Raw genomic sequence first — 58381 nt, forward strand, 5'->3', positions numbered from 1 at the left:
TCATCAGAACAAAAATAAGTTCTGACACACAAATCAGATCTCAGGCTTTCAGGAGTTTTGGTGAGATTTTAGATCCCTGAAACATTTAATGAAATGAACCTGTGATGGTTTATTAGCGTGAGAATCACTCTAACGAAGCTGCTAACAACTCTCAGACATCTGAAATGTGACGACGTCAAAAGACAAACCGGTGGAAAAGACACTGGCTGCATTTATAATTGTGCTTTTTTTCTTTTGAAACATTATTATATTATCCACCGAGTCAAATCCTCATCTGCAAAGTGACTAAAGCTGTCAAACAAACGTAGTGAACAGAACACAATGTTTCCCTCTGAAATGTACAGAAGTGAAAAGTATAAAGTACCATCGAATAGAAATACTCAAGTACAACTTTCCTTTTTAATAAAGTTTATAGTTGGAGCTGCTCAGGTGGACCTGAACCATCCTGCAGTGATGCTGTTATAGACTGAGGCTGCTGGGGGACCTCCCATGATGCACTGGGCTTCTTTCACTCTATACTCTCACATCTCATTAACTTCATGCTTCTTCTCTCCCATAGTTTCTTCTTATTGTCTGTTGTCTCCATTCAGTTTCTTCACTCATGTAGTTTCTGTTCTTTCTTTTCCAGATGTCCCGTCATGGAGCTGCATGTCTCTGCTCTGTGATTGTCGCAACTGTTCATGTCTTGTCTCTCCATACTGTCCTTTTCTCTCTCTGCTCTCCTCTCACCCCAACCGGTCGAGGCAGATGCTCCGCCCACCTCTGATCCTGGTTCTGTTAACAGATGCTCCGCCCACTTCTGATCCTGGTTCTGTTAACAGATGCTCCGCCCACCTCTGATCCTGGTTCTGTTAATAGATGCTCCACCCACCTCTGATCCTGGTTCTGTTAACAGATGTTCTCCACCTCTGATCCTGGTTCTGTTAACAGATGCTCCGCCCACCTCTGAGCCTGGTTCTGTTAACAGATGCTCCGCCCACCTCTGATCCTGGTTCTGTTAACAGATGCTCCTCCCACCTCTGAGCCTGGTTCTGTTAACAGATGCTCCGCCCACCTCTGATCCTGGTTCTGTTAACAGATGCTCCTCCCAACTCTGAGCCTGGTTCTGTTAACAGATGCTCCGCCCACCTCTGATCCTGGTTCTGTTAGCAGATGCTCCGCCCACCTCTGATCCTGGTTCTGTTAACAGATGTTCTCCACCTCTGATCCTGGTTCTGTTAACAGATGTTCCGCCCACCTCTGATCCTGGTTCTGTTAACAGATGTTCTCCACCTCTGATCCTGGTTCTGTTAACAGATGTTCCGCCCACCTCTGATCCTGGTTCTGTTAACAGATGTTCCGCCCACCTCTGATCCTGGTTCTGTTAACAGATGTTCCGCCCACCTCTGATCCTGGTTCTGTTAACAGATGTTCTCCACCTCTGATCCTGGTTCTGTTAACAGATGCTCCGTCCACCTCTGATCCTGGTTCTGTTAACAGATGTTCTCCACCTCTGATCCTGGTTCTGTTAACAGATGTTCTCCACCTCTGATCCTGGTTCTGTTAACAGATGTTCTCCACCTCTGATCCTGGTTCTGTTAACAGATGTTCTCCACCTCTGATCCTGGTTCTGTTGGAGGTTTCTTCCTGTTAAAGGGAGTTTTTCTTCCCTCTGTTGGAGGTTTTTCTCCCTTAAAGAGGAGTTTTTTTTTTCCCTCCTAGATTATGTGGGAATTGTTGAATTGTTGGTTTCTCTGTATAATGTTGTAAAGTCTTGCTGTAAAGACTTTAATGTGTTAAGTGCCATGAAATAACCTTTGTTGTGATTTGGCGCTATAGAAATTAAACTAAATAAAATTGAAGTACCTGAAACTTGTTCCTCAGTACAATACTGGAGTAAATGTACTCGATTACTCTCCACCACTACAAACCAGAATAAACTGATCAACTGTTTTATTTCATCACCAACGCCTCCAGAAATATGATGTTTTAGACGAGAGGAGAAGTTGTCCTCAGACCTGATGAGTCCACCCTGAGAGGAGACACTCAGGCCTGATGAGTCCACCCTAAGAGGAGACACTCAGTCCACCCTAAGAGGAAACACTCAGTCCACCCTGAGAGGAGACACTCAGTCCACTCTGAGAGGAGACACTCAGTCCACCCTGAGAGGAGACACTCAGACCTGATGAGTCCACTCTGAGAGGAGACACTGTCCACCCTGAGAGGAGACACTCAGTCCACTCTGAGAGGAGACACTCAGGCCTGATGAGTCCACTCTGAGAGGAGACACTCAGTCCACCCTGAGAGGAGACACTCAGTCCACTCTGAGAGGAGACACTGTCCACCCTGAGAGGAGACACTCAGTCCACCCTGAGAGGAGACACTCAGTCCACTCTGAGAGGAGACACGCAGGCCTGATGAGTCCACTCTGAGAGGAGACACTCAGTCCACCCTGAGAGGAGACACTCAGGCCTGATGAGTCCACTCTGAGATGAGACACTCAGTCCACCCTGAGAGGAGACACTCAGTCCACTCTGAGAGGAGACACTCAGGCCTGATGAGTCCACTCTGAGAGGAGACACTCAGTCCACCCTGAGAGGAGGCACTCAGGCCTGATGAGTCCACTCAGAGAGGAGACACTCAGTCCACCCTGAGAGGAGACACTCAGGCCTGATGAGTCCACTCTGAGAGGAGACACTCAGTCCACTCTGAGAGGAGACACTCAGTCCACCCTGAGAGGAGACACTCAGGCCTGATGAGTCCACTCAGAGAGGAGACACTCAGTCCACTCAGAGAGGAGACACTCAGTCCACCCTGAGAGGAGACACTCAGTCCACTCTGAGAGGAGACACTCAGGCCTGATGAGTCCACTCTGAGATGAGACACTCAGTCCACTCTGAGAGGAGACACTCAGTCCACCCTGAGAGGAGACACTCAGTCCACTCTTGGTTAGCTAACACTTAATACACTGCAACACAAATAAACAACAACGTGCACGTGAGGCGCGTTTGCTGAGTTAGTTTTAATATTTGGTGTTGGTGAAACGTCCCCGAGGTCCAGAGGTCCAGTGATCCCTCTGAGCCCCGGAGCAGAGTCTCGTTTCACCTTCTCCGAGAGGTCACGGAGTTAGCCCAACTTAACGGAGCAACCAGCACGCGCAGCTAAGCTAAGCTAAGGTCCCCACAGACACCACGACCCGCCGGACGTACGTCACCCATCCACAGGCTCGTCTGGCGGTTAAACATCGTCGGTTCCGGTTCCCGGTTAGACTGCAGAGGCGCTTGTTGGTGTTTTGTGCTCAAACAAATGGTACGAAGTGTCGTAATATTAAAGTTGGAAGCACGTTCACGCTCCTCACGTCGACTCGCTGGTCCTCTTCCGTCTCAGCGACCACTTCCGGTCGGTGGGCGTGGTTTTAGTTTTAGTTTTCAAATTAAAAGTCCCCGCTGAAGTTGCAAATTACAGCTCACATTTATTAAAATAATCAGTTTAATCCTTTAATTTCGGCTCAGACATTCCGGGGTCCCTTCACTACGAGAAGAATAGTCAGCATCTGTTCGTGAATCCTGTTAAAGCAGGACGGAGAGATTTAATCACAACCACCCAGAGGACTCACACCTGTTACACTGACGTGCTTTCATATTGAATATCTTGACATATCTGTTTTGAGAGAGGGTCAGAATACTTCACCTCGATAAATCCTACAGATTGCTCCTTTAATTATTTTCCTGCAGCATTCACAGACACCAAAGTGGGTGAGAAGAACAATAAAGACACCATTGTGTTGGGAGATCATGTATTTGATACGTAACGTCATAGATTTTATAACTGTCCGGACCGCTGGATCCAGAGTCCAGACCGTGACACCGGAGAACCGGAGAACCGGACACGGTGCGTTCACGTACAAACATTTACAATCGGAAATGAAAAAACTGCCAGTATGTAAAAGATGTTTTGGAAACTTTTTATTAAGTGACACGAACTGTATGTTGTAAACAAAACGTTGTTTTAACAGAGACTTGTCTTCATACATTTAGACCTATGAGTGCATGTCTGTTTGATTCCATAAATAAAAACAGACAAGATCATACTCCTACATTTCTCCCAACGAGATCACAGGGTGCATGTGTGATGAAGAATTTGACACTGATGACAGAAACAACAACAACAACAACAACAACAACAAAAGCTAAACGAGTGGCAAAAAAAGTATAAACTCCATTTTACTACCTATAAAATCACAGTCCTTATATTTTGAAAGCATATTTTAACGCACAGAAAAATAATTTTCTATTTCCTTGATTTGATCATTTGTATTTTACGACAATAATTTCTAACACAAATAAATATATTGTAAATAATAGGAGCGCTAAACAAATATAGGCCGTAACAGTTTATAAAGTTTAGTGACGTGTGCAGGGGACGCTGTAACCATGGAAACCGTCATTTCCAGTAGAACTCGAGTAAAGTGCTCGCAAAATGCCGTCGATACCGGAAGAAATCTTCAAATGCATGCTGTCCGGGGACTTGGAAACTATCCAGCATCTTCTGGAAGCTGAGGGGGTCACAGAGGAGTCCACGGAACAGGACGGGTACAATACAACAGGACAGGAGGACGAGGTGGGCAGAACCGTCCTGGTGGCCGCCGGCCTGCTGGGACGGAGCGCCATCGTCCCGGAGCTGGTGAGGCGCGGAGCTCAGGTGGACCACCGGACGGCCCGGGGTGAGAGGACGGCAGCCAGGCCGACGTCTCTGGCGTCACTTCCATGTTCCCTTCATTCAACGGAACCGTCCTCACCACATTTGTTTTGCCAGAGTTTTTTTTCTGCTGAGGAAAAAGCTAAATATCGATGAAAAAAATGATCTCAGGTTAAAATGTTGTAAAAGTTCAGAGAAACACGAAGTGTTTAGTTTGTAAATGTGTTGAAATACACACATTTTAAAACCACCACATAAACTTACATGACAGGTTGAAATAAAGACATGTTGGCTTAATTTCCTTTTTCAGCCCAAACTTTTTTGCACAAATTATAATTTCCAACTGATTAGGTTTTGTTGGTCAAAGGTCAAAGGTCACCGTCACCTTATATCTGTCCCCTTCTCCTGAAACTAATATCTCAGGAACACGATGAGGGAATCTCTTCAGATTTGGCTCAATTGGACTCAAGAATGAACGGATCAGATTTAGATGCCTGAAGGCTAGAATCCTTCCTCTTCCTTTTCCTCTTCCTCTTCCTCTTCCTCTTCCTCTTCCTCTTCCTGTACGACGGGGACATTGTGACCGTATTTCACTGTTGGTTCAAAGACTCAATGATGAACTGTATCTTGGGTGTCCACCTCAACATCGTGGTGACTGAACAGATCTTCTCTGCTAACAGGTGGATGTAAAGGGTGTTTACATGTGTATTCTATGTGTGTGTGTATATATATATATACACACACACATACATAGATCTGCTGTATATGTAAAGTATATGTGTGTACTGGACAAATACAGATTTCACAATTACTGAAGACAAATTGACACTCTCAAAGTCGGATGTATATTTTGCTGTTTTCTCAGCCGCTGCTGTTGAATTTGTCCACCTGAGTTATCGAGGCTCCGCCCCGGTTTGACACACCTTGTTTCCTAGGTTACTCCTCGCTGCACCTCGCTGCCTGTTGGGGCCGCGTGGAGACCGTGAGGACGCTGCTTGAACTGGGAGCCGACACCCAGACCAGGACCTTCAGAGGGCAGCGGCCCGTGGACCTCGCCAGGAGATACTCCCACACAGCCTGCGCTGACCTCCTCCTCCTGGCCGGTGTGTGAAGATGATGTCATGCTATCATCCCAACAACATGGATTAAACATGTTTAATATGTGTTTATCTCTGTACAGAAGCCAAACAGGACTTGATGTCGTATGTAAACTTTGTTAAAGACTTTATCGCTGACTCAGAGAAGAACCTTACAAAGGAGGAAAAGGTGACACATTTCTTCATAAATACTGACACTTAAGTTCAATATTACAAATGAATATAGCTATTTTAAAATAATGATTTCCAAATATGATGAATAGTCTTGGGTGCCTCTGCCAGAAGAATTTAAATGTCATCTCTTAATGTAGATATGCTGTTGTGCACTGAACACTCAAATATAAATACATGCCAATAAAAGCACAAATATAGGTCTAATTTAATGAGGAGGTGCAAATAAAACAGGTAAAAGAAATAAAAAGAAGAATATCAACAATAATTGCTGTTATTTAATTATTGTACTGATCAGTATTTTTTCTCACCTTGTGTTCCTCATGTCCTCTCTAAATGATTTCTGTGCAGAACATTTGCACACGCGTGTGCTCTGACACGTTAGTCTGGATGCAGAGTGTTGGAAACACCACAGTTTCAGACATCACAGCTCACAGGGAGGACATGGAGGACACTCTTCAGCCTGTTCTCAGCATGCACTCGGCTCAGTGTGAGTATCTCTCAGTACTCAATCAGTATGTTATTACAAAAATTAAATCTATTTTGTTCATAAATCCTGACACAGAAGCTGTTTTACAGTCAAAATAAGTAGCTGCAAATGTTTGATTCATTTCTTTCACCAGGTCTGAATGGCTGTTAGTTTGTTCTCGTTTGGTCGGGTCATATTTTGGTTTTTAAGAGATCCTCTTCTTTCTGTTTAACAGCTGAGATGTCCGTCAAGCCAGGAGGAAAGGTCTGAAGGAGAGGAACATCTGTACAATGACAGTGGTTCAAGATGAACACCTGTACAATGACAGTGGTTCAAAATAAACATCTGTACAATGACAGTGGTTCAAGATGAACATCTGTACAATGACAGTGGTTCAAAATAAACATCTGTACAATGACAGTGGTTCAAAATAAACATCTGTTCAATGACAGTGGTTCAAAATAAACATCTGTACAATGACAGTGGTTCAAGATGAACATCTGTACAATGACAGTGGTTCAAAATAAACATCTGTACAATGACAGTGGTTCAAAATAAACATCTGTACAATGACAGTGGTTCAAGATGAACATCTGTACAATGACAGTGGTTCAAGATGAACATCTGTACAATGACAGTGGTTCAAAATAAACATCTGTACAATGACAGTGGTTCAAGATGAACATCTGTACAATGACAGTGGTTCAAAATAAACATCTGTACAATGACAGTGGTTCAAGATGAACATCTGTACAATGACAGTGGTTCAAGATGAACATCTGTACAATGACAGTGGTTTAATAAACATCTGACTGTTGTAAACTTGTCGTAAAACATGTTCTTCAGTCTGAGATATTTGTCTACCTGCATGTTGTCATCTCACTACAACTTTACAGAGGGTCTGTTTTTACGGTCCTGTTGCTATGGTATCGTGTGACGTCTCATCTGCCGGCTACAAGGAGGCGGTTTCGCTCAGTATGCAAATAAACATGTAGACTGCCTCACAAAAATGTGCAAGTAAATAAGCAGAAGAACAGGAAGCTGAATGTGAGAACCCAATGAATCCAATTTAGTTTACAGAAAATAAACTAAAAGGAAAAAAGATAAACCCAGAGGAGGCTTCAGTGAAACAAGCCTCATGTAGCAGTTTCTTTTAAACCACTAAAAACTGCTTTACAGTGCGAGTTTGCAGTAAAACTGTGCTGCTGTCTGAACACTTCAACTCACCTCAGCTCAACCACAGGAGAGTTTATTCTGCTCAGAAAAATCTAATCAAATAAAAGAGGAAAAGACAGAAATCTTCATGTGAATGTTTGAATGGAGGAAGAGAAACTACTTCTGTAACATGTCGGAAAACAAACATGAGCTGCATGTACTTTTACTCCTTTTTGTGGTACCAGGACAGATTGAGGACTCCCGTGTCCCGGACCACCTCCTAAAGCAGCCAGAGCAGATCGGATCTGGTGCGTTTCCATCTGTACTGATCTCAGCAGGACGTTGATGTTGATGCAGAGAGGAACCGGTGAAGGAGACCACAGTGGACACATCACAGACCATCATGCACACTGATGTTTTAATGGAAACTCACAGTAGAAGCAGGATGAATGACTTGGAGCAGCTGTATAACAACCAACTCCCACGGTAACCGGCAGCCTATCAGGAGAATGCTACATCACCTGGTAATGTTCACTTCCTGTTTCTCACTTCTTCATCCATCATCTTTCATTTAACCTCTCAAAGGGCCTCGTGTGCAGATTTGATGTTTTCTATCCAGTTCCATTTGTTTGTCCTTGTTGCCCTTTAAATGCTGCTGAGAAGATAACAGAGGTCAGTTTGACCGCTGGACTCCTTTCAGCCGTTACAGTTCAACAACTGTCGACAGTAACCGAAGAAACAACCAGAGAAGTATTAAAACCACTGTTCCCACTTCAGTCAATTCTAAATACTATTTATGTTTTATTAGTTTTGTTTTATCTGAAGAAAGAGAAACCAGACTGAACAGGAAACAGGTTCAGCCATCAGAAGAAAATATCATTCAGTGGAGAGAAAACGGATCAACACGGTCTCACCTGAAGTCTGCAGTGGAACCCTGTGATGTGTTCCAGATGTTGTACTAGTGTTCCAGATGTTGTTCTAGTGTTCCAGATGTTGTGCCTGTGTTCCAGATGTTGTACTAGTGTTCCAGATGTTGTACTTGTGTCCCAGATGTTGTACTTGTGTTCCAGATGTTGTACTTGTGTCCCAGATGTTGTACTAGTGTTTCAGACGTTGTACTAGTGTTCCAGATGTTGTTCTTGTGTTCCACACGTTGTACTTGTGTTCCAGATGTTGTTCTTGTGTTCCAGATGTTGTACTTGTGTTCCAGATGTTGTACTAGTGTTCCAGATGTTGAACATGTGTTCCAGATGTTGTTCTTGTGTTCCACATGTTGTACTTGTGTTCCAGATGTTGTTCTTTTGTTCCAGATGTTGTTCTTGTGTTCCACATGTTGTACTTGTGTTCCACATGTTGTACTTGTGTTCCAGATGTTGTTCTTTTGTTCCAGATGTTGTTCTTGTGTTCCACATGTTGTACATGTGTTCCAGATGTTGTACTAGTGTTTCAGATGTTGCACATGTGTTCCAGATGTTGTACTTGTGTTCCAGATGTTGTACTAGTGTTCCAGATGTTGTACTCATGTTGTAGATGTTGTGCTCGTGTTCCAGATGTTGTACTTGTGTTCCAGATGTTGTATTCATGTTGCAGATGTTGTGCTCGTGTTCCAGATGTTGTACTCATGTTGCAGATGTTGTGCTCGTGTTCCAGATGTTGTACTAGTGTTCCGGATGTTGTGCTTGTGTTCCAGATGTTGTATATGTGTTCCAGATGTTGTACTTGTGTTCCAGATGTTGTTCTGGTGTTCCACATGTTGTACTTGTGTTCCAGATGTTGTACATGTGTTCCAGATGTTGTACTAGTGTTCCAGATGTTGTACTAGTGTTCCAGATGTTGTACATGTGTTCCAGATGTTGTTCTTGTGTTCCAGATGTTGTTCTTGTGTTCTAGATGTTGTACTTGTGTTCCAGATGTTGTTCTTGTGTTCCAGATGTTGTACTTGTGTTCCAGATGTTGTTCTTGTGTTCCAGATGTTGTATTTGTGTTCCAGATGTTGTACTAGTGTTCCAGATGTTGTTCTTGTGTTCCAGATGTTGTATTTGTGTTCCAGATGTTGTACTTGTGTTCCAGATGTTGTTCTCGTGTTCCAGATGTTGTACTTGTGTACTAACTCTCTACTCTGAGTCCATCAGTGTGTTCTGTCAGTACAGAACCATCAGAACACTACCAGTTCCAGGATGAATCACTCAGAACGCTCCAAACAAGAAGTGTGAAACTCTGGACACTTTCCACCCTAAACGGTCGCCATCTTGGCTCCGTAGAGGAAGGGGGCGGGGCCACTGACAGATTTTCAAATTAAAGCGTGTGAGGAAGTTGCAGCTTCCTGAACACAACGTGTTTCTTTTCCACTGCTGCTGCTGGACAGAAGAATCAGTGTGTTTATTGAGTTAAACAGAGGACACAAAAACACGTTGGATTCTGGGTAAAATAATTAAAGCTGCAGATATTTAGGAGGCTGATGTGTTCACATGATGAGGTCATTTCCTGTCGGTGCAGAGCAGCAGTGATCTGAAACAACAGGACCGTCTACAGAGCAGGAGTCCTGTTTGTACTGGTTGAAGGACGTCGTCTGGAACACTTCACAGGACCGAGTCACATCTGAACATGAGGAGTCGGGTCAACATGATTTCCAATAACTGAAGCTGCTGCTATAATTAGATTTGGTCAGATTCACAGTCACAGTCTGTTCACAGGTGTGTTGATCACATGGTGTCCCTCTGACGACATGTGGTTCTGCATCCCATCTGTAACCCACAGATTCACATCTACGCATGAATTATTGTTTCTTACTCTAAACTCCCTCAGCAGTGTTTTCATACAGGACACGGCCAGTGGAGTCCTCAGTGTTCACCTCCACCCCAAACAAAACAGTACCTATGGCATTTTAATATGACTGTAATACCATTTACAACATTATTACAGAATTATCCCTGGCAGCAACATCCGTTGAAAATACATGGTATTCTGTGCAGATCAAAGGCATTCAAAATCATAAAACTGAAACGTATGACATGAAACGTCACCACCACCCTCAAGATTATTACCCGATCGCTTCTTTAAGCCTTTAAGATCTTTTTAGTATTTTCATTCTGTGGCTGAACATTTAACCTCGACACCATTTTTTATCTTAAAGTTAACAGCACCGACGATGTTGAGACAAACTGAACAGGAATCAGAGTCACCTGCAGAAAACCCATCCTGATTGGCTGCAGCCCTCCAGTTAAAAACCCATCCTGATTGGCTGCAGCCCTCCAGTTAAAAACCCATCCTGATTGGCTGCAGCCCTCCAGTTAAAAACCCATCCTGATTGGCTGCAGCCCTCCAGTTCACTGTGCATTGTTATCGTCCTCACGATGACCCTCCACTCGTCTTCCACCAGGAAGTCTGACCAACAAGTTCGTACAGGAGAGGAGCTGCTGAGTGACTTCTGTTCAGTCTGACTGATGTATTTACAGGATTCAGAGTTATCGTGGGTCATTGACCTGCAGCATCTCTTCCTCTCGGCTGCCTCGCAGGCACATTGTAGTTATGTTGTGCTATTTGTGTGATTTATATTAGCTAGTCATGACATGTCCTCACTAAAAAATTAGATACGATTTAATTAGTCAAAAATGTACCTCAGATAGAAGATAATTGTTTTTGAATAATTTGTATTCAAAATGACAAAACAATGTTTTTTTTAATCTGCAGGAGACTTTAACAGTTATTTACTTAGTAAACTGATCCCGTCTGGTCTTTCCTGGGACTGGAAATAACATGATCTATTAATAAATGGTTGCTTTTGGATAAATAAAAACTATCTCCACAGTTTACTGAAATGACATTTTTGGTGGAAAATCTCTGAAAAGGATTTTTTTTGAAGCAAAACGCAAAAACGGAGGCTCTTTAGTTCCTGACGGAGCTGCATCTCAACAACATGTTCTCCAAGAATAGAAACCTACACCACTCAGTGCTCGTATTCACGACCAGGTGGAGGTTGAAAGGGTGAAGACGGTGTAGTGAACAGTGTCCCTGTCCCTGTAGCATTGTCCCTGCAGTGTCCCTGTGGGTCAGAAGAACGACGACATCACAGGTTCTTTAGGTCCTGACGACTTGTGGTCACTTCTGCCGTCTCTGCGACACATGCTGTTCCTTCCTCCTGCGTTTTTATCAGGTGATGAAGATGAGAGCTGCAGATGGTGAGTGATGTCACTAATGTTGAGCGTTGTGCTTCTCAGTTCTGTACTTCCCACGAGTCCTCTGAAGGTGACGGGAGCGGCCTCGATGTCCGTTTCCTTCAGGCTGTAAATGTGTGTTCAGAGCCGTCGTGTGCCGTCTGCAGCGGCAGCCGTCCCGCTCAGTGTCTCCACTCCAGTCCATCTGATTGGTGGATGTTTGGTGTCCCACGATGATGAAGTCATGCGGGCCTGATCACAGCCTGCTCTCAGTGAGAGAAAGAGGTGCCGCCACGAGCCGCCCTCAGCGCCGGCCGACCCGTCTCCCCGTGGCTCTGTGTCGGTGTCTCAGTGCTTCTCAGGGTCCCAGTTTGGCAGCTTCTCCAGTAAGGCCTTGTGATCCACTCCCACACTGGCCACCAGTCCTCCTTTGTTCAACGGAGTTCCACTGTAGTCGATGTTTTCCCCCTTCAGGGTGGTCAGGTGGCCTCCTACAACCAACGGGGATCATAACGTCATTGCAGACACACGTTAAAAATGTAAACATTGTAAATGTAAAAGAAAAGGAATCCGTTTATGTGTGGATGATTTGTGGCTTCCTGACTAAACTGTTTGGTTATTTAAGAGTTGGATCTCACATGCAGAGGTGTTCCCTATCATATCCTACATGATAATAACCGTATCATTTTTCAGACGATATAAAACATTTATATGGTGTTAAAGGTCATTTTCTGAGCAGTTGACGTTATGACATCATACTGTTACCGTATGACGTATGTCGGCTTCACACACGGAGCAGCAGACGCTCAAGTGAACGACTCGACTCAAACTCGGTTATTAATGGACGAACGTCGACCATGAAATCAGTCCTGAACGTGGCTGAATGTGCCGACAGGTGAGGAGGTAGTTGAAGCTCTGCAGCTGATCATGTTGGTGGTCCTGACGGAGCAGCAGCTCTCTGCAGCGCTGCTCCTCCACATCCTCCTCACAGCTGTTCACAGCATCTCAATCTCTCTTTAGATACTGTTGTTCACTAACTAAAGAACCGAGAGATCAATGTTAGTTTTTAATGAATATTTGAAGGCATAATGTTACGTTTACGCTGACATTAAGTCTATAACACTTTTGTTGAAATTGTATGTAATTAAAATTAATAATCAATTCTTTTCAAGAATATCGTTCATCCAGATAGATTGAAATATTATTTTAGAGCCATGTTTTTTGGATATTTAATGTTTCAGAAATGTAATTAAGGATTCGAAACAAAAGGTTTCAGGGGCTTTAAAGTGCAGCCCAGTGAGCAGAGTGTTGGTGCCAAAAGGGTTTTTTGTTAAAAAGTTAAACAAGGAGGAAGATGAGAATAGAATTTGAAACAATGAAGATTAATACTTGTTATATTACCCATTGCATTGACCACTGCAGCACCAGCGCAGATGTCCCATTTCTTAATGAAGGTGATGTGGACGTAAACGTCTGCCGGGTCTACGGAGCCCGTTTCACCCGAAGGCATCTCCAACAGAGACAGCACCTTGTATCCTGAGAGACAGAGAGACACACACACACACACACACACACACACACACACACACACACACACACACACACACACACACACACACACACACACACACACACACACACACACACACACAGTGGTTGAGATGAAAAACTTTACTGCTACAAAGAAGTTGTTGCAGCTGCTCTTCCTTCAAATCTCTAAAAGGTTGCGAGGCAGCAGACTTGAGCAGCGTTCATTCTTTCTGACATAAACACATTTACATCTCAGTTTAACAACTAAATCTTTGGTGCATCACCATCTTATTCATAATGTTACAATTAGATGGCGACATTTGTTGTTAATGTTTTGACGGCTACAAGGTTTTTTGTTTTTGTCCTCTTCATCTCCGGCGGCAGCGAGTCAGAAGCGTTCTGTCGGCGCGTTTCATCTTCCCTCCTCATTTGGTCATGTTTCCATGGTTCCTGTGCTTCTATCAGGTGAACATGTTAAACAGCTTCTTTTGTGTTTACAGTTGTTATTTCCTACTTTGTGCTGCAGCCGACAGACACAGTTAATATAGCTGCTGTGTTTTAGTAATGAACAGCATGAAAGGCTGACGCCTACTCAGATGGTTCTCTGCTCACCTGCTCCTCCTGCTTCTACGATTGTTGTGCTGTTTCCAAAAGCTTCACGGATAAAATGTTTAACTTGTCCGGAGTGGGAACGTGACACGATCACTTTTGCGGGGCTGATGCTGTAGGAGGAGCGGGGACGCATGTTTGACCCCTGACCTACGAACGCCCAGGCTGAGGGAGACACAGAGGGAAGCTTCATATTTGTTATTTTGTTCAGTTCTACAGTTTCTTATCACTAAATGGAAATGTTGAGGTTTGCAGAGACAAAAATGATATTTCAATTTTAAAGATGTCTGATTTTTATTCCAAAGGACATGTTTGGTAGGGAAGTTGTGGAGGAACATAAACTCACCGGTGAAGCCGGTGAACGGCTGGTGGATGACCCCGATGACCGGTTTACCTTCTAGAGCCACACACACCATGGTGGTCACGTACTTCACCAGGTTCTCTGAGGGGGGAGAGACGAGCCAGCCGGCAGGGTGGGGAGGACAGATGGAACCAGATAGGAGACACAAGAAAGAAAGAGGATACAGGATACGGGTGGGAAGAAGGACATCAGGGACACAACAGGAGACAGACATGAGTCAAACCTGAAAACCCTCAGTTGAACATTTTCCACTGAACAATTTCATGAATAATTGATTTGCAGATATTCTAGGGCAGCAGGATTCAGGAGGAAAATGAGAATCATGAGTTTCTTGCTTAGAATTAAGATCCCTATTTTCTCTTATTTATTTTCCAATATAGGCTAAATCATTTCTGCACACGTTTCCCACGTCCAGAGACAAATTTGACAAAAAAGACATGATGGTGCAGCAGAAACCAAATGGTTCTATCAGCACATATTTTATTTAATCCGCTCTGAGAGTGAATTTTACAGCACGCTCATTTGTCTGCAACTGAAATCTTTTTAGTATAACTGTCCAGTTCAGTATCTAAAATCCTAAATTCTGCTTGAAACACATCAAAGATTTTGAAAGTTAATGAAGTAAATTTCATATCAAGAAAATGCTTCTACCGTGTGAAATAAAACACTGATGACTCCAAATGAAAAACGAAAAGACTTCAGATCTTTTATCATCCTGGAGGAACCGGACACAGACGATGACAATGTTTTGCAATCAGTACATTTAGGACCTGATTTACTAAAATGTCTTTGTGTGTGAACTTCACAACAGCCATAAAAAATGTCCAACGATCTGCTAACGACGTGCAGAGAGAACTGCGTCTTTCAAGTGTTCAATTTAACACACGGCATCCATTTTGCCTCAATACATATGTAATATTGTAAATGAAAAATACTGGGAGGGGAAATGTAAATAGATAAATTCATCAGCTGTAATGATTGTTGTGTATTTTAGTACGACTGAAGTTATTAATCAGATGAACATCAGGAGAGACGGCTGCTCTTATTGTGAAGGAGACGCAGAGAAACCAAAGTAAATCCAAAAATGTCCATCAGAATTTCTCAGAGCCTTCGAAGACATCTTCAGGTTGTTTTTCTTATCTGACCAAAGATACTCAAATCACAGTAATATAAAACACACGGGAAGAGCAGAAAAGCAAACAAACAAACAAATAATCCTTATTAATTTATGTCAATTAACTAATTAAGTAATAAACAAATCATGTAGCTCAAACTAGTCAGAGTCTATGTGTGGTTTATCCTCCTTCTTCACCCCCTGGCTGAGCTCACAACAACCAGGATCCTAATTTTAAACTAAAGTAGGTCATTGAAACAGTCTGTCATCACCCACAGCCTCTCACTGTGTGCAGGATCTTCATACTGCTGCAACCAGCTACATCAGATCACATTCAGACTGACATTAAAGACGCAGGCCTCACATTCATAAACACATGGAAACTATTTTAACAATTATGCAAAATGACTGCAGCCGGCTCAAATAATTTCAATTAATTGATTAACAATTGATTATGTAACAATTCTGGGAACCTTGGATTGAACCACACACCTTGTGATTAGTAAGCAACCCGGCCTTACCATCTGACCACAGCGGCCCGACATGGCAGCTCTGCAGGCTTTAGTGTGTGAATGGGAGACGAAATTTGTAAAACACTTTGTAAACCATTAAAGTAAAAAGGCGATAATATAGTGCAGTCCATTTACAAAAGATAAAATAGTTGCTGCTGTGATAATCTTCCTAACTGTGAGTACAACAGATCGTTCTGTATTATTTGGGGTTTTAAACCTTTGAAAGTATTCATCTGTTTTTATTCCTGATTCAGATTTTGTTGTATTTCATGTTTCAACCACCTGCAGCAACACACTGTTTTAACACAGCTGGCTTCAGTCTGAACTACAGACTGGATATAAAAGAGTTCGTAGCTTCCAGGTCTGAAAAATGAGGCAGATGCAGAAGAGTCTTCAGCTGCAATACCAGCGAGTGCCACTAGAGGTCGGCTCCAAAAAGCCTCCGGCTCCATAGACTCCCATTCAACTTCTCTCATCAAATCCAAAGTGAATAAAATGTGTCCATCAGTTATCTCGGTGTTGTTAGCTAAAGTCACTCCTTCTTCTTAGTTTTCTGGAGGTCCATCTGAAAATAATCCCTCATTCATTAGAAAAGAAGATTCAAGAAGACCTGTTTTTGGGGGCGTGTCTGTTTGATTGACAGGCCTGTGGTGCTCCGAACTAGCAAGATGGTGACGGACAGAATCTGAACTGGAGGATTCATAACGACTACTGATGGTTGCCGCTTAGTCTGAATGCTGGATAACATGACTGAATAATCAAGCTTTGTGTTTCCCAGTGAATCCAGGAGCGGTTGGTTGTGTACATTAATACATCAGAACCTTTCACCCGTGTTGAAGATGTGCCAAAAACCGAATGCTACGCGTCTTGTCAGACAGCTGAGTGGTTGACAGAGTGAACAGTAGCTCTCATCTTTAAATAAGATTAACTGCATGAATATTAAGAGGGCACGCTTTTAAAACAACCAACGTTTTTCAGTCACACTGACACACATGTAAGACAAACCTCCCATGAGCCTCTGGTGTGAAGACAAATCCAACTCTTTCCTCATTTAAGCGAAGCAGCATAAAAGGTGAGACAGCTGGTTGTATTATTGACCACCAGAAGCTCACCTGTGTATTCCTGCGTGGCGTCCAGCGGGTCGATCCACACCGTGAGGGTCTCGGCAGAAACTTCCCTGCCCCCCTCGATCTTGTCCAGGATGTCCGCTGGGATGTCTCGGCTCCAGGTGATCGTCTTGTCCACCGTGTCGTCGTGTTCCTCGCTGTTCACCTGGAAACAAACACACGGAGACACAATTAAATGTCCTGTTCCTCAGGTATGTTTTTATCACTTTAAGCAGCGCGTGAAGTCACAAAAAGTGTTTCCAGTCCGACTCAAATCTAAATGAAGAAACTATAGACGACTTTGATGCAAGAATCAAAGTCGTCTTCGTGATCTTTTCTAGTTAGTTACTGAACTCTCTGAGATTAGTGGAACTGGTGATGGTTGACATCTGTCATCTATCAAACACACTTAGTTTTCACTACGGGAGTTTCCACAAGAGATGACGGCTGCGTGCCGCAGGCAGCCGACAGAAGCAAGCTGCCGGTCTCACCGTGACATCGGGGAAGGTGTTCCTGAGCAGGTTGAACATCTTGATGTGAGACTGCAGGTCACCGGTGGTCAGCAGCTCACTGGCTCCCTCTCTCGTCTTCCCCTTCGACTTCTCCTTCAGGCTATTTTCATCACGCACCTTCTTCACCTACAGAGGATTAAAACAAAACACACAACTCACAAAGTGATGAATCTGTGGATTCTTTAGAGACTGTGATTAACATAATAATAAATGTTTCCCCTCCACTCTGTAACAGCTGGTTCAGACACATTCAATGAAGTTGGTGGAAGGGAATGCCAACGACACTATAGTCATGTACACACAGTTTATCCAGTAACTAAAACTTTTATTTAAATCCATGATATAATTCATTTTGAAAACAGAAACTGGTCTCAAAACATTTTCACAAGAAGTCAGCAGATCGTCCAATGAACCAAACCGGCTGCACGGCTGTGAGCCGAGTGGAGATCACTGCGTCCAAATGACGTACTTACATACTAACACTCACAGTTTAGAGTGTTTGAGATTATGGAAGGTATGAAAAGTGGCCTACAAACACCCAGGTGGTACACTCGAAACGGTCCACAACAAACGGTGGCCATCTTGGCTGCGTAGCAGAAAGAGACGAAGCACCGAAGGACCAAACTGTAACTCTGAGGAAGCTGCAGCAGAACACTGTGTGTGTGTGTGTGTGTGTGTGTGTGTGTGTGTGTGTGTGTGTGTGTGTGTGTGTGTGTGTGTGTGTGTGTGTGTGTGTGTGTGTGTGTGTGTGTGTGTGTACTGACAAGCTCACTACTAAGACCAGCGAAGAGCCAGCAGGTCACTGACACACTTTGAGAAAGCGAAGCAGGTCATTTCATGTGTGCAGAACATCAGTGTGCGTTTTGAGACAACAACACACAATATTCAAGTATGACACAAGTCAGAGTACTAATATGTAAGAGCTCTACTTGTTAGTGTACTCAGAGAAGTTGGTCATTCACAGAGTAAGGATGTGACATACATGATGTGCGTAACTGATGCACAGCAACACAAAGCAAGTCTGAAAGGAAGGAGTTCGATCCAAAACGACATGATCACAGTAAAATGTTTATTCTGACATATAAAACTATGACACTGATATTCTTGTAATTGTATGTTCTATAAATGAATAATAAAACCTTTGTTAGTATCAATAACATCATCAACGCAGAAACAAACGTAAAAACAGAGTCTTCCAGCTGTTCCTGTGTCCTTGTATTGAGTCACTTGATAACGGTTGTGTTATAAGACTGTTTGTGGTGTCGTTTTAAATAACAGGCTGTTTTACCTCTTTGCCACCGAGCACTGCAGCCTCCACGGAGACGGCCAGCAGCTCCCTCAGGTCCACCTTCCTCCTCTGTCTGCACAGACCGAGGGACAGAAGACGGATTTAAAAAGGAAGCAGACCTGGTGAAACTATATCAGCATCAGATTCAGTGTTTCCTCACAGACCACCAAAACCCAAATAACAGGAACACTTTGAGGCCAGCAGTGGAGATGGATATCCGTTTTTCTTTTTATTCAACACAAAAAAGGCCAAACTTCTCAACTGCAGCTGCACAAGCACTCCAAGATTAATCTTTTTTCTTTAGCTAAATAAGGATTTATCAAATGAATAATAAGTAACAGGGATTATAAATGTAAACCTGACCTTCTTTAATACTTGATGAAGCAGAAAAGTTTCAGTCTGCACCTAAACTATGAGGTTTGGTATGCAGCTCCTGTCCCGGCTGACTACCTAACAGTCAACAGTACGTGAACGTCTGCATATTAAGGTCTCAAGGGAACTCATTTCTCAAAAGTGTTTAACAAAGACAGCACATGTTTGGTGTGTGAGCAGGAGCCACCGTCACCTCAGCAACTCATCGCTGCTCTGACAGTATTCAGAGGATCTCCAAACCATCTGGACCACAAATGGACCGTCTGTATTTCTTCGATTTGTCTCTGACGTTGTGACTATTCCCTCGTGGAAGTGGCCAGAAACAACAGAGCAGTTTAAGTTTTAGATTCTCATCCATAACACGCCGTCGTCAGGGAGGCGTCCCATCGTCTCAACCGATTCTGCAGCAGGGCGATGATCCAGAGTCCTGAAGACTTTCTACCACAGGAAGTACGAGGAAACAGATGGACCTGATCTGGACATCACGGAGTCGGTCCAGGAGGAGACGAAGAGACAAACCCAACATCTCCGGGATGTTGAGCATGAAGGGTCTTCCCACCAGACACTCACCTGGTTTATTTTTTTTTTTATTTTATTTATTTCACTTTATTAATCCCCGAGGGGAAATGTCTTCACTACAGCAGGGGGGCTCTCAGGGGGGAGGTGCTGCAGCAGGCTGCCACTAGGCGGCGCCAGGTAACCTGACCTGAGGTGCATGTTTTTGGATGATGGGAGGAAGCCGGAGAACCCGGAGAGAACCCACGCAAGCACAGGGAGAACATGCAAACTCCGCACAGAAAGGCCCAGGACCGGATTCGAACCCAGAACCTTTTTGCTGTGAGGTGACGGTGCTAACCACTGCACCACCGTGCTGCCCCTTTAGAGGTTTTCTCTTCAATGTGGTTGATAAACTCAAACTATTTTTTACCATTAGTTAAAGAAGCATCATAACTTTGAATTGTGTTGCCTGAAACGATTGCAGAGTGCTGCACATATAAATGATCCGCCCTCCACCACCACCTGCATCCATCCTCAGCTGGACAGACAGCAGAGCTTTAACGGGACATCTACATACTTTACTCGTTCAAGAGACCGGAAGAGAACGGAAGACACCTCGCTCGGTTTCAGGGCGTCACAGTTTACCGTACAGACGGAGAGGACGGCCGAGGTTCACGTCTGACCTGAAGGCAGCCAGGCGGCTGGAGATGACCCCGGCGTACAGGTGGTAGATCACACCGACTCCAAGGAGGCAGAAGACCGCCAGGCCGAGCGGTGACAGCCGGATCCCCATCGGAGCCATGGACGGAGCACGGGACGGAGCACGGGACGGGGCACGGGACGGAGCACGGGACGGAGCACGGGACGGAGCACGGGACGGAGCACGGGACGCTGTTGGTAAATTCAGCTGGAAAACAACAAGCCAAACATTACCGCTGCTCACAGCAACCTGGGGCGGAGACACGGAGACACGGGGCGGAGACACGGAGACACGGGGCGGAGACACAGAGACACGGGGCGGAGACACGGAGACACGGGAGACACGGGGCGGAGACACGGGGCGGAGACACGGGGCGGAGACACAGAGACACGGGGCGGAGACACGGAGACACAGGGCGGAGACACGGGGCGGAGACACGGAGACACGGGGCGGAGACACGGGAGGCACGGGGCGGAGACACGGAGACACGGGGACACGGGGCAGAGACACGGAGACACAGGGCGGAGACACGGGAGACAAGGGGTGGAGACACGGGAGACACGGGGCAGAGACACGGGGCGGAGACACGGAGACACGGGAGGCATGGGGCGGAGACACGGAGACACGGGGACACGGGGCAGAGACACGGAGACACAGGGCGGAGACACGGGAGACAAGGGGCGGAGACACGGGGACACGGGGCGGAGACACGGAGACACAGGGCGGAGACACGGAGACACGGGACGGAGACACGGGAGACAAGGGGCGGAGACACGGAGACACGGGGCGGAGACACGGAGACACGGGGCGGAGACACGGAGACACGGGGCGGAGACACGGACCGGCTGACGTGGCTGCTTCACACCTGACTGTAGTCCACGGATGATGCGGCTGTCACGGAGCGACAATAAAACCCCTCAGCCGGGCTGATGTTCAACGGCTAGCCCTTTAGCATCTTCCGACGTCCGTCCGTAACGACATTCCGCTGCTCGGACAGCTCGACCTCTTGTCCCCTCGCTGTTACCTCGGTGAAACGAGCCGACTGTTCGCGGGTGTCGACGGCAGCGCGGAACAATCGCGTCTCTGTTCGGACATTCTTCCTCTCGACGTCCACAGCGCAGAGGTCGCGGCTGCGCACTTCTCTTCCGGGTTACCGCTGCTGACGTCACGGCTCGTGCTGTTGTGAAATACAAAATCTCTCCCTAACCAGCGACTTTAATACATGTATTAATAATAATAATAATTATTATTATTATTATTATTAATTAAGACATGTATTAAATACTAATAATATTAAATACATGTATTAATACATGTATTGTACCATTATATACATACAATAACTTTTTGGTCTCCAATGGAGGATTATATAGCTACACTACTGTTTAAAATAAAATCCAGTGGTGTCCAAATGTCATCACATATTTAAACTTTCTGATCCTCTGTGGAAAAACTTTCCCCCATAAATGTAAAATGTCAATCTCCAACTTCACTGGATTTTTGGGCGAATTTAAAGATTATGTTACAACTCTTAAATTTATTAATAGTCATAAGACTGCCCAACTGTATGTTGGACTTCTTGAAGAGGAATAATATGCTATTTTTCTTTGTGTCTCTTTTTTCTTATTATAATTTTACAGTAATTTATCCAAATCCTTTTATCTTTATTCTTTACTTCTGTTTTACTTCATTTTCTTGCTTATTTTATTCCACATTTCTGTCTGCATTGTTGGTACTTTTGTATCTCGTTTAATTAAGTTAATAATAATTAAAAAAAATTCAGCATAGACTGTATAAGTTTCTAGATGTTAAAAGAAAAAATAAAACCCAAAAGAAATACTTTCACAGAGGAAAATGTGTATGTATATATTGAAAATGTTTTCTCTTCGTGTAATCGTACATTTACTACTAATAAAATACATGTTTTCACCTATTTATTCAGAGGTGACATCATAAAAAGGTCAACTGAAGATTTTTTTTGTGCATCATTAGATAACTTTGCCTCTTTTTAAAGGCGTTTAGACAAGATTTAATTTGACGAAATGTTTACAAGAATGATCATAATATTTTACAAATAACAATAACATGTTATTGTTAAGTCGTGTTAAAATATTGGTAAACTTTTGGGTTTGATATGGAAGCACATTTCCTCCAGTAAAAGAAAAACAAAGAAGATTTTAGTCATAAAACAAGTCAAACATATTTTGGACTTTTTATCATCATAATTTTAACATTTTAGCAAATAATTCAGATTTGAATGCATAATTTTGATTTACCATTAATAACTTTTTAGTTCATAATTATTTTTACTGGTAGTAATGGCTCTTCATAGTTTGGAGATCACTGCAGTACCACCTCCTCCACGCTGGTCACAGAACCAGGAGACAGTTTCATTTTTTTATTTTGATTTTTGATTTTATACACTTTATTAATCCCCGAGGGGAAATTTCTTCACTACAGCAGGGGGGCTCTCAGGGGGTACGTATGCAGTACGAAGAGTGTCCTATACGGTCCATAACTTCAGAAACACTCCGTACTTTATCTTATCCTTATTGTTTCTGCTTTTTTATCAACTTTCTTTCTTGTATTCTGTTTAGATTGTAAAGTTTACTCACTTGATATTTGGCTTTTTTTTTAAATTTTAAGCTGCCTCGCTGTAGAAACTATTTCCTCCTGCTGGACAGTGAAGACCTGACGACTGAGAGTCAGTGTGCAGCAGCAACAATACGCCTTGTTTAATGTCCCGTGACATCAGCGGTTGGTGAACATCACTGCTCACACCTGATACAACAACACTGGACAGGAATTCAACAGCTGTTTGGAAATGCTTCGATATTAATTTATGTTTAATTGTTTCTGTCGTGCTCCATTTTTTTCTCTCCTCCACCGATGCGTTGCTTTATGCGTTATTTGTCTCCGACTTAAAATCAGATAAAAATACTTTTGAATGTATAGTTTTTGGCCATTTCTTTGTAAGTTAATAAAACCGAAACCATGTTTTAAATGCAGTCATATTTTAATATGACGATTATCTGTCATTTGCAGGTGTTCATTTGAGGTTATTTTAATTTATCTTCTCCCCGTTCGACATTGTATATGAACTTACAATATATTACTCTTCAGAACTCACTTTCTAAAACATTGTGTAAAAACTCTCCAAAATAATCATATTTATCTTAGAAAATGACAGAAAACAGTGAGAACAGCCCATCTGAGTCTGAAACCATGTCATTTATTATCTTGTTTACTCATCTTATCACTGTAAATAGTAGGTTTCCTTCATTTTATGTGATTGTGAACCAAATATATTTAAATTAGACTGAATAAAAAAAGGCAACAAATCCTATCATTGGACAAACTGGAACCATATTAAATGTTTTGGCATTTTTGCTTGAAATATAACAAAATTAAGATGCGATTGCAATGAGGAATAAGTTTCTGACGTTTAACGACCTCATTAACTAAAGAAAGAGAATAGAAGTGAAACAGCTGAGTGAATGAGTGCTGATGAATCCATTCAGGACTTTAAGGATGCAGCTGATCTTCAGTCTCAGAGTGAAGCAGCCGTTTGTGAAGTCGCTGTAGATTTCTCTTCACCGTTGTGTCTGCATGGTATCAAAATATTTGTCCCTGTTTACGTGGGTGAAACACTCCTTTAAATACAAACTACAGCTGTTTAAAAGTGGTGTTCGTGAACACCTTCAACCTGCAGTAGAATAAAGCTCCCAGTGTGTTTAAAGTTGCTTCACATTCAAACTAAACATGAGATCAGCAGCTGTTCAGAGTCAGACGAGTCACACCTCCTTCAAACGGGACTTTATTTTACTAAAGAATGATGTTATGAGGTGTTTGTCTGGGAGGAACATCAGGAATCCTCCTCCTCCTCCTCCTCTCTGCTGGCCAGCTGGCAGAGATCTTTTAGTCTTCAGTGTCTTTGCTGCCAGCCGGCTGTCTGCACGTCTCAGCCTCATCGTCCTCACGCTGTTCTCCTCTGTTGTCACGGTTACAGTGATCCGAGACAGTATAGCCTCTTTCTCCCGATGTCTCTTTAATCTCCTCCTCCTCCTCGCTCTTCTGGCCATTGGACAGAGATGTGGTAAGACTTCAGTTCCTCCTCCGATATGAAGTCGGGTGAGTGGCTCATGAGGTCGTGGCCGCGGAACGACTTGGGGAAGGCGATGACATCACGGATGCTGGGAGCCCCGACCATGATGGAGACCAGCCGATCCAAACCTGGAGCAGCAGGGAGGAGCAATTACTCAACTTGATAAATATACAACCATTTTCACCCTTTTACCTTAATAACTCTGGATGTCTAGTGGTAATAACACATGACAGCGCTCCATGCAGCACTTTAACCCTTCGGACAACTTGAGTGTCCCATAACTTGTCCCATCAGAGTTGGTTCACTGATCCCTCCGCATCCTCTCGGTTCCTCCTCTTCTCCAGTGTGTCGGGCCCTCAGAGCGCCATCAGCGACAGCCCTTGGCCCCACATCTCTGTCCCCAGTATCCCCAGTATCCCCAGTATCCCCAGTATCCCCACACTCAGCAGATCTGACACTGTTTTAGACTCCGCCCCCTAAAGCTGCAGTCAGACCAAAATCAGCCTTCCTTGTGTGGTGCGGCAAAAAGCAGCAGGGACATGAAATAGCTTGTGAACTCCACACATGTTATTTCATTTATGAGATTATTACAGTCATTTAAAAAAATGTGTTTATTGAAAGTTGATTTTATTTCCTGCTCCTCCCGTCTCATCCTGCTGTGATGCTGCTGAGCGAAGCCGACTGGACCCAAATGTGATCCACACTGATCACTGTGATTCAGGTGCTGCACCAACATTGTATGTAACACAAAACCAAATACGAACAAGCCCTGCAGTCCAGTATCCAAACTAACATACTATTTAGTATGACAGTGAACCAAGAGGGTCAAAGGTCAAGACACATTTTTATGATGGAGTAGTTTTTTTTACATGCAACAGTACATACTTGTTAATGGAAGCTGCAGTACTACTGAAAGTAAAAAGAAACAGTATGTGATTCAGAACGCAGGGAAGCTGTCGGTTTAGGTAACGTAACAGTCGAACAACACTGCCATCATGAGGTCCAACGAAATATTACAACGCTGCCCTCTGCGTTGTTACACTGAGACACTTTTTACTGTGTAAAAGCATACGTGATGTTTTTTAAAGTAACTAACTGAACGTACCCAGAGCGATGCCTCCATGAGGTGGAGCTCCGGAGTCCAGAGCCTCCAGCAGGTGGGAGAGCAGACCGGCATCCTCCTGCAGGAAAAACACCTTCAAACCTTTAACAAGCTGGAATTTATCCTCTAAAGTCAGGCTGACCGCGACTACAATATATCATAACTAACAAATCCAGAACTCTTTCTCAGCCGAGAGGAACGTATCTAACGCTGACGGGCAGAGGGAGAAGAGCCGGCATCTTTACGGACACGTCACCGACCTTCAGGATCTTCTTCAGGACGTGCAGCTGCTCGGCGGCCCGGTGGATGCGGACGGATCCTCCTCCGACCTCACAGCCGTTCAACACCAGGTCGTAGTGCTGCCCCCGAACCTGTGGAGGACGCCACGCGTCACACCCACAGTCACGCTTTTATTTTGACACATGAAAACAAACGTAAAGACAGGACGTCACCTGGTGTGGATCTGTGTAGAGGAGCTGCGAGTCCTCCGGCAGCGGGGCGGTGAAGGGATGATGGGCCGACTCCAGCTGCTCGGGGTCGTCGTCTCTGGGTAAGAAGAGCGGGAAGTCCACGACCCACAGGAAGTGGAAGGCGGAGGGGTCGCGGACCGACACGCCACGAGACTCCAGGAGCTGTGCACACTGCAGGCGCAGATGCCCCAGCAGGGGGCGCTGAGCACGCAGCAGAGAGACAGATGAAGCTCATAGATTCACTGCTGACTTTCCTTCCTGTGTTGTCCAACAACATGAAGTGTCTCACCACAGAGTGGGCGGAGCCAGCAGCCATCAGCAGCAGGTCTCCTGGTCCGGCTCCAGTCCTCCTCAGCAGATCTTCTGTGACGGAGACGGACAGCAGTTTCTTCAGGGGAGATTTCACCGTCCCGTCGGCTCGGACCGGCACCGGGCTCAGCTCCTTCAGACAGAACTCACACTGTTAGAAAAACGCTCTGACCTTCTGATTGTGTTCAGGACGGATCGGAGAGGAGCTGCTTGTTTTTGACAGGCTAGTTTGCGGTGATCTTATTGGATTGCTGTCATTTTGTGGACACGTGAATCATAACTGCGTTATGATGTGCATTATTTCTTGTTTCTTTTTTCTCTGTGCTGTTTTCACTCCTCTAAAGTGGGCGGGGCTTAGATGGAAAAGGTAAGCAGGCCCGTTTGAGATGAATTGCACCAGTCTATGAACAGGAAGTCCGACAAACACTCATCCTGTTGGAGCTGATCCCGATCAAATAAAATGTTCTCAGACTCAAACATCAGTTTGTGTTCGTTCTCCAGTTGTTTTAATTATGACAGAGGAGCTTATTCAAATATGAAAACAGCTGATCTCTGTTTATGGTTCAACCTCCAGTTTACATGAATTCTCATGTAAATCTGCATCTTATCAGTTTGCAGCTGTAAATAAATTAGCTGAGCAACCTGTCCCTCTAAACCACGCAAATAAAGTGAACATTGAATGAATTGTAAAATACAACTTTTACTTTGACAAATCAGAAGACTGTCACATCTGTTCAGATGTTATTTTTCAGAATTCTCACATCCCAGATGTTTTTATGTTGTTCAATACTTGAATGAATTAAATCAGTCCAGTGTTAACATACGACACACTGAACTGTGATATATATAGTGTGCTGTGTTTTTTTTTTTTTTTAATCAATAATCTGAATGAATTCAACCTTTCTGGCTGATAAACGTCAACATTTGTTTGTTTGTTATTTTGATTGTTTGGTATCTGCCAATCAAATCTTACGGAGCCACAAACCACACATTCCTGATGAAGGTCGAGTTGTTGGGTGATAAACTTTTAATTAATCAAGATTTAACCCTGACTGCTGATATTTTGTTATTAATATTGAATGTTATTGAGAAAACCTTAAATCTGACTTGAGGTTTTTAAAGGAGTAACTTTACAAGCTTCACATTATTATCTATTATTATGATCTATTATTAATATACATTATCTGTTGCAGGGCTGCTGCAGCACTGGATTGCATTAATTCAATTTATATATTGTTTGCTTGTTTTGTTTCATAGTTTGATTGCCCTCCATTTTTTTTGTCAGATGAGTAAAAGAGGAGAGAAGGAGCTGAGACGGATCTACCTGTCCAAACTGAGTCTTTGCCGTTTGTTTCAGTTCCTCCAAATCTTTCCCAGAGAAAAGTTTCTGTCATGAAACGGAGAACAGAGACGGCAGACATCAGTGAGACACAAGAATAAGCTGATGGGTACTCATTAAACTCAGTCAGTCAGTCAGTCAGTCAGTGAGTGTGAGAGTGAGAGTGTGAGTGAGAGTGTGTGTGTGTGTGTGTGTGTGTGTGTGTGTGTGTGTGTGTGTGTGTGTGTGTGTGTGTGTGTGTGTGTGTGTGTGCTCTTACTGCTCCGCCGGGGACACAGATGGCCTGAACGGAGCCTCCTGATTGGCTGAGAGCTGATCTCAGGAATTCAATCTCCGTGGATAAGAAGACCTCACTGAGGTCCATCAGCTGGACAGAGACACAGAACAGGAGATGAGTTTTCTTTCCAACAACACAGTAACAGTAAGTAAAGCCGTCCAGTTGACCTGAGCTCTGATAGCCGTCCCACCTTCATGCTGAACCTGGTGTCAGGTTTGTCCACACCGTAGTCCCTCATGGCCTCTTCATACGTCACCGTCTGGAAAGGAACCTCCACCGGACCTTTCTCTGCAGGCCAGGAGTGCTGCAGCAGACCCTCCACCAGGGACATGACGCCTGCTTGGTCCACGAAGGACATCTCTATGTCCACCTGGGAGAGACAGTCAGTCCAACCTTTCACATCACATATTCATGGAGACCAGGTCCAGATGGACCGGGACCAAAAACTAATTCGGCATCTAAACCAAAAGGAAAAGAAACTCAAAGCCGTGTTTTCTTTACTCGTGTGATATTTTATCATGCTGGACAATAAAGTTACAAACTGTTGATTTTCGTTGGCGAAACTTTGAGTCAACATGTAGAAGTTGTGCAAAACACTGACGGGACCAAACTTTTCAGATCATGTACTGAACAGAATTTCCCAAGAACCTCTTCTCCCTGCAGACCGAAGCAGGTTTTTTATAAAATAAAATTCACTGGTTTAACTGTGCAGCAGCTTCAGAAAGGCTAAATAACAACCACATACTCTTTTCAAATCTAAGAGTACTTTTAATAATAATACAAAAAAAAAATCCCATTCAGCAGCAGGAAGCTCCCTGAAAGGACTTTTTTACCCGTTTCACTCGTTCTGCTCACAAAAACCAACACTGAGTCTGAATCCGACCGTGACGCTGACTTTAGTTTCATGACTCTGACGGACGTGTCGGTGAGTCACTCCACATGACGAAACACAGGTACGCTTTATTTCTAAAACATGTAAATGATTAACAGCTGATTTCTACATCACTGTAACATGATGTGTCTGTTGTAACGGTTGTCTGAAGGACCCGACGGTTTAATGGGTTTGGAGAACAACCGCTCGGCGGTCTGACTCCCAGTCTGGGAACACACACTTACTTTATTACTTTATTACACTGTTAAAAACTGGTGGGAATCCTCACTGCTCTAAATCACACTGATTCTTCACGTTGTTAATCCAAGTTCTTAGAGAGAAGAGTTGGAAATTGTAGATATTAAATCATAAATGGAGGTGTGTGAAACCTGTGTGTGTGCGTCGGTCTGTGTGTGTGTGTGTCTGTGTGTGTCTGTGTGTGTGTGTGTGTGTGTGTGTGTGTGTGTGTGTGTGTGTGTGTGTGTGTGTGTGTGTGTGTGTCTGTGTGTGTGTGTGTGTGTGTGTGTGTGTGTGTGTGTGTGTGTGTGTGTGTGTGTGTGTGTGTGTGTGTGTGTGTGTGTGTGTGTGTCCTCCTCCCTCTCACCTGGGTGAACTCAGGCTGTCTGTCTGGTTTGGATCCTTCGTCTCTATAGCAGCGAGCGATCTGGAAGTACCTGCAGCAGGAGACACACAGGACGTCCCCGTCCCACACCGCTGGACGTTAGTCCCGGACGGGTGGAGCAGAGCGGTGACAACGTCTCCGGAGGGACGATGGATGTTTGAAACAGGGAGGTTTTCAGATCCAGAGACAGAAGCAGGTTCAGACGTCTTCTAGGGGTTCGAGTCAGGCAGGTAACTCGTACCTTGACTTTGAACTACTTGTACTAAACTTGATGATTTCCACTAATATACAGTATTTTTACTGCATGTTTACTCTTGTCATTGAACAGCTGTAGCTACTTTGCAAGGACTAAGGATTTAGTAGGATTATTTGTGATTGATTAAAAGCGTCTGAATCTGTTGTTCGTTGTTCTCTCTGATGAATGACATACATGCAGCGACATGTTTGACTTGCTTTTTACTTTTAACACATTTTCAACTTTTCATGTTCGGCTTTTCTGTTCCACATTCGATTTATGGTTCAAAACTAACACAAAAAAAAATATCACAGCTTCTTAAATATGAATGTTTGCTGCTCTTTCCTGATTTGATTTGATCACCTTGTACTTTGGGATTCTGGGAAAAAAATTCCCAGAATCTCTTACTTCTGTTACATAAAACAGAAATGCAACAGTAAAAGTTTGTAAAAGCGAAGCTCAAACTTTTACTGTTGCATTTCAGTTTTTTTTTACTTTTTTAATTTATATCTATTGTTTTTACATTTTGCTGTTAATGCCTTTATATTTCATCTAAAGCACTTTGAATTGTCTTGTTGCATAAATGTGATATACAAATTAATTTTACTTGCCCTGTAATATAGTGTCTTTAAAAGGAACATAACTTTTACTGGAGCACAATTTTCAGTGCTCTTTCCACTCCTGATCATCTCCTTGTGAGACGAAATCAACTTTTTCTCGAAGTTATTTATTTGCTCATCGAGCCATCATGTCTCATCGTGTTCACGCAGTTAATTTTGTATTCGTGATCATCTAATAGTTCTAGGTCCAATATTCCCTGTCTTTCAGCTCTGTATTTGGGCTCTACTCCTGAAAGAAACATCTGTCTCTTAGTTGAGCAGCTAACAGCGTCTGAGATCATGAAGTGTCCAGTGACAGTTAAAGCAGGCTCCACCCACCTGTCGACCCCGGCCACCATCAGCAGCTGTTTGAACTGCTGAGGACTCTGAGGCAGAGAGTAAAACAGACCGGGCTCTCTGGAGGGAACCACAAACTCTTTGGCTCCCTGAAACACACACACACAAACAAACAAATACACAACAAAATACATTTTACAGAAATCATATGAAGGCCTGGAAGGAGCCCGCTGGAGGAGCTCAGGCTGACAAATGAATATTGAAGTGCCAAAGACAGCAGTTCCTCAAATGGCCACTGGAGGCTGACTTCAAAAGGGAGTCGATCCCCACAGACCCAAGAATAAAACATTGTTTATTTTATGTTGTCTTTGGTCTATTTTCAATTAAATCCCAACAATTTTGGATACAGGCTTGTAAACATGGCCGAATACAATACAGTGAACCCTCGCTATAACACGGTTCACCTTTCACGGTCTCGCTGCTTCACGGATTTGCATCGTGCATTGAAATCACATTACGACTATATGTAACATAGATATATTTAATGTCCAGTTCTATCTATTTCAATTGTAAAATAAAGGTTACTACTTCACGGATTTCGCCTATCACGGTTTCTATTTGGAACGTAACCCCCGCGAAAAACGAGGGTTCACTGTATATAGTTTTGGTCTCTATACCAAATGTTCCCATTTATGCCAACTGTACTAAGGACTAAGTTATGCATAATAATGGGAAGGGTTGCTGTGAGTGACAAGTGGGTGTCTTCACAGTCAGCAAGCTGCCTACAGGTCTCAGCTACCAGGCTTCAACCATGCGTCACCTCTTTGCCCGTTTTTGGATCAGTCAGGTTGAGTCACCTGACAGAGACGGTGAGAACCACCTGGAACTGAGCCTAAAAACTGCTCTTCAGGAAACCTGTTGGGGGCTTCACAGAGGCTATGTTCACTTCATTTCAGTCTATAGGAGCTTTCTCAAACTGATGTCAGAGGACACTGAAGATACTTTTTTTTCTTTGCATGTTTCTGCTGCAAAATGTGTTCCGTGTAAAATCGCGAAAAGATGCGAGGACCTTCTTACCCCTGGTGTCCTTTTGAACAGAGTTGGAGTTTCCACATCCACAAAACCTGAAAATTACAGACAAAAACACGAAGTGAGAATCGGGACACGTTCCAGCTGAAGAGGACTGGACTCGGCAGCATCAGAGACAGGATGCTTGTCCATGTTGGTTCTTGATGTTTGGGGGAAATCCTAAAGAGAAAAAGAAGCTCTCTGTCCTCACCGTGCACATTACAGAGAAATTCTCTCATCTTCATCACCAGCTCAGACCTCAGCCTGAGGTTCTTCTGCATCTGTGACGACCTCAGGTCCAGGTACCGATACTGCATCCGCAAAGACTCCGATTTCTGCAGTCAAACCAAAAAAAACAACACAACCTCTCTTAATGAATAACAACTACTAAATAAAGTGAGCTAAATAGTGCACATGCATGGAGGTCAGAGGTCACACACTTTGACAAAGTCTTTAATCTCAAAAGGCAGCTTCCTGCACACGTTGAAGACCTCCACACTCTCAGCCAGGACTTCGATTCCTCCTGTCGGCATCACCTGATGGGAACACGACATAAAGGAGACAGAGAAATGACTTCTATAAAGATCAGATGTTCTAAAATCACCTCATCACCATGCTGCAGAGAGGAACCTGAAACTGATCAAATTACAGGAAAGAAATTAAAACTTTGTCTGACAGGCTTGTTCACACTATTGTTGACATTTCCTTTAGCAGTCAGGATCACTGGTTTCCAGCCAGACCGATGGTATGTGAGCTACTCTTCAACAAATATCCTCTTAACTCGGCTGCAGCTCAAACTGTTTGTTTTCAGGAGGGTTCAGATGGAGAGTTGAAGTCCCAACCTTGTTCTCCTGTCCCGCTGGTCGTTGTCGGACTGTTCCTGTAACCTTGACGACAGACTCGGCTGTGAGGTCACACATCACCGCTTTTAAATTACCTGCAGACTTCAAAACAGAAAAAAAAAGTGTCACATTTCTGTGATTTTTTACATTATTTTATGGTGATTTGAAAGCAGAATATTCAACATCTGAGCCGTAAATAGTTTTATATCATTATCATCAATAGCTTTCCATCATTAATATTATTAACATATGTCGTATTATTAATAATGTTTCATTAGCTAGAATAGAAACAATAGATTGTATAGTGGTATTGAATTGTTTTCTTCCGTACTTCGTCCTGTGGAACCAGAACTTGAATCAAGCCACTGAAATCTCGCAGGATGACGAACAGGTCTTGTCTGTTGGAGACAGAAACACATTGTTAAAACATTATTCTTTCTATAAACAGCCTGAGGAAGAGTTTTATCCTTTATAATATGATGTAAATACACATGTGGTCTTCTCATCACACTTAAAACTGAGCAGATGGTCTGGAGAGCAGAAGGACATCTAAACATGAAGATGATGAGAACAGTTAACTGATCCTGACTGAAATACCTCAGATATTAAAAGTATTGCCAAATAAATTTTGTACAAACATGAATGGTCCTTTAATGCTACGTTATTTTTATTCCCAGCAATTTGCAGCTATATTTACTAGTTTACAGCCAATTTCAGTACAAAATGTTGTTTTTATTGCACCTGGTTTAAAGTTGATGCTCCTGTCGGCTTCATGTTTCTTGCTGTTGCCATGGCTGCGAAGTGCTCCCTCCCCTGATAGGTCAATAGTAGTTTTACAAACTTTACTTTTAACTGTTGTCATGCACTCTTATCTTTGACATCATCGTTTTTTTTAGATAAAGCTCATTAAATTTGTTGCCTTTGTTAGCAGCTTCAGGAAAAAAGAAGTGATCAGTGACTGAAGTGATGGTTGATGAACAGGAAGATAAAACCACTCAGGAAAGAGATTAAACAACATCGCAGAAAAATACTTCATGGAAAACAGATTTTAATAGATGGGAAGTAAAGTTAAACATGCAAATAATAAATTCATAATTTGGCCGAAAAATAATCAATTCTCTGACTTTTTATGTCTGGAAAACGCTTTTAATTGCATGATATTGTAGAAGTTCCTCGACCCGGTAGGAACCCTGTCAAGACTAGGAACCACCAAGACTGAGACACTTAAATCACCATCTTGATTTAAAGAAATGACTAAAACGACTGTTTGATTATTAAAATAGTTACAGATTAATTTGTTGTTGTCTCTGGTTCCATCACAGAGAGGAACCAGCAGTGAGATGAATACCTGAGGTACTGGACCCAACCACACAGAGGAACCAGCAGTGAGATGAACACCTGAGGTACTGGACCCAACCACACAGAGGAACCAGCAGTAAGATGAATACCTGAGGTACTGGACCCAACCACACAGAGGAACCAGCAGTGAGATGAATACCTGAGGTACTGGACCCAACCACACAGAGGAACCAGCAGTAAGATGAATACCTGAGGTACTGGACCCAACCACACAGAGGAACCAGCAGTAAGATGAATACCTGAGGTACTGGACCCAACCACACAGAGGAACCAGCAGTGAGATGAACACCTGAGGTACTGGACCCAACCACACAGAGGAACCAGCAGTAAGATGAATACCTGAGGTACTGGACCCAACCACACAGAGGAACCAGCAGTAAGATGAATACCTGAGGTACTGGACCCAACCACACAGAGGAACCAGCAGTAAGATGAATACCTGAGGTACTGGACCCAACCACACAGAGGAACCAGCAGTGAGATGAATACCTGAGGTACTGGACCCAACCACACAGAGGAACCAGCAGTAAGATGAATACCTGAGGTACTGGACCCAACCACACAGAGGAACCAGCAGTAAGATGAATACCTGAGGTACTGGACCCAACCACACAGAGGAACCAGCAGTGAGATGAACACCTGAGGTACTGGACCCAACCACACAGAGGAACCAGCAGTAAGATGAATACCTGAGGTACTGGACCCAACCACACAGAGGAACCAGCAGTAAGATGAATACCTGAGGTACTGGACCCAACCACACAGAGGAACCAGCAGTGAGATGAACACCTGAGGTACTGGACCCAACCACACAGAGGAACCAGCAGTGAGATGAACACCTGAGGTACTGGACCCAACCACACAGAGGAACCAGCAGTAAGATGAACACCTGAGGTACTGGACCCAACCACACAGAGGAACCAGCAGTGAGATGAACACCTGAGGTACTGGACCCAACCACACAGAGGAACCAGCAGTAAGATGAATACCTGAGGTACTGGACCCAACCACACACAGAGGAACCGGCAGTAAGATGAATACCTGAGGTACTGGACCCAACCACACACAGAGGAACCGGCAGTAAGATGAATACCTGAGGTACTGGACCCAACCACACAGAGGAACCAGCAGTAAGATGAATACCTGAGGTACTGGACCCACCCACACAGAGGAACCAGCAGTGAGATGAATACCTGAGGTACTGGACCCAACCACACAGAGGAACCAGCAGTAAGATGAATACCTGAGGTACTGGACCCAACCACACAGAGGAACCAGCAGTAAGATGAATACCTGAGGTACTGGACCCACCCACACAGAGGAACCAGCAGTGAGATGAATACCTGAGGTACTGGACCCACCCACACAGAGGAACCAGCAGTGAGATGAATACCTGAGGTACTGGACCCAACCACACAGAGCGACCGTCTCTCCCACATGGTCCAGTCGGAGCTCTCCACAGGTGTGACTCCTGAACGACAGACTGCTGCGACCTGAGGACCAATCAGAGGACACGTCACATTCTCAGTGGGCAATCATCTATTTTTCATATTGTGTGCACCTTTTTTGTGTTTCTATGCTGCTGTGACAACTAAATTTCCCCACTGTGGGATTAATAAAGTCTAAATCTAATCTAATCTAAATCTAAAAAGATGTTACACCGATTTGATTAAAGACTTCCATTTTACACAGAAACAGAGGTGATACTTCAGCATGAACATCAGGGATCACAGATACTGTAGAGCAGTTTAAACCGCTCACCACACACTTCTGTATGTTTACAGTCAGTGCAGACAGACTAAAACCCTTCAGACAAGCAGCTGCAGTCAGAGAGCAGCCAGATGAAGAGTTAAAGTTAGGTTAGGTAGTTACTTTATTAATCCCCGAGGGGAAATTTAAAGTTGAGATGAAGAATTAAAGTTGAGATGAAGTTGAGATGAAGAATTAAAGTTGAGATGAAGAGTTAAAGTTTAGATGAAGAGTTAAAGTTGAGATGAAGTTGAGATGAAGAGTTAAAGTTGAGATGAAGAGTTAAAGTTGAGATGAAGTTGAGATGAAGAGTTAAAGTTGAGATGAAGAGTTAAAGTTGAGATGAAGTTGAGATGAAGAGTTAAAGTTGAGATGAAGTTGAGATGAAGAGTTAAAGTTGAGATGAAGAATTAAAGTTGAGATGAAGAGTTAAAGTTTAGATGAAGAGTTAAAGTTGAGATGAAGAATTAAAGGTCAGATGAAGAGTTAAAGTTGAGATGAAGAGTTAAAGTTGAGATGAAGAATTAAAGTTGAGATGAAGTTGAGATGAAGAGTTAAAATTGAGATGAAGAATTAAAGTTGAGATGAAGTTGAGATGAAGAGTTAAAGTTGAGATGAAGAATTAAAGGTCAGATGAAGAGTTAAAGTTGAGATGAAGAATTAAAGGTCAGATGAAGAGTTAAAGTTGAGATGAAGAGTTAAAGTTGAGATGAAGAGTTAAAGTTGAGATGAAGAGTTAAAGTTGAGATGAAGAATTAAAGTTGAGATGAAGAGTTAAAGTTGAGATGAAGAGTTAAAGTTTAGATGAAGTTGAGATGAAGAGTTAAAGTTGAGATGAAGAATTAAAGTTGAGATGAAGAGTTAAAGTTTAGATGAAGAGTTAAAGTTGAGATGAAGTTGAGATGAAGAGTTAAAGTTGAGATGAAGAGTTAAAGTTGAGATGAAGAATTAAAGGTCAGATGAAGAGTTAAAGTTGAGATGAAGAGTTAAAGTTGAGATGAAGAATTAAAGTTGAGATGAAGTTGAGATGAAGAGTTAAAATTGAGATGAAGAATTAAAGTTGAGATGAAGTTGAGATGAAGAGTTAAAGTTGAGATGAAGAATTAAAGGTCAGATGAAGAGTTAAAGTTGAGATGAAGAATTAAAGGTCAGATGAAGAGTTAAAGTTGAGATGAAGTTGAGATGAAGAGTTAAAGTTGAGATGAAGAATTAAAGTTGAGATGAAGTTTAGATGAAGAGTTAAAGTTGAGATGAAGAATTAAAGGTCAGATGAAGAGTTAAAGTTGAGATGAAGAGTTAAAGTTGAGATGAAGAATTAAAGGTCAGATGAAGAGTTAAAGTTGAGATGAAGAGTTAAAGTTTAGATGAAGAATTAAAGTTGAGATGAAGTTGAGATGAAGAGTTAAAGTTGAGATGAAGAATTAAAGGTCAGATGAAGAATTAAAGTTGAGATGAAGTTGAGATGAAGAGTTAAAGTTGAGATGAAGAATTAAAGGTCAGATGAAGAGTTAAAGTTGAGATGAAGAATTAAAGGTCAGATGAAGAGTTAAAGTTGAGATGAAGAATTAAAGTTGAGATGAAGTTGAGATGAAGAGTTAAAATTGAGATGAAGAATTAAAGTTGAGATGAAGTTGAGATGAAGAGTTAAAGTTGAGATGAAGAATTAAAGGTCAGATGAAGAGTTAAAGTTGAGATGAAGAGTTAAAGTTGAGATGAAGAATTAAAGTTGAGATGAAGAGTTAAAGTTGAGATGAAGTTTAGATGAAGAGTTAAAGTTGAGATGAAGAATTAAAGGTCAGATGAAGAGTTAAAGTTGAGATGAAGAGTTAAAGTTGAGATGAAGAATTAAAGGTCAGATGAAGAGTTAAAGTTGAGATGAAGAGTTAAAGTTGAGATGAAGAATTAAAGTTGAGATGAAGTTGAGATGAAGAGTTAAAGTTGAGATGAAGAATTAAAGGTCAGATGAAGAGTTAAAGTTGAGATGAAGAATTAAAGGTCAGATGAAGAGTTAAAGTTGAGATGAAGAATTAAAGGTCAGATGAAGAGTTAAAGTTGAGATGAAGAGTTAAAGTTGAGATGAAGAATTAAAGTTGAGATGAAGAATTAAAGGTCAGATGAAGAGTTAAAGTTGAGATGAAGAGTTAAAGTTGAGATGAAGAATTAAAGTTGAGATGAAGTTGAGATGAAGAGTTAAAGTTGAGATGAAGAATTAAAGGTCAGATGAAGAGTTAAAGTTGAGATGAAGAATTAAAGGTCAGATGAAGAGTTAAAGTTGAGATGAAGAGTTAAAGTTGAGATGAAGAATTAAAGTTGAGATGAAGAGTTAAAGTTGAGATGAAGTTGAGATGAAGAGTTAAAGTTGAGATGAAGAATTAAAGGTCAGATGATTTGGTTAAAGGTTAAAGGTCAGATGATTCGGTTAAAGGTCAGATGATTTGGTTAAAGGTCAGATGATTCGGTTAAAGGTTAAAGGTCAGATTCAGGTGTATATTACCTGTGCCGGGAGCAGCAGACTTGTTCAGGGTGTTCCAGCAGCTCACGTGTCTGATCTGAGGTCTGTGCAGCAGACGTCCTGGTCTGGAGGTCCAGGTTGAGGTCCGGTACCATGCTGATGGAGCTCGGAGTCCACTGAGGAGCCTCCGCAGCACCAGTCTGCTTGGAGAAGCCATGTCTTCCTAACACAGTGAAGCAGCAGGCTGACGTCACAGTCACGTCACAGTCACCAGCGGGTCACACTGTGGGATGAAAGCACGCGCGAGCTCTTCTCTTACATAGTTTCACCATTATTCAACACACCCGGACTGACTCTGAGACCCGGACCTGGACCCGGACCGGAACACCACCCTGCCGCAGGCGCTTCATCTGGTCCCGGTTCCGTATGTCGGCGGTTCTGGTGCCGGGCGGGTTTCGCTGCTCTCTGCTCGCGCGGACGAGCTGATCAGTGTCGTCTTCTGTCACTTCAACGTTGAAGCGTTCACGTAAGATTCGCGGCTGCGCAAACGGATATGACGTCATGACGGCAGCCCAAACTAGTCAATCTGCGATATGATCGATTTAGAAAGGGAGAAATAATGGCAGACATGGCCAAAAGATAAATTATCACCAGTGATGGAAGAAGTATTCAGGTCATAGACTGCATATACAAATAATATATACACAATATGGAATATAAATATATGTAAAGTAGATGTAAAATATGAATATACTAAATAATTTTAACTGCTTTATATCCGTTGGTTATTTTGATAATAATATATTATCATCATATTCATATATCATCATATTCTATAAAATCACCATGTTTGGAGCCTCTTGTTTCGGGCCTGGTCCACTTGTTTTCAGCTTTGTGATCATTTCCAGGTGATCACAGGGAGTTTTTACACAGTTTATTTAGCTTAAAAATTAAACCCCTTAAAAGGAACATTTATTCATTTAGTTGGTCATAAAAATTCAAACACGCCAAATTTGTTTTCACTGGACAGGAAGTGTATGAAGAATTGTAACTCTAACTAAATCAGAGGAATGTAACGGAGTGGAAAGTGCAGTATTTGTCTCAGATGTAGAGGAGTGGGTGAAATAAGTTGTTTAAAGTAGAAATACTCAAGTTAAGCGTTTATAAAACAATCGTCCAGGAGGGGGCGCCGATGAGACAGGACCGGATGCTGAACGACGAACATTGAAAGAGGAAGAAGAAGCAGCAGCATTACACTTCATGGTGTCAGACTGAGGAAGAGTCAGTGTTTTTCAAAGTTTGTTCATCTCTCTGTGGTGTGTGCGTGCGTGCGTGCGTGTGCGCGTGCGTGCGTGTGTGTGTGTGTGTGTGTGTGTGTGTGTGTGTGTGTGTGTGTGTGTGTGTGTGTGTGTGTGTATGCGCGCGCAGACATGTCGGGCTGCAGGCTGATGAGAGCGATCACAGTGAGTGAGTTCGGAGCTGCGTCTGTCCTCACACTGTCCTCCGGAGTGACGGTCCCTCAGCCCGGACACGCACAGGTGAGACACCCGCTGAAGACGCTGCAGAGCGGATAACAGGTGGAGGTCAGAGAGCCTGCAGTCACACAGCAGCAGGGAAATGTAAAACACAAACCTGCTGCTTCATGTCTTCATATGTACAAACACAGACATCCAGATCATCTGGTGTCAGTCCGGTTCATGCATCACCTTTCATTTCACTTTATAATAATCTAATGTATCTTAATTCATACACGACTATCTAAACGGGGCAGAAAACACGAAAAAGATCACTGAATGTTTTATAATGAAATATTTGTGAAAATGTATATTTCAACATATTGACGATGTGTCATATTTCAAAGCTAACTGTTAGATATATTTCTAAAAATCTATTTATATGCTATTTTCATAATAAATAGCCTAAAGCTAAAGCCGCTTTGTCTTGTTTTGATCTTTAATCCAAAAGTAGTTCAGAGATCGACTTCATTCTCCTGTTAATGGAGGAAACTGTTTATAATATGTAATAGATGTCAAATAGATTAAAAAAAACAACTAAATATGGTAAATGTAAGAAACTTTATACTTTGTCTCTAATCATAGATAAATTAATAAATGTGTCACATTGATAAAACTATATGCAATTTAAAATTTCATAATAATAATTTTGATTCTTTAAAAGGTTCAGTAAACAGCTCAGTTTCTTCTTCTTCTCTGCATAGATTTTAGGGACTGATGGGATCTGGTTTACAGCCCATTTAGAAAAGCTCAGCCATGTGTACGTTTGTGTGTGTATGAATTTAAATGTGCATTAATACGGTCAGTGATGGACGTCTCTGTGTGGGTGCAGAGCTTCCACGATGGCGCCAATCAAAGCTGACACAGTTATGAATATGAAGATGCAACACTGCAGATATACAAATTAAAAAAAGAGCAGTAGCGTTTAAAATCTGGGAAACGTGCTACACAAGTCTAACGTGGAAATATGGGCCAGTGTTTTTATTTTGTCTTGTGCTTTATTTTTCTCTGTATGTGCAGTGTTAAATGTCTTTCATCCGTCGTGTCGGTGATGTAGGTGCTGATCCGTGTCCACGCCTGCGGAGTGAATCCTGTAGAAACCTACATCCGGTCTGGGACGTACGCCCGCCGGCCTGCCCTGCCGTACACGCCGGGCTCGGACGTAGCCGGAGTGGTGGACGCTGTGGGAGAAGGAGTCACTGCTCTAAAGGTCAGAATTAAAAAATAAGTAAATAAATAACTTTGTGGGAATGTCAGTACGTTTCAATAAAACTTAGATCATCCATATCGTGAACAGCCGGGCAGTCGCTGGTGTGCAGAATTTGCTAAATCCATTTTGATCTGTGTGTGTGTGTGTGTGTGTGTGTGTGTGTGTGTGTGTGTGTGTGTGTGTGTGTGTGTGTGTGTGTGTGTGTGTGTGTGTGTGTGTGTGTGTGTGTGTGTGTGTGTGTGTGTGTGTGTGTGTGTGTGTGTGTGTGTGTGTGTTGCAGACAGGGGACCGTGTGTTCACCACGGCCACAGAGTCTGGAGGTTACGCTGAGTTCGCCGTAGCAGCTGAAGACTGCGTCCACAAGCTGCCGGCTGCTCTGGACTTCCCGCAGGGAGCTTCTGTCGGGATCCCGTACTTCACCGCCTACAGAGCTCTGGTGCACAAGTGAGAGGCGAAGAACAGTAGAAGATGATACCCATAACTGCAGTCCAATCATTTAAACGCACACCGTTGGTTGGCTGAATGCTGCAATTTCCTGTATCTGTTTCACATTAAAAGCCCTCCAGTCTTTCATACACAGTCCAGCCGTCCACCGAGTTTTGACCTGGTCTTGTTTACCTGCTGTGTCGTGCCCTGCAGAGCTCGTGCCAAAGCTGGAGAGACCATCCTCGTCCACGGAGCCAGCGGGGGGGTGAGGCTGATCTTCAGGTTTTCTATATCAGTGAAAGAAGAAATATAAAGTAAAAAAGCAGAGTGGGGGGCCTCCACTGACCCCCAGTTATTATGTACAGGTTCATTACTGCCTTGGTTAAGAAGATGCAGACTGAAAAGTTATTTTTGCATAGAAATGACAAAAAATGTATGATAGCAGCTTTGCTAATTTTACAGTTTTCTAAATTAAATGACTTTTGGTCTTAAAACTTTATTTTTTTTAAATGCAGTCATCATAATCAATATTCTACTTTCGAGGTGCAAATATATGACAAATTAGCTATCAGTCAATTAATGTAGACAGAAATAGAGAGGAGTAAGCTGTTGGCAATCAATCAATCAATCAATCAATCAATCAATCAATCAATCAATCAATCTATCTATCTATCTATCTATCTATCTATCTATCTATCTATCTATCTATCTACCTACCTACCTACCTACCTACCTACCTAGCTGTCTGTCTGTCTGTCTGTCTGTCTGTCTGTCTGTCTATCTATCTATCTATCTATCTATCTATCTATCTATCTATCTATCTATCTATCAATCAATCAATCAATCAATCAATCAATCAATCGATCAATCGATCGGCCGATCAATCAACCAATCTATCTATCTATCAATTAATCAGTCAATTAATCAATTAATCAATCAATCAATCAACCAATCAATCAATCAATCAATTAATCAATCAATCAATCAATCAATCAATCAATCAATCAATCAATCAATCAATATGTCCAGTCAGTAGTAACCATAGATGGATACATAACTCTCATTTATATGACTCATACTCCTGTGATCTACTGAAGGTCTTTTATTCACAGCATGTTACCCTCCATAGTTGTGCTCTAATTTCATAGGTGGTGTTTTTTCTCTCCATCAGGTGGGCGTGGCTGCGTGCCAGCTGTCCCGCGCTCTGGGCCTCAGAGTCTTCGGGACCGCCGGGACACCCGAGGGGATGAAGCTTGTTCTCGACAGTGGAGCTCACCGGGCCTTCAATCACAGAGAGGACGGATACACCGACAAAATCATGGTGGTCACACACACAGGACGTCCAGCAGGAAAAAAAACACTTTCAAACAGCAGTCATCACTTTTTGTGTTTGTGTGTTCCAGGAAGCGACAGAAGGTCGAGGGGTCGATGTGATCGTGGAGATGCTGTCAAATGTCAACCTCAGTAGAGACCTCCAGATGTTGACCTACGGAGGACGTGTGACGGTCAGTAGGACGTCAGACTGTCGGTCTGTACGACTCACGGACTGGATTTCAAAGTGTTCGTAGCTTCAGGTCTGTAAAATGGTTCTGATCCAGAAGTGTCTTCAGCTGCAATACCAGCGAGTGCCACTAGAGGTCGGCTCCAAAAAGCCTCCGGCTCCATAGACTCCCATTCAACTTCTCTCATCAAATCCAAAGTGAATAAAATGTGTCCATCAGTTCTCTCGGTGTTGTTAGCTAAAGTCACTCCTTCTTCTTAGTTTTCTGGAGGTCCATCTGAAAATAATCCCTCATTCATTAGAAAAGAAGATTCAAGAAGACCTGTTTTTGGGGGCGTGTCTGTTTGATTGACAGGCCTGTGGTGCAGTCAGGTTACAGCTATTGGTGGGCGGGACGTAGTATCGTCAGGTTTCCGATCAGATCGGTCAGATCCACCTCTGGCTCCTCCCCCAGCTCGTCCAAATATGGTCACTTCCTGCTCCAAACCGCTCCGAACTAGCAAAGATGGTGACGGACAGAATCTGAACTGGAGGATTCATAATGTTCACAAACTGACGATGACATCACTGATGGTTGATGACATCACTGATGGTTGATGGTTGATACTACTACAACCTCGTCTCTATACTGAGGATCGGGTTTCTGTTATCACATGACTCTGGTCTCAGATGAGTCGAGTCCCTAAAACGTCCCAATAACAACAGAACCACCGTGTTGTTCAGTCATGTTTGGACCAGACATCATGTAGGGGAACCAACACCTTTTCTCTTCATCTCTGCCTTCATCTTCAGGTTGTCGGCTCCAGAGGCCCCGTAGAGATCAACCCCAGAGACACCATGGCCAAAGAGAGCTGCATCATGGGAGTGGCCCTTTTCTTCGCTACACCGGTACCAAGCAGTGACATCACACACAGCCGACACACACATGGGATGATGACACACGTGTGACATACTGTAGATGTATGCAGGAGTGTCGTGAGGCCGGAGCGCACCAGAACCACGCTCCCACACTTTCTCCTTCAACTGAGGAAATAAAATGTCCAGTTTTGTTGATCTGTTTGAATTTCATTTACATGTTTTAAGCACTTGAAGATTTGAAACGGGTCATTCAGGAGAGTCAATAAAAACTAATAGATGGTCACATTTGTTCTAATTACATTTGAGATGTATTAAAACCTGAAGCCTGGCTGTGATCTGCTGACATTTTCCCTGTCAAAGTTACATACTCAACACTTCCTGTGTGATTTCAAATTAAAAGCCCTGTAGTGTTTTACTGGACAGAAACCCTCATTTCTTAAAAAGGCTTTCATTGTGAAACTTTATCAGAAACGTGTTTTGACCATAAGTGCTGTTAACAAACTCGTCTTCCTTCACCGGCCAATCAAAACACAGTATCACTACCTAAAGCTGCCGAACTGACAGTGAGAACATAAATGAATATTTTGGACATCAAACAGCTTCAGACGTGCAGCCAGGATTCATAAATATGAAGATGAACCCTGAGAAAAGTTTCCCGGTGTTGTTTCCTCCTCCTCTCCTCTCAGGAGGAGAAGAAGGAGTGCGCGGCGCTGCTCTACGCCGGGATGGAAGCCGGCTGGCTGCGTCCCGTCGTCGGCTCTCAGTATCCGCTCCACGAGGCCGCTCAGTCCCACCGTGACATCATCGAGAGTCCCGGGGCTGCTGGGAAGATCGTCCTGACCATGTGACGACACGTATCAGAGGTCAAAGGTGACTGAGGAGGGTTCAGGCTGCTGTCAGAGAGGAGACATTAATTAATGTTACATTGAAGAGAAAATTAAAAATGATGACACGCTTAAATCACTTTTGATTTGTAACTGAGTCACTAAAATATGTTTACACTGTACATGATGAGGAAATTCAGCCTTTTTGATGTTTAATTGTTGAGAAATAAATGTTTTAACAAATGATAAATTAACGATTATAGAGGCTCCAGATGGAAAATGTTCATTTCATTTCTCACTCTAAACATTGAAAATACACTGTAGATGGTTTACAACTGTAAACTGAGTCTAATTTAATTATGAAGGTGCCAACGTATATTTCAGTTTCACTGGTATGACAAACACAAGTTCCTCATTTGAGTTGTGGAGATGTGTGATGAAAAAGGCCTTGAGTCATAAAAAATATTTTGACTGCTGGACAATATGTTATTAGTTATTAGCTGTAAGCCATCAGTGGACACAATATCTCACCAGATTATGTGTTTTTATATTTTGCCAGCATCTATTCTCACTTTCAGAACCTCTTTTCTACGTCTTTTGTTTTAAAGATACTTGAGAAGATTGATATAATGAATATGGACAATATTTTAGTATTTCGTATCATCTGTAAATTGTGAATTAAAATAAATAAAATGAATGATGAATATTTTTGGATTCTTTCAGTCCTTTTCGACAGTATTGTCATTTAGGAAAAAGAGAATTAAACTTAAAGATTCCAGTTCGAGGCTCATACATGACTCACTTCTGAGTCAGACGTGACATCTGTGGCTCTCAGGTGACAGACGTCTCTACTGAGCATGCTCCGTGGACAGCCAGGTAACCTGAGCTCGACACACTCGTATACGCAGAAGGTGCTGCAGCCCTGCAGCGAGCGGAGGACGATGGAGCTGCGTTTCATCCTTCAGCAGCAGACAGAGCTGCAGGTCAGTCGTTTGGGTTGATGTGTGAGTGGAGGGAACGATGTCATCAGCAGGGGACGAGCTGCTGGTCCAGGTCAACAGGTGAGAGCTTGGTAATATGCTTTAGACGATCTGATTTTCATCTTGCAGCTCTACTCCTTGTATGTTCATTTTAGTCGAGGGTAAGAGTTTATGAACTAAAATCAAGTCGATAAAAAGCAAATGAACGACAAAAAAAGAAGGTTTGTGTTTTAACTTTAATGATGTACAGTATTTATAAATGAAAAGAGGCTATTAATGAACGGTGGATGTCTTTGCTCTGTACTTTTAAAATATTGGAACCAACTCGTCAAAATTAGGATTATGGGTAAATATTTGCTGGTGACCTTCAGCTATAAATTGGAGAACCTGATTTACTGAGTTTTGAATGTAAAACTGAAACTTAAATCTCCTTCTTAACAGAGAAATGTGACATGTGACAAACCTTGTAAACCTTTCAGTGAAAGTCACAATAATACAATTGTTTTAAATTAGTAGTTCATTAACTGACCCAGCAGACGATGAAACCAAGACTCAACCGGCAAATAGTTGCTCTCTTTTATGTTTTGCAATTATATCTTTTAGTAATATGATTAATGACAAATTTGGGCTTCCAATAAAACACAATTAAATACTGATTAGTAAACGCATGATGGTCGTTCCTGCATTTTTTAAATGCTTTTTAATTTTGTGACAGACATCTTTGCCATCACTGTGGGTTCTATTGGCTGAACACACAACACTTCACCAAAGTACGATGTTCCAATTTGTTTATTCCACACAAACAATCACTTTTAGCTCTGGTGCTCGCCTGCCGTACAGCCTTTCCGTGTCCCTAGGAGTGAGCTGGTGTCCTGCTGCTTGAGTTTTTAAGGGAAGAGAGGAACAATCAGTCATTGATTTCAGCTGGGGCTAATTAAGCCTCTTCCAGGCACCTTTCCCTGAACCACTCCCCCAATCAGTCCCTCCTACATCTGAGCCAAACCACTACAAATTTCTTAAATGTTTTTGTTGACATTATTTGTTTAAATTTGTTTTCAGTGAAAGTGACTAACGGGCATAAAGCAGACCTCCTGTCGAGGGTTAAACTGACTCTAATGTAAACTAGACAAAATTAAGCCAAATTAAACAGGTGTTTAAATCAAACTTGCATTCAGTAACATTTTACTTTTAGCTGGAGAGAATACTATAATACATACTAAAGACCCAGACTAAAATAGACCTGCAAAGAGAAGCATGACAACGGGATGCAAAACAACTAGAAAGAGACTCAACACAAGTACAAAGACAGAGACTCAAGTCAACTAAAAAGAGATGAACTACAGACGAGATGCTAAACGCTCTCAAAACCACAACAAAGACACTTAAACTGCACGAGAGGAATTCAAAAGAAACACTGAAAAGATACGTGAAGAAAAAACAAACACAAAAGAGATGAAGATGACGTGTGAGACGAAGATGTGAGAGAGGACCACGAAGATTAAAACAACTACAAAGACTCCACAAATCAAATAGAGACAAAAATACAACAAAAATATACAATACCACTAACAGCTCCAAAATAATAATAATAATAATAACAATAAACTTTATTTTCATAGCACTTTTCTAAACTCAAGTTACAAAGTGCTTCACATAAAATAAACCATTAAAATAAAACAACAAGTGAACTCTAACAAACCTTTAACAAACACAATGATCGTATAAAACAACCATAAAAACAATTTAAAACAGGATATAAAAGAAAGAAGAGTTGTTGACTAAAATCAACGAAAAAGGATCTCCGATAAAAGTCTGTTTTAAGAAGAGATTTAAAAAATGTTTCCGACTCAGCAGACTTTATTTCCTCCGGCACAGATACAAGTTTTTTGTCTGACCACTAAGAACACAAACAATGATGCTCGTGTGGTTTCTTGCTCCTCTTTAATGTAGGAGAACTATAATATAGTTTTATAATCCATCATACCGGTGACGTGAGGCTGGATATGTCTCATTAAAACGCTGCGCTAATGAGGATCAAAGCTGCACATTGAAATCATTGTTCATACAATATGGTGCTTAAATAGCTCTGAAATATCTCTTAATTCTGCAGGTTTCCGTGTTGTTTTCATGTAACTGCATCAGTCGGTGGAGCTGTCTGTTCGTGAGGAAGATAAAAGCATCATCACCCTCGGTAATGAAGTTGCTCTCGTGTTATTCTCTCTGATGATCCGCTCTGTTTTACAGACGTCGTTAGTAACTCACGTTTGAGCTTCAGAGAGGACGAAGAGCTGCAGCAGAAACACAATAGGCCTCCAGCTCAGTGTCTGGCTGTCATCCATCATCAGCATCCTCTGGGGACAATGATGACACGCGCACGCGCACACACACACACACACACACACACACACACACACACACACTGCGGTGCGTTTCCAACACATTTATCCCTTTTTGTTTGCCGAGCAACTCAGAACAAACATGACGACCGGCGCCCGAACTTTAGTCCTTTGACACACTTTCGTTTTTACAAGCTGAATTCAAACGGTCAAATGACATCAATGAATATCGGCAACATGGTCCACCACTAACTCTGTTTGTTTCACCGAACGGGAACATATTGTAAATGATAATAATAATAAACTTTATTTGTAAAGCAGCAACACATGCAGTGTTTCACAAAACAGATATAAAATAACATCTAAAAATATAGAAAAGAAATAAAATGCATAGGAACAGATCAAATGCATGAAATTAAACACAAAACAAAACCTTTATAAAATAGAATAGAATAATACAATAAAGCAACATGCATTTTAAAGTTATGGTATTGTAGAAGTGCTTCAGGCTTCAGGAAGAACTAGTGATTAAAGTAAAGAGATATGTGTGAAGCTTTCTTTTAAAAATGTTTACCGAGCAGCTTTATGGGCAGAAATATGTGTCAGCACAAACTGAATTTGAATTCTTTTTATTTGAATTTGAATTGCAAAACTTGAATAATTGCTTTAAACATTTGAATTTGAATTGCTCAACTTGAAATGGATGTTTTAATGAATCTGCTCTCGGTTGCTCCTCCTCAAAGACCCAGATGTGTGAGATACAAACTGAATCTGAATTTCATGAACTGAATTTAGAGTTGAATTTTCAGTGACATTTAAAGGAGTTTTCAAAGCAAATTAATTCAAATTCTGAATTCAACATTCAGTTTGAAGTTTATTGAAATTCAGTTTCAAACTAAAATTTCAATTTCAAGTTGAGCAATTCAAATTCAAATATAAATGATGTCATATTTCTGTCCATACAACTTCCCTGATATCAAACAGGTAGTTTGTTCCACAGCTTTGAAGCAGAACTGACAAAAACTGCATCCACAACTTTATTCGTGTTTTTCTATTTCTTTGTGTAAATGTGCAAAAATTATTATTATGAAAAGAATTACATCAGGATTTATTATGTTTTATACACACAAGTGTCACAAAATGAAGGTTAATAAAGAGAAAATGAAAGTGCCATTGCTGTTGGTGATGATGATGATGATGGTTGGATGTTTGTTCTCTATGAGTGTTTTCTAATATCGTTCAACCAGCATTCATTCGTTGTTCCTGTTTGGATGATGGAGGCTGAAATCTGCTTCCAGCTGAGTTAAGCTGCAGAGAAAAGATGTGATTACCGTGTTTTTAAAACCATGCACTCGTGTCTTTTTGTAGGTCGAACACACGATGATGGTGATGACGATGAAGCTTTAACCGCGGTTACCACCCTGTGGAAGAAATGCATCACCATGTCGCCTTCATAATAACACAACATGACCAGTGAGTTTCAAACACGATGGCTTTCCATCATCATAGATGAAACTGAAATGAATGCACCGTGCTTCCAGTCAGCTGAAAGTAATCAGAGGGTTTTGTGAAACTGCCTCCAGGTATTCTGCTGATGTTGCTGCTGCCAGTCATCAGAGTCCAGCGTGTGTCCCCCGTCCCCACGTGTCCCACTGCCTGTGTGGTTTGTTCTGAGGACGCCGTCATCTGTCAAAGACTGGCTCACATTATAGGTAAAAGACGCACCATGTGACCCCTGTGGCCCTGTGTGCTGACACAGCTCTTTGTAGCCAACCCAGTATCACAGCAAAGCGTGAAATAGACACGCTTTGGGCTGTCTAGGTGTGAAAGCTACACATCTTAAAAGCGTGAAAGTTACACGGATGTAAATCTCGTGATTTTGAGTCAATTGAGACCAAGTACAAAAGGACAGGTTGTTTTTGCAATTTTAGGAAGCAGGAGGGGCGGCTTGGTGGCATCAATCACTGACTGCCATGTGTGATGTCAAGGTTTGAGTCCAGGAGGTGGCGATGTTTTTCATGAGTTATTTGTTGTTTCCCATCCTCAACCATGGTTTTATTTTCCTTAACCCCAACCACGGTTTTGCTTAAAGCTCCATTTTCCTGTAAGTCACATGGCTCTAAGCATGCAGTAGGTTTCCTTTTTGTCCACTAGAGGAGAACGTGGGACTTTCACGCCTGGACAGCGTGAAGCGTGACTGTGGTAGCAGGTTGTTGTGTTTGTGTGGCCAGATGCTCCGGACTCCACGCAGGCTCTGCTGCTCACAGACGGCTCCATCTCTGCAGTCCAGCCTTCGTCTCTGTCCGACCTCACAAACATCACAGTCATAGGTCAGCACCAGCGTGGATCTGTATCTATCAGCGCTATCTAGGTATAGGTATCTATCTTACAGTCTGTGATTGCACTTTTAATCTTTTGATGCTGATGTTGTCCAGGTCTGAGTCATAACCGTATCTCGGAGCTCGGTAAGGAGGCCTTTAGAAACCTGCCTTTTCTCCGCACCTTACTGCTGGACCACAACCTGCTGACCGGTCAGGCTCTGCAGGGCGGCGCTCTGGCCCGTCTGACCCAGCTGGAGGTCCTCGCCCTGGGCCACAACAGCATCAGCATGGTGGGTAGCTGCTGGGAAAAATCTATGAGAAGGTCTTTTCTTAAATTAAAAGATTCTGCAGTTAAGTGATGATTTTATTAACACAGTCATTGTAATTGTGAAGTTTCATATTTTTCCTTTTCTTGCATGGTGAAAGAGCATAAATATTATATCATAAACTGTATTTCATGGCTGTAAAAGTGCATTGTGGGACTGAAGAAGTGAGGAAAGAATTGACTAACTGTGTTTCTGTGCAGATTCAGGCTGACTGGTTTCAAGGCACGAAGGCTCTGCGGAGCCTGAAACTGGAGGGAAACCTGCTCAACAGTTTGGACTCTGGGTCCTTCCCTCCGAATGACCTCCGAGAGCTGGAGAGTCTGGATCTGTCGGATAACCTGATCGATCATCTGGACAGAAACAGGTCATTAATCATTGATTTTATTTACTAAATGTTCTTTTCTTTTCAGCAGCACCTCTAAAATACATCTGGTGCAATCCTCTCCTGTGGTTCTAGTTTCCGAGGGTTGGTGAGCCTGAGGACTCTGGATCTTTCCAGGAACCGCCTGAGTTCTGCTCCTGCTGAAGCCTTTTCCTACCTGAGCTGGCTGACTGACCTCAACTTGGACCTGAACTCGTGGAACTGCTCCTGTCAGCTGCTGGAGCTGGCAGCCTTCCTGTCCACCTTCATCCAGCAACCTGACAAGGTACTGCAGCACCTCCTCCGTCAGTTATCTCCACCGGTTCCAGGAACCGCCACATACAAATAAATGAAGTAATAATAATGCAGTAGAAACATGTTTAATCTGGTGACTGGAAATCCCCCCTGCTGCTCACAGACCCTGTACAACGGCCGCAGGATGGTGTGTGTGAGCGCCGACAACCCAGCCGTTACCACGGTGCTGGAGCTGACTGAAGCCAACTGTGTCCCGTCCAATCAGAACATCACGCTGCAGATTGAGGCGAGAGGCAGCGTGACGCCTCAACTGTACGCTCGAGATCTGGCCATCACGGCCGTCGTCTGCTTTATCGGTGAGAGTGACATAAACACGATGAGAGAACATGTTCAGCTGAGCCGTGTCACGAATGAATTAACTCCTAAACACTGAGCAACAACAACAACAACAACAAAAATCTAGTCAGTGACAACAGAATTACTGAAGCACCACGATGAGCAACCTTTGGTTTTATTGATTAGAGACACTCATTGTTTCCATCACCAGGACACAGTCACATCTGAAAAACTACAGCAAAAACGGACATTTTTACAAATTCCCCCAATTAAAACTATAAATAACAGCCTACTAACAATGAGTCGACAAACATTGATGTCATTGAATCTGTTCTAAACATAAATTGAATCAAAGTACCAGTCAGCTTCTTCACTAAATGTCCGACATGCTGAAACCCTGGAAAATGAGTTCTGCTTGTGAGTAGATCCAGTTGTAAAAAAAAAGAAACATTATTAGCAAATGTTTCTTCCAAAATATGACCAAATATGTGTTAAAGGTTGCTGAACCTGACCACAGTGTAACCACGGTAACATTACACTTGGTTACTGGTTTATTCTAAAAAGTTACATTAAAACTTTTAACATGACATTTTCCAAAATACGCTTATTTTGATATTTGATAATTGATGACCATCTTTTTCTCATAATTAAGAGATTTTTTACTCATAATTTCACCATTATTGTTGCAGTCATCACTTCTATCTTAAATAGCTGAAACCATTTCAAGTGCACAACACGGATATAAGCTGGTTGCTTCGCCGGGGGACTCGGTCAAGGTAGAAATAGATATCTGGGTCGGACATCTTTGGGGTTGTGCAGCAGCTTGGCAGTCGTCAGATTGAAGGGATGTGACTGAAGAGGGATCAAACTTTCTGATATACCTAACTTGTTCTATGGCGGGTAGAGTTAACATATATTTACTTGACAGAGAGTCTTTGGCTCATTTATAAACTAGTTTCACTTGCTTACTTTGTAATAGTTTTTTTTTTTTACTGCTACTCTACATTAAAGTCTCTGCGAGCATCACTTGTTTCCCCTGAAAGGCGGCGTGACGTGCTGGAAGTTGTCAGATGTTCCAGTATGATGTATTAAAAGTATTAGTCAGGTTGATCTGAGCTGATTAAAATGTACATTTATGTGTAACTGTAGAGATGGATGTGAACACCATTAACACCCGTCCTACTCTGGTTCAGGGGGCGTGAGCGTGACCCTGCTGGTGGTCCTGATCTACCATCAAGTCTCCCGAAGAAGGAAACTGAAAGAAAGCCAAATACTGAAAGAGGAAGAAGAAGGAAGCAGCACCGTGGCGAACCATCACGTCAACCGCCGAGATGTTAGCGAGAGAAAGAGGGACGTTTTCCTGCAAGCCAACGGCCATCAGCCCCGGAACAAGGAGGGCGCGACGTCAGACGGCCGGACAGACGGACCTGGGGTTCAGTTCAGGTCCAGAGCCGATGACGCCGGCGGATATTTCAGGTGTCCCAACTGCTGCAGCGACGGGCCGAGGCCGAACCCGATGAGGAGGGACAACAGGACGGAGGCGGAGGAGGACAGAGAGCGGAGGAGAGGGAGGACGGTGATGGAGGACGGGAGGAGAAGGACGGAAACCAGCAACAAGCTTCCTCCTCACGGCAACATGAACTCGTCTGCTCATCTGAGGAAAGAAGTGTTCGCTCAGAGAACGGAGGTCCTGACGCCGTATCAGACCGGCAGAGAGTCGGACACCCGTAGGACGGACATGGAAGCGACGAGTCGAGGGTACGAAACTTTACACTGCGACAGCTGCCAGAGGACGTACGGACCGCCAGAACAGAACCCGAGACCCGGGAGGACGTACGCTGGTCTGAGGAACTCCACACCGTTCGACGGCCTCCCTTCTGAAGACAGGCTCAACGACAGAGGAAGGAACCTGAATGACCACGCCGACATCAGACGAGAGACCAGAAACGTGACCTTCGACCTGGAGAGTCCGAGAAGCACAGCGCGAGGAAACCGTCGAGGTGAGGACGGGAGGCCGGAGGAAGCAGCGACCTTCAGAGACAAGGAGAGAGGACGAGACAGCAGACACAAAGTCCAGTCCAGCCAGGTCCTCCAGGTTAAACTGAACCTGAACCCGCTACGAAGAAGCAAAGTTCATCCGAAGAGGAAAAACGAGCAAAGCCACTGGAAGAGCAGCCCCAAGAGAAGCAAAGAGGAAAGAGCGTCGGATGGAAAGGAAAGAGAGGAGATGGAAAGAAAAGGAAAGTCTGCGAAGAAAATGAAGCACAGCAGCAAGAAAATGAGGAAATCCTCCAAGAATGAAGGTTCGACTGAGGAAGAGGAGGAAGACGATGCAGGACAGAAAACCGAAAGCTCCTCGAAGCAGAAAAAAAAACAAGAAAGTACAGAAGACGAGCAGGAAGAGAAAACACAACCTGCTGACATCCCCGGAGCTGCCGACCAATCAGCCGCCGCTTATGTCACTGGACAGGGAGTGAGCTGGCAGAGTGTTCAGTACCAGGGAGCTGGAGTGACTCAGCTTCCCTCCCAGCATGCCTTCTCCGTCATGGCCGCCGACAGGAATTGTGCCGCCAACCTCTCCCTGCCTGGCTCAGCTGGCTCACAGCTGACTGGCAGCAGCCGCTCTCTTCAAGGAGGACGTTTTTTGAGTTCAGGGTCTAACGCGCTGCTCCCCGGAGGTCCAGCTGGTTCCTTCCCTCCTACTGTAGCATTCAGTGGGCCCAACGTGGCTCCGGGTGGCGCTCCGCTGGGTGGCGCTGCGCTGGGTGGCGCTCCGCTGGGGGTCGCGTCTTCTGTTCCCGCCCTCGTTGCTAACACTGTACATGCCAACCCAGGTACGATCCAAACTCCTCTTCCACTGAACTTAGCAGCACACCCAGCGGTTAACCCCGCCCCCGTCCCCGCCCCCGTCCTGTCCCTGCCTCAGAGCCAGTTGCCTCCTGACGCCTCTCGTCTTGTAGCTGGACTGAAGCCTGATCCAGCTCAGGGACCGGGTGTTCAGACTGGGGAGGGACTCCTTAAACCGCCCACTGAACCTCAAGCAGCCAGAGAGAGTCAGTCGGGGCGGGGGGAGGACGACGTGTCCCCGGTGAGTCCTCAAAACCTCCAAACAACGACCGCGGCGGACAGCGTGTCCAACAACACTCAGACTGACGGTGGGCGTGTCATCGGGACGTCAGCGGGGGGCGTGGCTCTAAGTAAAGGACCCCCAGTGGGGGGGCCTGCAGACAGCATGCAGGCAGCAGGCGCGTCTGCACCCGCACAGAGTGGATCGTCTGCAGGCGCTGCACTGCTGCAGCAGGAGTACCTGTCAGAGGAAGGAGGCTCCTCCCCCAGGAGGAAGCTGAGGTTGGTGCTTCCTGAGAAGATGTCCGGCCACCCCCCCTCCGCCCTGGAGAGGAAAATACGATAGAAACCAAAATCATGTTCAAGTTTTCATTTTGTAGATGAGTTTAAGATCAGAAGCAGGAAATACTGCGTCTTCATACATGTAACATTATAAATGTGACATTATGAACTGCTGCAAAATATCATTTTGACATTTCAGGTTGTTTTACAGACGTTTTATGCTGTTTTAATTTCATAAAGTAGTAAAAAAAAATAATAATAATTAATTAATCTTTTTTGAATTTTTAAGTTCATTCATGACTTTGGAAACATTATTTGTCACTTTAAGATCCATTTAGTAGCTTCGCAGTGGCTTTTAGTTTTGTCACATGACCTTCATCCACAGATGGAGTATGCTCAGTTGTCATGGAAACGTGGCCTTTTAAATGAAACACTTTTTTCTGATCGCCTCATGGACTTGTTGTCCGTGTTGATGTCCAAGTTACAGTTTCGGTGAACTTAGTTTCGTAGCTTCGCTGGAGCTTTTGAAAACTTTGAGAGATCAAAATCAAATTCGATGATCTTATCAAACTGATCTTTAGTAAGTAAACTACATCCTCTAATGAAGCTCGTGATGAGGTTGAAAGCTCCAGATTTCCTGCTAAATGAATGTGAGATTGTTTGTAAAATGAGTTTGTTCATACACTTTTTTTTAATTATTTTATTTATGATAACTCTTGAACACGACAGTAAATTCAGCCTGAAGTTCAACATATACAGAAACTGTCTGAATGACAGTAACATGAAGAAAAGTGACAAAATTAACGAGCAGTGAAATGAGCATAAAAACTGCAGCTTTAAAAAGAGCTGCTCAGTGATGTGAAGAGGAAACAGCCTGAAACAGCCGTGACCTCTGACCTCTGCGCAGACTGTAGCAGGTTCTGAGGGGTTCTGTGTGCCGCTGCTGGGTTGGGTTTCAGTTTTGGCACCCGGGCGGCTGTTTGCAATGTGTTGGGTTTCACCGGTCACAGCGCCGACCTCTAAATGCTGCCCACACAGGGCTCGCTTTACACTCACCAAACCTTTATACTCACCAAACCTTTATACTCACCAAACCTTTATACTCACCAAACCTTTATACTCATCAAACCTTTACACTCACCAAACCTTTATACTCACCAAACCTTTACACTCACCAAACCTTTACACTCACCAAACCTTTATACTCACCAAACCTTTATACTCACCAAACCTTTATACTCACCAAACCTTTATACTCACCAAACCTTTACACTCACCAAACCTTTATACTCACCAAACCTTTACACTCACCAAACCTTTACACTCACCAAACCTTTATACTCACCAAACCTTTATACTCACCAAACCTTTATACTCACCAAACCTTTACACTCACCAAACCTTTATACTCACCAAACCTTTACACTCATCAAACCTTTACACTCACCAAACCTTTACACTCACCAAACCTTTATACTCACCAAACCTTTACACTCACCAAACCTTTACACTCACCAAACCTTTATACTCACCAAACCATTACTCATCAAACCTTTATACTCACCAAACCTTTACACTCATCAAACCTTTATACTCACCAAACCTTTACACTCACCAAACCTTTATACTCACCAAACCTTTACACTCACCAAACCTTTACACTCACCAAACCTTTATACTCACCAAACCTTTACACTCACCAAACCTTTACACTCACCAAACCTTTATACTCACCAAACCATTACTCATCAAACCTTTATACTCACCAAACCTTTACACTCACCAAACCTTTACACTCACCAAACCTTTACACTCACCAAACCTTTATACTCACCAAACCTTTATACTCACCAAACCTTTACACTCACCAAACCTTTATACTCACCAAACCTTTACACTCACCAAACCTTTATACTCACCAAACCTTTACACTCACCAAACCTTTACACTCACCAAACCTTTATACTCACCAAACCATTACTCATCAAACCTTTATACTCACCAAACCTTTACACTCACCAAACCTTTATACTCACCAAACCTTTACACTCACCAAACCTTTACACTCACCAAACCTTTATACTCACCAAACCTTTACACTCACCAAACCTTTACACTCACCAAACCTTTATACTCACCAAACCATTACTCATCAAACCTTTATACTCACCAAACCTTTACACTCACCAAACCTTTATACTCACCAAACCTTTACACTCACCAAACCTTTACACTCACCAAACCTTTATACTCACCAAACCTTTACACTCACCAAACCTTTATACTCACCAAACCTTTACACTCACCAAACCTTTATACTCACCAAACCTTTATACTCATCAAACCTTTACACTCACCAAACCTTTATACTCACCAAACCATTACTCATCAAACCTTTATACTCACCAAACCTTTACACTCATCAAACCTTTATACTCACCAAACCTTTACACTCATCAAACCTTTATACTCACCAAACCTTTACACTCACCAAACCTTTACACTCACCAAACCTTTATACTCACCAAACCATTACTCATCAAACCTTTATACTCACCAAACCTTTATACTCACCAAACCTTTACACTCACCAAACCTTTATACTCACCAAACCTTTACACTCATCAAACCTTTATACTCACCAAACCTTTACACTCACCAAACCTTTATACTCACCAAACCTTTACACTCACCAAACCTTTACACTCACCAAACCTTTATACTCACCAAACCTTTACACTCACCAAACCTTTACACTCACCAAACCTTTATACTCACCAAACCATTACTCATCAAACCTTTATACTCACCAAACCTTTACACTCACCAAACCTTTACACTCACCAAACCTTTACACTCACCAAACCTTTATACTCACCAAACCATTACTCATCAAACCTTTATACTCACCAAACCTTTACACTCATCAAACCTTTATACTCACCAAACCTTTACACTCACCAAACCTTTACACTCACCAAACCTTTACACTCACCAAACCTTTATACTCACCAAACCTTTACACTCACCAAACCTTTATACTCACCAAACCTTTACACTCACCAAACCTTTATACTCACCAAACCTTTATACTCATCAAACCTTTACACTCACCAAACCTTTATACTCACCAAACCATTACTCATCAAACCTTTATACTCACCAAACCTTTATACTCACCAAACCTTTATACTCACCAAACCTTTACACTCATCAAACCTTTATACTCACCAAACCTTTACACTCATCAAACCTTTATACTCACCAAACCTTTACACTCACCAAACCTTTACACTCACCAAACCTTTATACTCACCAAACCATTACTCATCAAACCTTTATACTCACCAAACCTTTATACTCACCAAACCTTTACACTCACCAAACCTTTATACTCACCAAACCATTACTCACCAAACCTTTATACTCACCAAACCTTTACACTCACCAAACCTTTACACTCATCAAACCTTTATACTCACCAAACCTTTACACTCACCAAACCTTTATACTCACCAAACCTTTACACTCACCAAACCTTTACACTCACCAAACCTTTATACTCACCAAACCATTACTCATCAAACCTTTATACTCACCAAACCTTTATACTCACCAAACCTTTACACTCACCAAACCTTTATACTCACCAAACCATTACTCACCAAACCTTTATACTCACCAAACCTTTACACTCACCAAACCTTTATACTCACCAAACCTTTTACTCACCAAACCTTTACTCACCAAACCTTTATACTCAC

General features: G+C 42.9%; 5 protein-coding genes across 7 annotated transcripts in view; 2 read left to right on the forward strand and 3 right to left on the reverse strand.

Annotated features, from left to right (window-relative positions):
- Positions 1-3364, reverse strand: part of trnau1apb (tRNA selenocysteine 1 associated protein 1b) — a 13417-nt gene extending 10053 nt beyond the window's left edge. For both annotated transcript variants that reach the window (XM_069725784.1, XM_069725782.1), the window contains exon 1: positions 3189-3364. In XM_069725784.1, coding sequence (XP_069581885.1) covers positions 3189-3224 — 36 coding nt within the window. In that variant the 5' untranslated portion in view covers positions 3225-3364. The remainder of the gene's footprint in view (positions 1-3188) is intronic.
- A 1081-nt stretch (positions 3365-4445) lies between these two features.
- On the forward strand, positions 4446-7204 carry ankrd45 (ankyrin repeat domain 45). The gene is made up of 5 exons (XM_069725793.1): positions 4446-4702; positions 5613-5780; positions 5858-5943; positions 6297-6435; positions 6650-7204. Exons 1-5 carry the CDS (start codon positions 4459-4461, stop codon positions 6682-6684), a joined length of 672 nt encoding a protein of 223 aa, XP_069581894.1. The 5' UTR covers positions 4446-4458; the 3' UTR covers positions 6685-7204.
- Positions 7205-9929: 2725 nt separating this feature from the next.
- Positions 9930-21468, reverse strand: bpnt2 (3'(2'), 5'-bisphosphate nucleotidase 2). Of its 2 annotated transcripts, none has more exons than XM_069725787.1 (9): positions 21350-21468; positions 20309-20532; positions 18756-18828; positions 17447-17593; positions 16962-17121; positions 14209-14304; positions 13866-14027; positions 13125-13259; positions 9930-12214 (listed from the first exon to the last, which is right to left on the reverse strand). In XM_069725787.1, exons 2-9 carry the CDS (start codon positions 20425-20427, stop codon positions 12072-12074), a joined length of 1035 nt encoding a protein of 344 aa, XP_069581888.1. In that variant the 5' UTR covers positions 20428-20532; positions 21350-21468; the 3' UTR covers positions 9930-12071. The 2 variants fall into 2 exon arrangements, with proteins under 2 accessions (XP_069581888.1, XP_069581889.1); XM_069725788.1 differs by lacking the exon at positions 21350-21468 and adding an exon at positions 21168-21187.
- A 2658-nt stretch (positions 21469-24126) lies between these two features.
- Positions 24127-38551, reverse strand: dars2 (aspartyl-tRNA synthetase 2, mitochondrial). Its single transcript, XM_069725791.1, has 17 exons — positions 38064-38551; positions 35214-35313; positions 32793-32859; positions 32462-32563; positions 32060-32155; positions 31831-31954; positions 31629-31675; positions 30594-30700; positions 29403-29472; positions 28118-28297; positions 27910-28017; positions 27636-27698; positions 26292-26444; positions 25985-26203; positions 25793-25903; positions 25536-25611; positions 24127-24558 (listed from the first exon to the last, which is right to left on the reverse strand). The coding sequence occupies exons 1-17, from the start codon at positions 38236-38238 to the stop codon at positions 24374-24376; spliced, it is 1983 nt and encodes a 660-aa protein (XP_069581892.1). The 5' UTR covers positions 38239-38551; the 3' UTR covers positions 24127-24373.
- A 686-nt stretch (positions 38552-39237) lies between these two features.
- Positions 39238-45047, forward strand: cryz (crystallin, zeta (quinone reductase)). The gene is made up of 8 exons (XM_069725792.1): positions 39238-39559; positions 40593-40745; positions 41026-41189; positions 41385-41436; positions 42343-42492; positions 42575-42676; positions 43465-43560; positions 44217-45047. Exons 1-8 carry the CDS (start codon positions 39452-39454, stop codon positions 44376-44378), a joined length of 987 nt encoding a protein of 328 aa, XP_069581893.1. The 5' UTR covers positions 39238-39451; the 3' UTR covers positions 44379-45047.
- Positions 45048-58381: the final 13334 nt, after the last annotated feature.

The sequence above is a fragment of the Brachyistius frenatus genome, unplaced genomic scaffold (genome assembly GCF_029030835.1).
Source record: "Brachyistius frenatus isolate BFR_SWC_R1_liver_20210118 unplaced genomic scaffold, ASM2903083v1 Contig_448, whole genome shotgun sequence".
NCBI lineage: Eukaryota > Metazoa > Chordata > Actinopteri > Embiotocidae > Brachyistius > Brachyistius frenatus.

Excerpts from the sequence above, each read along its gene's own strand:
- cryz (XM_069725792.1), top strand. The coding sequence starts at position 39,452 with ATGTCGGGCTGCAGGCTGATGAGAGCGATCACAGTGAGTGAGTTCGGA. Across the intron at positions 42,493-42,574 it reads GATACACCGACAAAATCATG|GAAGCGACAGAAGGTCGAGG; the intron begins GTGGTCACACAC and ends TGTGTGTTCCAG. Across the intron at positions 42,677-43,464 it reads CCTACGGAGGACGTGTGACG|GTTGTCGGCTCCAGAGGCCC; the intron begins GTCAGTAGGACG and ends CTTCATCTTCAG.
- bpnt2 (XM_069725787.1), bottom strand. The coding sequence starts at position 20,427 with ATGGCTCCGATGGGGATCCGGCTGTCACCGCTCGGCCTGGCGGTCTTC. Across the intron at positions 17,122-17,446 it reads ACACCTTCCCCGATGTCACG|GTGAACAGCGAGGAACACGA; the intron begins GTGAGACCGGCA and ends GTTTGTTTCCAG. Across the intron at positions 12,215-13,124 it reads TGCAGTGGTCAATGCAATGG|GAGGCCACCTGACCACCCTG; the intron begins GTAATATAACAA and ends CGTTGGTTGTAG.
- dars2 (XM_069725791.1), bottom strand. The coding sequence starts at position 38,238 with ATGGCTTCTCCAAGCAGACTGGTGCTGCGGAGGCTCCTCAGTGGACTC. Across the intron at positions 30,701-31,628 it reads TGTTCAAAAGGACACCAGGG|GGAGCCAAAGAGTTTGTGGT; the intron begins GTAAGAAGGTCC and ends TGTGTGTTTCAG. Across the intron at positions 25,904-25,984 it reads TCTACACAGATCCACACCAG|GTTCGGGGGCAGCACTACGA; the intron begins GTGACGTCCTGT and ends CGTCCTCCACAG.
- ankrd45 (XM_069725793.1), top strand. The coding sequence starts at position 4,459 with ATGCCGTCGATACCGGAAGAAATCTTCAAATGCATGCTGTCCGGGGAC. Across the intron at positions 5,781-5,857 it reads TGACCTCCTCCTCCTGGCCG|AAGCCAAACAGGACTTGATG; the intron begins GTGTGTGAAGAT and ends ATCTCTGTACAG. Across the intron at positions 5,944-6,296 it reads ACCTTACAAAGGAGGAAAAG|AACATTTGCACACGCGTGTG; the intron begins GTGACACATTTC and ends ATTTCTGTGCAG.